The 69,335-nt window shown below is 36.8% G+C and overlaps 8 protein-coding genes and 3 long non-coding RNA genes across 38 annotated transcripts in view; 4 read left to right on the top strand and 7 right to left on the bottom strand.

The window, feature by feature from the left end:
• Positions 1 to 12,345: 12,345 nt before the first annotated feature.
• On the bottom strand, positions 12,346 to 15,345 carry LOC126585177 (cysteine-rich receptor-like protein kinase 10). Of its 3 annotated transcripts, XM_050249566.1 has the most exons (7): positions 14,397 to 15,343; positions 14,208 to 14,312; positions 13,945 to 14,117; positions 13,593 to 13,803; positions 13,226 to 13,463; positions 12,987 to 13,137; positions 12,346 to 12,900 (listed from the first exon to the last, which is right to left on the bottom strand). In XM_050249566.1, exons 1-7 carry the CDS (start codon positions 15,202 to 15,204, stop codon positions 12,598 to 12,600), a joined length of 1,989 nt encoding a protein of 662 aa, XP_050105523.1. In that variant the 5' UTR covers positions 15,205 to 15,343; the 3' UTR covers positions 12,346 to 12,597. The 3 variants fall into 3 exon arrangements, with proteins under 3 accessions (XP_050105523.1, XP_050105522.1, XP_050105524.1); XM_050249565.1 differs by having other exon boundaries at positions 13,945 to 14,312; positions 14,397 to 15,345; XM_050249567.1 differs by lacking the exon at positions 14,208 to 14,312.
• LOC126585182 (cysteine-rich receptor-like protein kinase 25) lies at positions 12,346 to 35,025 on the bottom strand. 21 transcript variants are annotated; one of them, XM_050249596.1, is made up of 13 exons: positions 33,984 to 35,025; positions 33,791 to 33,916; positions 33,531 to 33,703; positions 33,178 to 33,388; positions 32,814 to 33,051; positions 32,553 to 32,703; positions 31,004 to 32,466; positions 30,828 to 30,911; positions 29,763 to 29,843; positions 27,540 to 27,582; positions 24,988 to 25,032; positions 24,851 to 24,893; positions 24,226 to 24,708 (listed from the first exon to the last, which is right to left on the bottom strand). In XM_050249596.1, exons 1-7 carry the CDS (start codon positions 34,795 to 34,797, stop codon positions 32,164 to 32,166), a joined length of 2,016 nt encoding a protein of 671 aa, XP_050105553.1. In that variant the 5' UTR covers positions 34,798 to 35,025; the 3' UTR covers positions 24,226 to 24,708; positions 24,851 to 24,893; positions 24,988 to 25,032; positions 27,540 to 27,582; positions 29,763 to 29,843; positions 30,828 to 30,911; positions 31,004 to 32,163. The 21 variants fall into 21 exon arrangements, with proteins under 21 accessions (XP_050105558.1, XP_050105553.1, XP_050105544.1 ...); XM_050249587.1 differs by having other exon boundaries at positions 24,988 to 27,267; XM_050249599.1 differs by having other exon boundaries at positions 24,226 to 24,702; positions 27,540 to 27,585.
• Positions 15,986 to 36,303, bottom strand: LOC126585216 (uncharacterized). The gene is made up of 2 exons (XR_007610373.1): positions 36,156 to 36,303; positions 15,986 to 16,383 (listed from the first exon to the last, which is right to left on the bottom strand). It is a non-coding gene; the product is annotated as an uncharacterized LOC126585216 (long non-coding RNA).
• Positions 16,204 to 17,047, top strand: LOC126585215 (uncharacterized). The gene is made up of 2 exons (XR_007610372.1): positions 16,204 to 16,340; positions 16,428 to 17,047. It is a non-coding gene; the product is annotated as an uncharacterized LOC126585215 (long non-coding RNA).
• On the bottom strand, positions 19,013 to 22,151 carry LOC126585186 (cysteine-rich receptor-like protein kinase 44). The gene is made up of 7 exons (XM_050249609.1): positions 21,042 to 22,151; positions 20,821 to 20,940; positions 20,530 to 20,720; positions 20,210 to 20,420; positions 19,876 to 20,113; positions 19,652 to 19,802; positions 19,013 to 19,572 (listed from the first exon to the last, which is right to left on the bottom strand). The coding sequence occupies exons 1-7, from the start codon at positions 21,805 to 21,807 to the stop codon at positions 19,273 to 19,275; spliced, it is 1,977 nt and encodes a 658-aa protein (XP_050105566.1). The 5' UTR covers positions 21,808 to 22,151; the 3' UTR covers positions 19,013 to 19,272.
• A 30-nt stretch (positions 36,304 to 36,333) lies between the features above and the next one.
• Positions 36,334 to 37,480, top strand: LOC126585207 (uncharacterized). Its single transcript, XR_007610360.1, has 2 exons — positions 36,334 to 37,165; positions 37,302 to 37,480. It is a non-coding gene; the product is annotated as an uncharacterized LOC126585207 (long non-coding RNA).
• A 3,216-nt stretch (positions 37,481 to 40,696) lies between these two features.
• On the bottom strand, positions 40,697 to 41,465 carry LOC126586918 (protein NDR1-like). Its single transcript, XM_050251879.1, has one exon. It carries the CDS (start codon positions 41,424 to 41,426, stop codon positions 40,845 to 40,847), a length of 582 nt encoding a protein of 193 aa, XP_050107836.1. The 5' UTR covers positions 41,427 to 41,465; the 3' UTR covers positions 40,697 to 40,844.
• A 916-nt stretch (positions 41,466 to 42,381) lies between these two features.
• On the bottom strand, positions 42,382 to 43,477 carry LOC126585150 (NDR1/HIN1-like protein 10). Its single transcript, XM_050249536.1, has one exon. It carries the CDS (start codon positions 43,258 to 43,260, stop codon positions 42,580 to 42,582), a length of 681 nt encoding a protein of 226 aa, XP_050105493.1. The 5' UTR covers positions 43,261 to 43,477; the 3' UTR covers positions 42,382 to 42,579.
• An 11,633-nt stretch (positions 43,478 to 55,110) lies between these two features.
• On the top strand, positions 55,111 to 58,186 carry LOC126586646 (uncharacterized). Of its 3 annotated transcripts, none has more exons than XM_050251560.1 (6): positions 55,111 to 55,389; positions 55,481 to 55,670; positions 55,851 to 56,033; positions 56,351 to 56,462; positions 57,453 to 57,669; positions 57,755 to 58,186. In XM_050251560.1, exons 2-6 carry the CDS (start codon positions 55,650 to 55,652, stop codon positions 57,843 to 57,845), a joined length of 624 nt encoding a protein of 207 aa, XP_050107517.1. In that variant the 5' UTR covers positions 55,111 to 55,389; positions 55,481 to 55,649; the 3' UTR covers positions 57,846 to 58,186. The 3 variants fall into 3 exon arrangements, with proteins under 3 accessions (XP_050107517.1, XP_050107516.1, XP_050107518.1); XM_050251559.1 differs by having other exon boundaries at positions 55,526 to 55,670; XM_050251561.1 differs by having other exon boundaries at positions 55,112 to 55,389; positions 55,526 to 55,670; positions 57,465 to 57,669.
• A 1,501-nt stretch (positions 58,187 to 59,687) lies between these two features.
• Positions 59,688 to 62,439, bottom strand: LOC126586644 (pyruvate, phosphate dikinase regulatory protein 1, chloroplastic-like). Of its 2 annotated transcripts, XR_007610870.1 has the most exons (4): positions 61,933 to 62,439; positions 60,700 to 61,339; positions 60,384 to 60,546; positions 59,688 to 59,963 (listed from the first exon to the last, which is right to left on the bottom strand). XR_007610870.1 is itself a non-coding variant. In XM_050251558.1 (3 exons), the coding sequence occupies exons 1-3, from the start codon at positions 62,407 to 62,409 to the stop codon at positions 60,443 to 60,445; spliced, it is 1,221 nt and encodes a 406-aa protein (XP_050107515.1). In that variant the 5' UTR covers positions 62,410 to 62,439; the 3' UTR covers positions 60,130 to 60,442. The 2 variants fall into 2 exon arrangements, 1 of the variants encoding a protein (XP_050107515.1); XM_050251558.1 differs by lacking the exon at positions 59,688 to 59,963 and having other exon boundaries at positions 60,130 to 60,546.
• Positions 62,440 to 68,952: 6,513 nt separating this feature from the next.
• LOC126586327 (gibberellin 2-beta-dioxygenase 8-like) overlaps positions 68,953 to 69,335 on the top strand; it is a 19,583-nt gene continuing 19,200 nt past the window's right edge. The window contains exon 1 of one of the 3 annotated variants that reach the window (XM_050251146.1): positions 68,953 to 69,236. The gene's annotated coding sequence lies outside the window, so the exon portion shown is untranslated. The remainder of the gene's footprint in view (positions 69,237 to 69,335) is intronic. The other 2 variants (XM_050251141.1, XM_050251143.1) reach the window with 2 other exon arrangements.

Genomic DNA, 69,335 nt, shown 5'->3' on the forward strand with positions numbered 1-69,335 from the left:
GGGACTGTTTTCTCGAATGTGAGTAAAGGTTGGGCATGTTTGCTAGTCTACCTTGCCACGAAGCACAGAGGTTGACACACAGGGACTTTCCAATTATCCAGCAGTGGTACTGTTCTTTTACCCTTGTGGGTAATAATATGGTAGCTAGACCTTCAAAATTTATGTGTCTAAACTTTGTTAGTGCTGTTTCTTTGCTATTCTTTTACCTTTCTTGGTCAGAGCGATGTAGTGGGAGCTGCAAGCTTCACGTGCTCAACTTTGGCAGAGAACTTTGGCAAAGTGATCTGTGGTACCCATGAGTTATTGTTGCGTGTGGGAAGTGGGTGATTGAACAGTAAGATTCATGTGCTTTCTACTTCACCAGAAGTCTTCGACAAAATGCCCATAATTTCTGCAAAGCTGAGTGTGCGTGTGACAGGTGCTGACAAGGCTAGAAAAGTAGGTGCCTCTTCGATTTCTGAGATCGGCCCTCGTGGTCTCTGAGCAGCCCAGCTTTTGAGAAAGCGAGCGCCTCTTCGATTGATTCGGAGAACGGTGCCTCACCGATTTTTGAGAAAGCAATCATGCTGGGGGTCTGGCTCTCGAGATTCGGGGAGCAGTGTCTCTTCGATTTTTGAGAAAGTAATCATGTTGGGAGAGTGGCTCTCGAGATTCGGAGGGTGGTGCCTCTTCGATTTTGGAGCAAGCAATCTTGTTGGGAGTGTTTTCTCGAATGTGAGTAAAGGTTGGGCATGTTTGCTAGTCTACCTTGCCACGAAGCACAGAGGTTGACACACAGGGACTTTCCAATTATCCAGCAATGGTACTGTTCCTTTACCCGCTCTTCGATTTTTAAGAAAGTAGTCATGTTAGGAGTCTGGCTCTTTAGATTCGGAGGACGGTGCCTCTTCGATTTTGGAGCAAGCAATCTTATTGGGAGTGTTTTCTCGAATGTGAGTAAAGGTTGGGCATGTTTGCTAGTCTACCTTGCCACGAAGCACAGAGGTTGACATACATGGACTTTCCAATTATCCAGCAGTGGTACTGTTCCTTTACCCTTGTGGGTAATAATATGGTAGCTAGACCTTCAAAATTTATGGGTCTAAACTTTGTTAGTGCTGTTTCTTTGCTATTCTTTTACCCTTCTTGGTCAGAGCGATGTAGTGGGAGCTGCAAGCTTCACGTGCTCAACTTTGGCAGAGAACTTTGGCAAAGTTATCTGTGGTACCCATGAGCTATTGTTGCGTGTGGGAAGTGGGTGATTGAACAGTAAGATTCATGTGTTTTCTACTTCCCCAGAAGTCTTTGACAGAATGCCCATAATTTCCGCAAAGCTGAGTGTGCGTGTGACAGGTGCTGACAAGGCTGGAAAAGTAGGTGCCTCTTCGATTTCTGAGATCGGCCCTCGTGGTCTTTAGGGAGCCCAGCTTTTGAGAAAGCGAGCGCCTCTTCGATTTCTGAGATCGGCCTTCGTGGTCTTTGAGCAGCCCAACTTTTGAGAAAGCAAACGGCTCTTCGATTTCTGAGATCAACCCTCGTGATCTCTAAGCAGCCCAACTTTTGAGAAAGCAAACGCCTCTTCGATTTCTGAGCAGGCGCCTCTTTGATTTCTGAAGCTCCGTCGAGTGCAGATTTTTATAGAGGCTGGCATTAAGTTCCAAAGCACACTTGAATCTCCACCAGTAGAAGCTTCATTCTTGCACTTCTAATATCTTGATTTGTCCGACCTCTTCTCTCTTCAACACCTTTGAAAATGTCTGGCCCCTCCGACCGTCGTTTTGACTTGAACCTTGTTGAAGAGGCAGCCCCGCCTTCTCCAGACAACATATGGCGCCCATCCTTCGTCTCCCCAACTGGTCCTCTTACCGTTGGGGATTCCGTGATGAAGAATGATATGACCGCTGCGGTGGTGGCCAGGAACCTTCTCACTCCCAAAGATAACAGACTACTTTCCAAACGGTCTGATGAGTTAGCTGTTAAGGATTCGCTGGCTCTCAGTGTTCAGTGTGCAGGTTCTGTGTCTAATATGGCCCAACGCCTATTTGCTCGAACCCGCCAAGTTGAATCATTGGCGGCTGAAATGATGAGTCTCAAACAGGAGATTAGAGGGCTCAAGCATGAGAATAAACAGTTGCACCGGCTCGCACATGACTATGCTACAAACATGAAGAGGAAGCTTGACCAGATGAAGGAAACTGATGGTCAGGTTTTACTTGATCATCAGAGATTTGTGGGTTTGTTCCAAAGGCATTTATTGCCTTCGTCTTCTGGGGCTGTACCGCGTAATGAAGCTCCAAATGATCAACCTCTGATGCCTCCTCCTCCTAGGGTTCTGTCCAGTACTGAGGCTCCAAATGATCCCCCTCCGGTGCCTTCTCTTTCTGGGGCTCTACCGACTGCTGAGACTTCTCCTAAGCAACCTTTGTGAAGGCTCCCTCTTGTGTGTTTATTTTGACTCATGTATATGTACATATTTGTAGCTTATCGGGGATATCAATAAATAAGCTTTCCTTTATTTCAACGTATTGTGTTAAATACACCAAAGCCTTCTTCGCTAAGTTCTTTGAATTTTCTTTTGTTGAAGCTTGTATGTTGGAGCTTTCTGAGTGGAGCATGTAGGTTGGGGTAGTGTTCCCTTAATTTCCCGAGTGAGGAAAACTTCTTGGTTGGAGACTTGGAAAATCCAAGTCACTGAGTGGGATCGGCTATATGAATCTTAGAACGCCATTGTGCTCGATCCTGTGTCATGTCCTTCGTTAGATCCAAGTACTCTAAGTCTTTTCTTAGAGTCTCTTCCAAAGTTTTCCTAGGTCTTCCTCTACCCCTTCGGCCCTAAACCTCTGTCCCATAGTCGCATCTTCTAATCGGAGCGTCAGTAGGCCTTCTTTGCACATGTCCAAACCACCGTAACCGATTTTCTCTCATCTTTCCTTCAATTTCGGCTACTCCTACTTTACCCCGGATATCCTCATTCCTAATCTTATCCTTTCTCGTGTGCCCACACATCCAACGAAGCATCCTCATCTCCGCTACACCCATTTTGTGTACGTGTTGATGTTTCACCGCCCAACATTCTGTGCCATACAGCATCGCCGGCCTTATTGCCGTCCTATAAAATTTTCCCTTGAGCTTCAGTGGCATACGGCGGTCACACAACACGCCGGATGCATTCTTCCACTTCATCCATCCAGCTTGTATTCTATGGTTGAGATCTCCATCTAATTCTCCGTTCTTTTGCAAGATAGATCCTAGGTAACGAAAACGGTCGCTCTTTGGTATTTCTTGATCTCCGATCCTCACCCCTAACTCGTTTTGGCCTCCATTTGCACTGAACTTGCACTCCATATATTCTGTCTTTGATCGGCTTAGGCGAAGACCTTTAGATTCCAACACTTCTCTCCAAAGGTTAAGCTTTGCATTTACCCCTTCCTGAGTTTCATCTATCAACACTATATCGTCTGCGAAAAGCATACACCAAGGAATATCATCTTGAATATGTCCTGTTAACTCATCCATTACCAACGCAAAAAGGTAAGGACTTAAGGATGAGCCTTGATGTAATCCTACAGTTATGGGAAAGCTTTCGGTTTGTCCTTCATGAGTTCTTACGGCAGTCTTTGCTCCTTCATACATATCCTTTATAGCTTGGATATATGCTACTCGTACTCCTTTCTTCTCTAAAATCCTCCAAAGAATGTCTCTTGGGACCCTATCATACGCTTTTTCCAAATCTATAAAGACCATGTGTAAATCCTTTTTCCCATCTCTATATCTTTCCATCAATCTTCGTAAGAGATAGATTGCCTCCATGGTTGAGCGCCCTGGCATGAACCCGAATTGGTTGTCCGAAACCCGTGTCTCTTGCCTCAATCTATGCTCAATGACTCTCTCCCAGAGCTTCATTGTATGACTCATTAGCTTAATACCCCTATAGTTCATGCAATTTTGTACGTCGCCCTTATTCTTGTAGATAGGCACCAAAGTGCTCGTTCGCCACTCATTTGGCATCTTCTTCGTTTTCAAAATCCTATTGAAAAGGTCAGTGAGCCATGTTATACCTGTCTCTCCCAAAACTTTCCACACTTCGATTGGTATATCGTCTGGGCCTATTGCTTTTCTATGCTTCATCTTCTTCAAAGCTACAACCACTTCTTCCTTCCGGATTCGACGATAAAAGGAGTAGTTTCTACACTCTTCTGAGTTACTCAACTCCCCTAAAGAAGCGCTCCTTTCATGTCCTTCATTGAAAAGATTATGAAAATAACCTCTCCATCTGTCTTTAACCGCGTTCTCTGTAGCAAGAACCTTTCCATCCTCATCCTTGATGCACCTCACTTGGTTTAGGTCCCTTGTCTTCTTTTCCCTTGCTCTAGCTAGTTTATAGATATCCAACTCTCCTTCTTTGGTATCTAGTCGTTTATACATATCGTCGTAAGCCGCTAACTTAGCTTCTCTGACAGCTTTCTTCGCCTCTTGCTTCGCTTTTCTATACCTTTCACCATTTTCATCGGTCCTCTCCTTGTATAAGGCTTTACAACATTCCTTCTTAGCCTTCACCTTTGTTTGTACCTCCTCATTCCACCACCAAGATTCCTTTTGGTGTGGGGCAAAGCCCTTGGACTCTCCTAATACCTCTTTTGCTACTTTTCGGATACAACTAGCCATGGAATCCCACATTTGGCTAGCTTCCCCCTCTCTATCCCACACACATTGGGTGATTACCTTCTCTTTGAAAATGGCTTGTTTTTCTTCTTTTAGATTCCACCATCTAGTTCTTGGGCACTTCCAAGTCTTGTTCTTTTGTCTTACTCTTTTGATATGTACATCCATCACCAACAAGCGATGTTGATTAGCCACGCTCTCTCCTGGTATAACTTTGCAATCCTTACAAGTTATACGATCCCCTTTCCTCATTAGAAGAAAATCTATTTGTGTTTTTGACGACCCACTCTTGTAGGTGATCACATGTTCTTCTCTCTTCTTAAAGAAGGTGTTGGCTAAGAAGAGATCATATGCCATTGCAAAATCCAAGATAGCTTCCCCATCCTCGTTTCTCTCCCCAAAACCATGGCCACCATGAAAACCTCCATAGTTGCCTGTCTCCCTGCCCACGTGTCCATTTAAATCTCCTCCTATAAATAACTTCTCCGTCTGAGCAATTCCTTGCACCAAGTCTCCAAGATCTTCCCAAAATTTCTCCTTCGAACTCGTATCCAACCCTACTTGAGGTGCGTACGCACTAATCACATTGATAAGTTCTTGTCCTATTACAATCTTGATTGCCATGATTCTATCTCCTACCCTCTTGATATCTACAACATCTTGTACCAAGGTCTTGTCCACGATGATGCCAACACCGTTTCTCGTTCTATTTGTGCCCGAATACCAAAGTTTAAACCCTGAGTTTTCTAGATCCTTTGCCTTACTACCAACCCACTTAGTTTCTTGTAGGCACATAATATTTATCCTTCTCCTCACCATAACTTCCACTACTTCCATAGATTTTCCCGTTAAGGTTCCTATATTCCACGTTCCTAAACGCATTTTGCTCTCTTGAACTCTACCCTTCTGTCCTAGCTTCTTCACCCTCCCCCGTCTAATAGGATCAAAGTACTTCTTTTGTGTGTCCTGGGTAAAGTTGATAGGAGCATATGCTCCCAAACAACTTTGAGTGGAGTCGTTCGAAAAGAAGTTTCTATGGCCCCCTTGCTCATTTAACACTGCATCCGGGTGCCGATGGAGATACAGCGACCCTTGCTCACTTATCACTGTGCTCGGGCCACACAGCGCGCCACTTACGGGTGACGCCCTAGCTTTAGCGCGATTTTGTTCTGGATTCATTTTCATAAGGATTCGACGTGATCATGGAGTGCCGGCTGTCGACTACCTGACGCCCTCCCCCTCCTCCTTTATCCGGGCTTGGGACCGGCCATGTAAGACATAGGCGGAGTTGGCCATGGAATTACTAGTAATTTAGTATAAAGTGTTTTGACCGTAGCATAGAATTTGGCAGAAAAAAAATTGGAGGTGAGGGTAACGACGTGATGAGTGCTATAGGAAGATAGGATATAATCACGTGAATTGGACCTGTAGAAATTGAAATATATCCAAGTGATCTTATTGGATGTGACATCAAATTAACAACAGCATGTGTTTTAGTGGTTTATGCAGGCTCTATTTTGATCGTCTGTTGTATAATCCGACAGTGAAGTTTAACCTCTAGCAGGTTGCATCCGGTTAAAGTATCGATTTGATTTTATCACCGAGGCTTCCTTGCTGATCGAAGATTCAACGATATGCAAGCTGGCTGAACAAAGTCATGCTGCAGGGTGGATTGAGACCAAGGATATTGCATTGATCAAAGGGATTTGAATTGTTGGATTATCAAAGACTTTGCAACTTGATCACGTGTAATTAAGTCATGCTTACAGCACTTGATTAAAGTGTGATTATTTAAGGATTGGCTAAACAAGTTGTGTCTCTTTATTTAACTATTTGTTTGACCACTCAAATTCTCATGGGCGACTTGGACATGTAGAATTTGACATAAACAAGGTTCCAAATCATCTTATTTCAAATGAAACCTCAGATTAAGCAGCCTCTGGTTTTAGACTTTTAGTCATTAATTAAGTACTAATTTTGTGTGTCATGTTGGCTATTTTTTAACCTGAATATACTTACTGTTAGGAATGTCGGTACTACAAGATAGAAAATGCTCAAGGTAAAGTAGAAAATGGACACCAAGAATTTATGTGGTTCGGCAATTTATGCCTACGTCCACGAAACAAGGATCAATCTTCACTATATGAAAAAGATGAGTACAACAAGAGTAGTCTTACCAAGCCAAAGACAAGGCTTGATGGATACAAGAAAGTATGACACACACTTTCTATCACTCTAAACTTCACTCACAATGTGTAGTGGAACACTCTCACTCTCACTCTTGGAGTGGAACTCTAGCTTTGGACTTGATCCTTTGCTACTCACACTTGGTTCTTAATTGGTTACTTCACTACAACATCACACCCATATTTATAGGTGAGGGTTTGGCATTCTACTAGTTTCTAGTGTATTCTTCAAACCCTCTAGCATAGAAAGATCTAGACTAGCCAAAAAAGTGTAGCTTCTAGATCTTTCCATTTGCAACAAAGGAAGCTAGTACTCTCTAGCTTCTTCCATCAACTTAATAACATGCTAGAATTGTCTAGCATGCTCCAGCCACCTCACTTGCTTACTAGAATAATCTAGAACATTGATCATGGGCTGGACCATATATACCAACAATCTCTCCCTCCAGTCCATGAGGGAGGAATTCCGATCATGACTCCAAGTTACCTGGAGTCCATCCCATCAGCCTTAATGCAGAATTCCAACTTTGATTTTGTGACTACCTTTGTCAACATGTCTGAAGAATTATTATCGGTATGAATCTTCTTCAGTTGTAGCAACTTGTTCTCGATAGCATCTCTAATCCAGTGATAACGAATATCAATGTGCTTGGTGCGTGAATGATATGTAGTATTCTTGCTCAAATCCAGAGCACTATGACTATCACAATAAACGCCATAATCACTCTGCTTCAAATCCAACTCTTGGAGAAACCGCTTCAGCCACAATAACTCCTTGCATGCTTCTGTAGCGGCTATGTATTCAGCCTCGGTTGTGGACAAAGCAACACACTTTTGCAACTTGGATTGCCAAGACACGGCTCCCCCTGCAAAAGTAAACAAGTACCTAGACGTAGATTTTCTACCATCCAAGTCACCTCTCATGTCAGCATCTGTAAATCCTTCCAAGATGGGTTTGGAACCGCCAAAGCACAAGCACATCTTAGAAGTCCCCTTCAAATATCTGAGAATCCACTTAACAGCTTCCCAGTGGTCTTTCCCTGGATTAGAGAGAAACCTGTTCACCACACCTACTGCATGAGTAATATCTGGCCGTGTGCACACCATTGCATACATGATACTTCCTACTGCTGAAGAGTAGGGAACAACTGCCATTTTCTCTTTTTCTTCATATGTTTTTGGACACGACTCTTTGCTCAACTTGATATGATTGGCTAAAAGTGAGCTTACCGATTTGGCTGTTTTCATGTTGAACTTTTCAAGCACCCGTTCAACATATTTTTCTTGTGACAACCACAACTTCTTGGATTTTCTGTCACGTATTATCTCCATGCCCAAAATCTGTTTGGCTGGCCCTAAGTCCTTCATGTTAAAGAACTTAGATAACTTTTGTTTGAGCTTTTTAATCATAGAAGCATCTTGACCGACAATTAACATGTCATCAACATAAAGCAATAAGATGATGAATTTACCTCCAGAAAATTGTTTGATATAGACACAAGAGTCAGCATGAGTTCTCTTGTACCCATTACTCACCATGAATGAGTTGAACTTCTTATTCCACTGTCTCGGAGCCTGCTTAAGACCATATAAGCTTTTCTTTAGCTTGCACACCAAATTTTCTTTACCTTTTCCTTCAAAGCCTTTGGGTTGCTCCATATATATCTCATCTTCTAAATTGCCGTGGAGAAATGCAGTTTTAACGTCTAACTGCTCGAGCTCAAGATCCATGCTTGCTGCCATACCAAGGATAACTCGAATGGAAGTCATCTTCACCACCGGTGAGAAAATCTCATCAAAGTCAACTCCTTTCTTTTGACCAAAACCTTTGACAACCAAACGAGCCTTGTACCTTGTCAGTTGTCGTCCCTTTTCAATTTGAACACCCATTTGTTTTTCAATGCTTTTCTGCCATTTGGAAGCTCTACCAGCTCATAGGTATCATTCTTTAATAAGGAATCCATCTCTGACTCCATTGCCTTCATCCATTTATCATTGTCGTTATGAGCTCTGGCCTCCTCATAAGTTTCGGGCTCTCCATAATTAGTCAACATGATATACTCAGATGAAGAATACTTGGTAGACGGTCTTCGACTTCTGCTAGATCTTCTGACCTAATTTTCATTCTTTTGCGAGGCTGGAAGCTCCCCCTGATTGGGTTCTCTTTGAATCTGCTCTTCTTGACTAGGCTCCCCTTGATCAACAATCTCATAGTCTGGCACAGCCTGATCAGCATTATCTAGTTCTGCAGGCACTTCATTTGCAGCTGTTTCAGGGATGTCATTGTGACTTTCTTCATCTGAAGCTAATGGATCAACTCCTCTGACTGCGCCATCTGGTTGTGCTTCTTTATCCGAATCTCCAATTGTTTGATCTTCATAAAAGACCACGTCTCTACTTCGGATAAACTTCTTATGGTATGGGTCCCATAATCTGTAACCAAAATCTTCACCGCCATAACCAAGAAAGATGCACGGTGTAGCTTTGTAGTCTAACTTCGATCTCTGCTCTTTGGGTACATGCACAAAAGCTTTGCAACCAAACACCTTCAGATGAGAGTAAGACACATCATTACCAGTCCATACCCTCTCTGGAACATCAAGACCTAATAGTACTGATGGAGATCGGTTGATCAAATAGCAGGCTGTCCTTACAGCTTCACCCCAGAATTGCTTAGATAACTTTGCAGTTCTCAGCATACACCTGACTTTCTCCATGATGGTTCGGTTCATTCTTTTAGCAACACCGTTATGTTGTGGAGTTTCAGGAACTGTCTTCTCATGATGTATGCCATGTTTAACACAATACTCTCTAAACTTGTAAGATGTGTACTCGCCGCCGTTGTCGCTACGAAGGCACTTGAAAGGTTTCCCAATTTCCCTCTCCACCATGGCATGGAACTCCTGGAATGTCTAAAACACCTGGTCTTTGGATTTCAACAAATACACCCAGACCCTTCGTGAAACATCATCAATATAACTAACAAAATATTTATTTCTTCCAAGTGACTCGACTTCCATGGGACCAAACACATCTAAATAAACAAGATCTAACAAATTTCCTTTCTTTGTAGATGGAACATAAAAACTAATTCTTCTTTTTTTTCGAACAAACAGTGCTCACAAGAGTTTAACGATGTACCTTTGGCAAAGGGAATGTCAGACTTCTTTGCCAAAACTTGTAGGCCTTTCTCGCTTATGTGGCCTAGCCTCTTATGCCACAAGTCTAGAGATGAGTCCTTCACAGCATTTAACTCACCTTTCAAAACCTTGGCATTTGACCGGTACAACGTACAACAAAGTCGTGCTCTTGCTACCACCATTAAGCCTTTAGTAAGCTTCAATTTTCCTTCGCTAATATGGTGATAATATCCTTGTCGATCAAGGGTACCAATGGATATCAGATTGAGATGTATATCAGGAATATGTCTCACATCTTTCAACATCAATTGGCAGCCGAGATTAGTTCTTAGGCAAATATCACCAATTCCAAGAATTTTGGAATAGCTTTCATTCCCCATCTTCACTATGCCAAAATCACCTTCTTTGTTGTACTAAAGAACTCTCATTTGGACGTAGCATGGAAGGAAACTCCATTGTCAAAGATCCATTCAATGTCTCTGTCAGAGTTGCCCATATGCAGACATTCACCAACGGACAATATTTCTGGTACATCACCACATATGACAGCGGTGGTATTGCCAGTATCATCTTTCTTCTTATTGTTTCCTTCCTTTTGCTCTCTCTTCCAAACTCGACAATTTTTCTTCATATGGCCTTCTTTGCCACAATGGTGGCATGCACCCTTAAACCTTGACTTGGATCAGCTAGGACTCCTGCCATGACCTCTAGGCCCTCTACTCTTGCTTCTTCCGCAGTTCTCTGTGACAAATACTTGGCTGCTATCTGTGCCAGAAGTCTTTCTCCTTGTTACTTCATTGAGCATGCTATTTTTAACATTATCAAGAGTAAGAACACCATTAGAAGCATAGTTACTTATACTCACCACAAAGGTCTCCCAACTGTCTGGCAAGGATCCAAGTAACAAGAGCGCTTGTAACTCGTCCTCGATCGTCATTTTCATAGTAGCCAACTGGTTGATGATATTCTGAAAATTTTTCAAGTGTTATGCTACACTTAAACCATCCTTGTACTTCATATTGATGAGCTCTTTGATCAAGAAAGCTTTCTTGGCTAAGGTCTTCTTCTCAAACAAGGACTCAAGCTTCGTCCAAAACTCGCGAGCATTGGTTTCATTAGACACATGGTGAAAAACACTATCGTCCACCCATTGTCTAATTGTGCCAATAGCCTTGCGATTCATCTTCTTCCACTCGGCATCGGACATGCTCTCGGGCTTAGCGGCATCTCCTTCAATTGGCTCATGCAGATCCTTGCAATAGAGAATGTCCTTCATCCTTGGCTTCCATGCTACCCAATTGGAGTTGGTGAGTTTGATCATAGTGCCACTTCCCTCCATCTCGTAGTACGAGCCAACCGGGCTCTGATACCACTTGTTAGGAATGTCGGTACTACAAGATAGAGAATGCTCAAGGTAAAGTAGAAAATGGACACCAAGAATTTATGTGGTTCGGCAATTTATGCCTACGTCCACGAACCAAGGATCAATCTTCACTATATGAAAAAGATGAGTATAACAAGAGTGGTCTTACCAAGCCAAAGACAAGGCTTGATGGATACAAGAAAGCATGACACACACTTTCTATCACTCTAAATTTCACTCACAATGTGTATTGGAACACTCTCACTCTCACTCTTGGAGTGGAACTCTAGCTTTGGACTTGGTCATTTGCTACTCACACTTGGTTCTTAATTGGTTACTTCACTACAACATCACACCCATATTTATAGGTGAGGGTTTGGCATTCTACTAGTTTCTAGTGTATTCTTCAAACCTCTAGCATAGAAAGATCTAGACTAGCCAAAAAATTGTATCTTCTAGATCTTTCCATTTGCAACCAAGGAAGCTAGTACTCTCTAGCTTCTTCCATCAACTTAATAACATGCTAGAATTGTCTAGCATGCTCCAGCCACCTCACTTGCTTACTAGAATAATCTAGAACATTAATCATGGGCTGGACCATATATACCAACACTTACAACCATCTTAACAGTGAATTCAAATCAGTGAGCATTACTGATGCTTTAGACTATAGTGTCTAGTTATGCTAAATCTAGCCTTAATTTGCTGCTATCGTAATACGTCATAATGATTATCACAGATTAGTAACGAGTTATCAGTGCCATTTCCAGGTGGGTTCGGATAGAGGTTGACAAACAAATGCAATTTAAAAAAAAAAAAAATTTGAATGAAGTCAAATTCCATGAATCGAATCCATTAGAACGATTAAAAATAATTAAAAACCATCAATTCTCATTAGAAATAGGGCGAGTCTTAGCGCAACAGAAATGTTGCTTTTTTGGGACCAAAAGATCACGGGTTCAGACCGTGAAAACACTTTGTAAAACAAGAGTAAGGCTGCGTATGCTAGATGATTCTCTCCCGACCCTGGCAAAGCGGGAAGCCTTGTTGGCTTGGTGTCCCCATTTTAATTCTCATTAGAAATGAATAAACCAGTTGTTCTTAGCAACTTGTATCACCTGAACTGCCAGTATTCTGTATTTATTAATAATATACACATAACAGAACTAAGAAAAACTTCGTGCTATCGAGAACATGGGTAGAATTTCATGACAAAAAACACCATAGGAAAGCTTCAACTTTGTACAGATTCATGAATCCTATGGTGTTATCGCGGCATGACGTTAGAAACTGTTAGGCCATTAATAGAGCTATTACCAGCAGCTGTCTCAGTATAATGATCAGTGAATCTTCCCGTGGTGAAAGCAGGTTTCTCGGGTTGGCTAAGAGTTACAGTTTCACTTTTCAACATTACAACAGCAGAAGACATGGTTGGCCTGTCATACGCATCTTCCTGGACACACAACAATCCGATATGGAGATATCTTAGAAACTCATCTGGATCACATGAATCGAGTAGTAGTGGGTCGAGTAGCTCCAACCCTTTTCCGTCATGCCATAATTTCCATGCCTGCATCATAATCAATTGGATAAGCATTAAGCTGCTGTTTAATTGCAAAGAGTCTTGCTCTGAGAGAAGTGCATAAAGTAACTTACATATGTTACAAGGCTAGGAACACGTTTTATTGGATGAAAGCTGGCGTTCCTTCTCCCAGTTATGATCTCAAGCAATAGTACTCCGAAACCATAAACATCAGACTTGATGGAATATATTCCCTCCATTGCATATTCTGGAGCCATGTATCCGCTATTCCAATACCAAAATCCAGAACAAAATGTTGAGTACCGTAAGTTTCCCTTTAGTGGAAAAGAAAATTTAGAAAAGAAGCACTTACTAAGTCCCAACTATTGTCGTCGTATTTGCTTGGCCTTCACTTCCTGCAAAGATCCTTGCCATGCCAAAGTCGGAGATCTTAGGGTTCATGTCACTGTCCAATAAAACATTGCTAGCTTTCAGGTCTCTGTGGATGATTTGAAGTCGAGAGTCCTCGTGTAAATAAAGAATTCCCCTTGCAATTCCACTTATAATGTTTACACGTCTGCTCCAATCAAGTTGCGCTCGTTTCTCTGAATCTAAGCATCATTGGAGGAGAATTTACAGACTAAAAGATTTCTGAGAATAAAATCTTAGCCATAGTATAAAACAGTTGAATCTAGAACCCAAATACAGAAATTTTCGAGAGATCATAAGAGAAAACATACCAAAGAGGAAGACATTTAGGCTGCTGTTTGGCAGGTATTCATAGACAAGCAGTTTTTCCTCTCCCTCAACACAAAAACCCAAAAGCCGAACAAGATTTTTATGTTGAAGTTTCATTATCAGCAGAACTTCATTTGTGAATTCCTCCGAGCCTTGCTCAGAACAGCTTGAAAGCCTCTTGATCGCCACTTCTTTTCCGTCACTGAGTACACCCTGCAAAAAACCAGATTTTAAATCAAGCCACTGAAAATACTAACCAAGCGGAAGATAGTAATACAAATAACGATTTAATCTTCGTATGTGAACTTTTTGTCCCTAGTTTTGTTAAAGAAACAGTTTGCTTTTACTTTTTACCTTGTAAACAGGCCCAAAACCACCTTCTCCAAGCTTATTTGAATCAGAGAATTTATCCGTAGCAGCATGTATAGATGCCAAACTGATATAGGGGTACTCCTCAGCTTTCAGGTTTCTGCCTTGAAAACGTTGTTCCGGGAACAATACATGTTGTCTTAAAATCTCACTACTCACTGAACAGATCGAAAGAAAAGCTGCTTTCAGAAAACATATTAGAGTGATGATCAGCTCTAAAATAAGCATTTCCGAACGCATTATTTTACCCTTTTTGTTTCTTTTTCTCATTGCAAGATAGACACAGGAACCCAAAAGTAGTATGGCTAGACATGCTGACACAACAGTAAGGATCGTGATCCACCATCCCCTACCTTCATTTGGAAACAACCAAGCCTTCGCAGTTAATTTATAACATTGTAACGTCGAAATTGACACACACTTTTAAAAGTACTCACCGTCCCCTTTGTTGTTATTCGGAGAGCTAGAAATAGAAGCTTCAGTTGCACCATTATAGAAGGCATACAATTCGTACCTCAGATAGCAACTCCGGCTCAGAAGCCGTGCACCAATGGAGAAATAAAACTCTCTCAAAACGTCTTCTATGGCGTGCTGAAGGCATTTATCACAGTCATCTCCAGATAATTCCCTAGTGCACTGCACAAGAGCATATATCACTTTATCTTCAAATGGTACATCTCCAGTAGCATACATTTTCGCTGAAACATTATATGCCGCTCGCTCTGCAAGCTCACTCAGCTTCTCCTTCACGGTATACTCAAACTTTTTTGGGTCTGAAACGTTTTCCTTGTTAGCCAACGCAATGTTGTCTCCCATATTCAATTCACCATAGAACTTCACATCGGAGTAGCGCAGTTGGCACGTCTCCTCCCACACAACTGATTCTGTTGAGTTGGGACAAATCCTCACAATGTCTAAATGCGCGGTGTTGATGCAGTTGTGACATGTCTCATTCGTAACATAATCGAGGCACATATAAAGGCCATAAATTATATCTGGTTCATTTCCAGCGGAGGTATTGTACAGCTTGGAAACAGAAGCATTTGAAGGCAATGAATTGAGCAGGCTCTGGAGGTTTTTCTGAAACGTACTATTTTCGACATAACCGCGAACATCTGAGCACAACTTGTATGGAGGATCAGCATAAGCATGATCAAAAAGGAAGGTGATGAGATAACAAAGCAAAAAGAGAGAGATTGTTTTCGGAACACTAGGGAAATTAGCCATGTTTTGATCTCTAATCATAGAAAAAGAATAGGGAAACTTTTATATATAGCTTAGAAGTCTTCTCCTTCCTGCTCGAAATATGGTTAAAAATCTCGGAGTACGAGCACCATTGAATTTTTGTGAATTGATAGGTAGTTTCTTGGAAGGCTTGTTTAATTAAATTAGCTAACATCAAGACTTCGACTGGCTGTATTTTCCAGGAAATTGTTCACAGTTGGTCATGGTTTTGTTTGTAATTCAGTCGATGTCACACCACAAGTTGAAAGATATATTAACTCAAAACTAATAGATAACGATAGAGACTTCCACAAACCATCAAATAATATAATAGTCACACATGTTTTGCGGTGGTTTATTTATTTTTATATATACATGCGAGATTAGCATGTCTGGTAGGTCACACAACTAGAATTAAACTTTATTGCCTAGCCTACTCTCCATGTATGCAGGCCTGATTTTCAGACAAATCTAATTGAAATTATGAGTTTCATTTTCATTCAATTTTGTCATTAAAAAAAACAATCAAAATTTCAGAAAAGTTGGTAACTTACGTTTCAAAAATAGTTTGGCTCTTGAATAGCCCAACATTTTGAAATTTTTTTACAACAAACTCTATGTGGTTATTAGATTGTATTTATTTTATCATGAAGATAATCAACGTAAATAATTTGAAACCTTAATACGTTTGTATAAAATATATTGAGATTATTAAAATTTTTAGATGTACATCCCAATTTCGATCCATATTATTTTAGAATTTTGAATGTCAAATTTCATTCGAGTGCACCAAAATTGAAAGTTTTCGTTACCAACTTGGTCAAAACTGATCAAAATCGAAATTTCCAATCCAACTTCCACCTGTTCTCAATAATCTATTGGCTTGGACTTTCAAGCCCAACACCAATGTATGTTGACCCAACGTAAATTTAGGAGAAGAAAATGCCCTCCATTCCAAAAGCCCTTCCGGTCAAACACGGTGGATACTGGATACGCAGGTTCAAACACGAACGGGCTTTTCCTCCTCGGACCTCAGTCAATGGCAGTCTCTCTGAGAAGACTTGCAGCGGCATTCGGCTACTCGCCACATCTTCAATGCGTTCAAAGCTTGTTTCCGTTGCGCTTTGGAAATAGTTAGAGTTCCTCTGTGTCGTATGGTATGCCCTGAACGTGCTTGTGAAAATGCCTCTGAGACAACACCTGTCTTGTCACTAACCATTTCTGCACCTGCTCTGTATTTCAAGATCAGAGGACGGTGCTCCGACCGTTCATCCAGAATTCCAACAATGGCATAACGGAGGTGGGTCTTTCCACAAGTCTGCCTGCATCGACCCAACAGTGTTCATAGAGTTTGGTGCTGTAGTTCATTCAAAATCCGTTGTTGGCGAGCATGCTCGTATTGGTTCTGGAGCTGTCATTGGAACTTCGGTCGCTATTGGCAATCAACCAGAATTGGGTGACGATCAAATTTTTAACTCGACATTGCGACACCACTAAACTGTGATAGCACTTCTGCCATTGCAATCACTAAGAACCCTATTTTTCACCAGAAGACTAAACATGTCAACAGGAGATATCATTTTATCGAGGAGGCTTTGCAGAATGAGATCATTGACTTGGTGTACTGTTCAACCAAAGAACAGGTAGCTGATATATTCACAAAGGCTCTTACCAAAGATCAATTCCGTCATCTCAGAGAGCTATTGGGAGTGAAATCAGTTCACAATTTAGGGGGAGTGTTGATGTGTAAATTGATGAACTGATATGAAGAAGATTACAAGTTTTGTTTAGTGTAATGCTTCAGCTCATAGGCTAAGCTTTTGTTTTTTTGTTTTTATTGGAGAGTTTCGAATTCTAGACTTAACATACTCTTACACATCACATTACTCACACCCTCAACTTTTCTTTTGGCACTTTTTCATTTCATTCATCTTCGAATTAAATGAAACGTTTTTTTTTTATTTTTTGGTTGCTACAGGTCCTGACTAAGCCTGGCATTTTGGACCCAACCCGTTAACCCGACTTGACCCAACCCGTTAATATTTGTATTTGGATGAATGCTTAACGGGTCAGGTTGCTAACGGGTGAACCAGTTAACAACCCGTTTAATAACGGGTCACTTTGGGTCAACCCGTTAGACCCGTTATGACCCGTTAGACCCGTTATGACCCGTTAGCACCCGTTAGTTGAGTATATTTTAATAATTTTAGTAAAGTCTTAATAACAAAAAATAAATTTTATGCAAAAATAATAATAATAATAATAATAATTGTTAACGGATGAAACGGGTTGAGTTCGGATGACCCGTTAGCTTAACGGGTTGGGATCGGGTGACCCATTAACTTAACGGATCGGGTTCAACCCGACCCAAACCCAATAAACCCGACCCATTTACAGGTCTAGTCCTGACCAAGGAAAAAAATATCGGTAATATCGAAAATATCGATAGAAATATCGGGATAATATCGATATCGATAAAAATTATATGGAAACCACGGAAATTGAAAGAAAAACTTGAAAATTTTTATTGAAACTTTGCAGGATGTTTATTTAGTCAATTATCTATTAGTTTATCACAAAAAATTGGAAGGAAATGCATTGCATGATGGATTTAACTGATTTAAGTTGGTTATATAGCGAGCTGGCAAACATTGTGAATGTAGAAAATATGTAGTAATTAATGAAAGAAGTTTAAACACACCATAATCATTTATATATAATGAATTAGTACAATATTTTACACTTTATACATTGCATGGTAAGATACATGAGTGACTTAGTACCACATAGAGTTCCTATGAGGGTCAAAATTTTCACTATCTTCATCATCTCTATTTGTAGAGTAAGTGTATTGTGAAGAGTAGTCAGCAACCATGGCAATGGTTTTCAAAAACCAAAACCCAAAAGTCAATAGGAAACCGAATACTTCGGTATTTTTCAGGATTACCAAACAAATGGGATTTGGAAACCAATCCCATATCGAAAATTTCAGTATTTTTCGGGATGGGATTCCCGAACTTCAGGATGGTTTTGGTTTGAGATTTTTCGGTTTGGGTTTGGGACTTTTTCGGTTTGGTTTGGGATTTTCGGAAATTTTTTCCAGCCCTACCATGTAAGTGACCAAATAAAAAATAGAAAAATTAAAAACCACATGTCATTGACTAAGTAATTAATTGACACAATTTAAAATAGGGATGTGCTATCCACACACCCCTTTTTACTTTTCTCACACCCTTGTTAATTTCTGTCCATTGATCTTCTTCAATTCATCCGATCCGACGGTCGAAAACCAAAAAGGTGTGGGAGAAGTAAAAAGGGGTGTGTGGATATCACACCCCTTAAAATATAATACCACAAAAAATTTGGAATATGTGCAAATTTGTTTCTTGTAAAAAAAATTTAAAACAAAACAATATATATAATATAGTAGCATATTATCACAACAACATAAGTGATATGATGGTTAAGGCGTTAAGGAGTCAAATGGGAGGGGGTTTGAATCCCTTTAGTCTCAAAATTGAGACTTTTCAGAAAATTTTAAGAATTTTTAGATGTCATATCGCGATATTATCGATAATATCGCGATATTTTGACGAAAACTCATTGGATAATCATTAAAATATTGGTAACTCAAAAAAACGAAAATATCTATTTCGCCGATATTTTCGATATTTAAATCCTTGGTCCTGACTATAACTATCTTCAACTACAAGAGAAACCCAGTTAGGTTCGTTAACCTAAGGCCTCATTTGGTTCACGTAATGAAAGTGAAAGGAAAACGAATCTTGTGTTTTTTTTCCTGCCTTCTATGTTAAAATTGCTTGGGAAGTTGGACAAATAGCCTTCTTTTTAAAATAATATGGCACAAGGTAAACGAAGAGAGCAAAGAAGAATTAACACACAAGGTACGTTTTCTGAATTCCTTGATGATCCTGAGGATCTTAACTCACTGGGGTTATTAAGTTTTTGTTTTTATTTCAGCAATATATATAGCCACTCCAGAGCTAGGATCAAACCACTTTTGAGCCCCCTCAAGCAGTACTCGAACCAGCCTCGAGGAAGCAAAATGAAATTCCAGTCAGAGTTAGTTCACCTCGGCGAAATGATGGAAAGAGTGAGCCCATTTGAAGCAGGATCAGTTGTAGACTCACTGATTGGGGCAACTCTTCGTACAGCAAATATTGCCGGTTGCTTTGGTTCAGGAAGATCTATCGATTCACTTCCCAGCAATACAACAACAGTTGACATTGTAGGTCTCTCTGCAGGGTCTTCCTGGACACACAAAAGACCAATATGCATGCACTTCAAAACCTCGGCTGTTGGGCAAGTTTCCATCAACAAGGGCTCAATAAATTCCAACTGTTTTCCGTCCTTCCATAGCCTCCATGCCTGTCAATTATTTAAACCAAAAAATATTTTAATTCCACATAAATTAAGTTAAGTAATCAAAGTGGACAAAGAAACATACATATGCAAGGAGTGTCTTGGCATGTTCTGTGAGATAGAACCCACTATTCCTTTTCCCACTAATAATCTCTAGCAAGATTACACCAAAGCTGAAGACATCAGATTTGACCGAGAATAGACCCTCCATTGCGTACTCTGGAGCCATATAACCGCTGTTTCAAGAATCAAGTATAAGCATTAGTATGTTCTAAAGATAAATATGGGAGCTGTAAGAAGCAAACTCACATTGTTCCTACAACTCTTTTAGTGTTAGCTGTGTTCTGGCTCTCACAAAATATCCTTGCCATGCCGAAGTCTGATATTTTGGCAACCATTTCATAGTCCAACAATACATTGCTAGGCTTTAAATCCCTGTGAATGATTCTAAGCCGCGAGTCCTCATGAAGATACAGAAGTCCTCTAGCAATGCCTTCAATAATGTTGTAATAAATCTTCCAATTGAGTTCAGCTCGTCTTTCTAAATCTGAAAATTCGGTACAATTTATCATGTGCAATGTTCGTATGATGTATGAAAGTAAAAGTTAAAGAACATTATAGCAGAAGAGTAAGATGAACAAACCAAAGATAAAAACATCAAGGCTTTTATTTGGCATGAACTCGTACAAAAGCAGCTTTTCCTCTCCCTCAAAGCTGCATGCCAAGAGCCGCACCAGGTTCTTGTGTTGAAGTTTTGCAATGGTTACCACCTCATTTTTGAACTCCTCTAAGCCTTGCCATGACTTCTTCGACAGTCTTTTGACGGCAACTTCTTTCCCATCTGGTAGCAAACCCTGAAAGAATATCGACAAAATCAGATGACATACATTTTTCGGCCTATAATTGAATCAATACTATTGTATAATTAAGCCTACTTAGAACCATAATACATAATATCATTACCTTGTAAACAGTACCAAACCCACCTTGTCCAAGCTTGTTTAAATCCGAAAAGTCATTCGTAGCTATCTTTATAGCAGCTAGATCCATGAAGGCCAGCTCTTCAGAAATTATGAACATCCCTTCTTCTGAGATTGTGATTCCAGTGGGGCTTGCCAAATCTTGTAATAGTACTTGCTCGTTTTTTTCTTCATCTGCAAAAAAAAAAAAAAAAGAAAAAGAAAAAATCATAAGTAAAACTTACAAGGTAATCCTACAAAATTCAGAATAAGTTTGTACTTTTGATATATGTACCTTTGACATCCCCTGATCCCTTTTTGCGCCTGAGATGGACAGCACAAAATACAATGGCTGCTAACAGTATGATGGATGCAGAAACAAGTATAACTGCCTTCCCATTTTTCAATCTGTCCCCTGCTTTTTAATAGGACGAACTTCCTTGAGCTACAATTTACCATGAAAAATGTGCATGCACAGATGATTAATTCACAAAAGAAAACTTTCAAGTCACTAACCTTTGGAATGTGGATGGATTACCAAAGAATTTGAAGCGTCGTTAAAAAAGGGGAACAGCTCAAACCTCACATTGCAATTCCTACTAACAACAGTTCCACCTTGTTTAGAAGAGCAACATCCCAGAAGATCTGTGCTAGCAAAATTCAAACAGCTATGGCAGTCACTTGCAGATATGTCTCTAGTACACTGCTGTAAGCCATAAATTGTATCCTTTCCTGAAAATTTAATTTTCCCAGTTGCAAACATATTCTTGGAGGGACTAAACGCGGCTGCTTCAGAGAGGTTTATCATTAAAGAGTTCAATACATCATTGAAATCGTGTGGAGTTGATATGTTCTTCTCCTGATTATTCTTGTCCGGATACTTTCCGGTGTAAACCATTAGTTGAAAGAACATCTGGTAAGAATATTGAACTTGACATAGCTCGTACCAAATCATTGCATCTGTTGTTTTGCACCTCTTGAAGATTTCCTTGCTTGCTTCATCGACACAGTTTTGACAAACTGTGGAGTTAACATCCCATCTACAAAGTGCTTGTCCATAGACTATGTCCCGTCCATCTCCAATCGTATCGTTATAGAAACCTCCTTTGATCGAAGTGTTGGAAGATAACGACTCAAGTAGCCGCTCGAGATTGCTTTCAAATTGGCTCTTTCTGTCACCACCTGAACAAAAACTTGTAAGGGGATCAGTAGCAGAAAGGGCGGCTGGCATCAACAGCGGAATAATTGCAAAAAGCATTACAGGAAGTTTATCTTTATCCATTTTCTAGAAAGGGCTCACAGTGAACACGGAATTAGGCCAATGGCAAGAAACAATTTGATGATTTATTTTGGTAACTTTTCAGTTTTGACATCGAAGTTCCAGCTACTAATTTTCATCTGGTTAACCGTTGATTACACCACAGAAACTTCCTTGCTGATCGAAGACGCAAGCCGGCTGAATAAAGTCATGATCTGCAGATTGATAGAGACCAGGAATAGCACATGGTATTCAAATGATATGATTAACTGTTGACTAAACAAAGACTTTGCAGCTTAGTCGCATATAAGGCATGCTTAAAATACTTATATTAAAATGTGACCATCTTAGAGTTCATGTATCTAGAGTCTATTTAGTGTAAGTCTAACTATTTGTTTGACGGACCTGGATTGTCTGCCCTCACTATCCCATACTCTTTCCATCCTCTCTCTATTTATGTGGTCACGGTTAAGCCACATTAACATTTTATATTCCCATTGTTTTTTGTCTTATTATTTCTATAAAAAAAAAAAATCAATATAAAATGTTGACGTGGCTTAACCGTGACCACATAAATAGGAGGGGATGAGATGGGGGAGGGCAAACAATCCAGGTCCTTATTTGACCATTCTACTTAAAAGGAGCAGTCATGAAAGTACTAGTAATTTAGTATAAGGTGTTTGGACTTTAGCATAGAACTAGAAAATTGTGCCTGCACGTTGTTGCGGGAGTGAAAATCCAACTATAGAATATGTTCTAAAAATATATAACTCCCAAAATATAAATGCATAGAAATCCAAACTAATACTATTTACACAAAGATAATGAAGGCTGTATAGATAATGTAGCAAATATTTTCTACAGGCTAGTGTCTAGATTTATACATTTTATACAAAAAAAAAAACAAAACATTAGCAAACACTTTGTCATTGACATACACAAATGGTTAATATGATATTCCCCCTAGGCAGTCATCCTAGTTCTTGATTCACATCAGTAGTTGCAGATAAAAGATTTGAAAACATTAGATTGTCCTTGTACACAAAAAAATTGGGGAACTAATCTTACAATGGCCTATTCACATGCAAAAAATAAGGAGAAGCATTGTTCTAGTTTGAACAACAGATGATAACATTGTACGTTTCTAATCGATCCCATTCCAGCAATAAGAAAAGAAAATATTTTTGTAATCGGAAGAAACTCTGTGCTAATAGTAAGAAAAACTTTTAGACTAATTTTCTAAAAGCTTGTTGCTTCCTCTAAATGTTTTTCAAACTATTAGCAGCAAGTTTCTTCCGATAACAAAAATATTTTATTTTCTTATTGCTGGAATGGGATTGATTACAAACGTACATAGACATCTCTTTTATAGAGATTTTACACAACAACATAAAACATAGGTGTTCAAAAGTCTTTACTTTCACACATAGCTTTAGACTTTTACATACACATTTGAACTTTTACATACACCATTAGACTTTTTTTTACACATAATTAAAGTAATCCCAGAGAAGAAAATACCAAGGATGCCTGCATCATTAAAGTAATCCCAAAGAAGAAAATTAAAGTAGCTTTATTATGTGCTATTAATGATGTAGTGGGTGGGAGCTGGTGACTTTGTTTATGGGGTGTGATATCCACATCTTATTTTTTACTTCTCATACATTCTTACAATTTTTGACAGTCGGATAAGATGAATTGAAGAAGATCAACATACAGAAATTAACAAAGATTGTGTGAGAAATAAAAATGGGTGTGTAGATAGCACAACCCTTGTTTTTATGCAGACAAAACTTAACAACAACAAAAAAAAAAACTTAATTAAGACTTGACGGCTAAAAGTTAACGATATAGTGGGAGCTCATGTAGAAACATTGTTCAACTTTCAGTTTTATCACTTCCTGGAATCAAATAGTGTAGATGCACTGTGAAAGCATGCTGGTTTATTTGTTAATTATTGAGAAGTTCAGGATAACATTCCAACGTGAAACACGTTTGGATGATTTGTTAATTATTTGAGGAGCTCGGGTAACCCACCAACGTGAGAGATTTTTCAGTGTGATCGTCACACAAGATAGTACACCATATATTCCTATATAAACAGTGGATTATGTGTGTTAAAAGATTAATAACTTAAAAATTAAAATTTTCTACGACTTGCATAAAAACATGTGCTCCACCAAGTGAAAAATGAAGCAAAGGTATTGATCACGTTGGAATAGCCGGCTGCCATTTTGTATTTTTCTGGGTTAGTGGGATGTCTAGGATTTGGACAAAAGTTATAAATCTCTTTCGGACTACTTAGCCATTTTAATCACTTTCCTTTCTTTGTTTATGGCCTTTTCCTGGGGCTAGACTGCTTTTTAGCCTCCTTTGTTTTACGTCCCATGGTAATTCAACTTAAATGGTAAAGAGAGAGGATTGATAAAAAGAAAAAGGAAAGAAACCAAACCTTTAACCATGACATATAACAAACAGATTAACCCATGCACAAAAAGTCAATAAATTCAGTAAAAACTGAAGGCAAAGAGTAAATTCAAACAATTGAGAAACATACATGAGGCAACACATGGAGAAAAAGTGAAAAAATTGAGTAAAAATGAAAGGAAAAAATAAATGCAAACAATTGAATAATATATATATATATATATACACAACAGCCAGAAGCATGCAGAGAGAAGCGGTAAAAATCCCAAATTGTAGCGATGGAATTTGTTGCGAGATTGAAGGAATTTCGCTGAGAATTGTTCCTCTGAAAACTGCTCCAGTTTGGCTGAGAGTTTGAGCGTTGTGGGCTTGCAACTGAGGAACATTTGGTGTAGGTAGCAGTGGAGGATTATTAGAGGCCTGGATGGAATTGAAGGCTTGATATGGTTCTTGAGAGGAAGAACCACTTACTTGATTATCTTGAAAACCCACCTGATCCTTCTCACAATCAAATCCAAATAACCACTTAAAATCCATAAAATTACAATGAAATCAATACCAGAATGCACCAAACAGTTAAAAAAAATGCAGTAAAGGCAAGGATGAATTCAACAGCCCAAATAAGCAAAAAGATTCATACCTCAATTGAATTTTGAACTTGATTCTTGCTTAAAAATCTTAATCTACAAAACCAAATTAGTATTATGACATTGAAAAATAGAATCTAGTAAAGGTAAAGATCAATTCAACAATCTAAATAAGCAGAAGCATTCATACCTGAACTGAATTTGCAGGTTGATTTTGTCGCTTAAAAATTCTGATCTACAAAACCAAATCAATTTTATTAAGATTTGATATGAAAAACAAATCTATAATACATGCTTTAAAATAATACAAAGAAAGAAACAGTACCACACCAAACAATTTCATCGACGCCATCCCTCATGACTTGCCAAAATAAAAACTTTCAAAACAGATTGAAAGCAACATTAAACTTTAAAGGCTGCACACAAAACCCTCAAAAATAACTATTTCCTCCAAATGAAAAGACAATCAAATTATCTAGTTATACCTAGGATCTAAACACAGAAACAAAACCCTCTAAATAAATAAATAAATGTTATCCTTTTTCACCTATAAAACACACCTCTATCTCCAACCAATGAAGCCGCTGCCATCTTTCTCTCTCTAACGATTATAAAACACACCTCAACTAAATAAGATCAGTTCCGCAGTGATCTGAAGACATGTTGCGACGAAAGGGGTGGAAATTAGCCAAAATTCAGGCCAAAACTGGGAAATCCCAGACGGAATAAAGCACAAACAGTGTGAATAGATCAATGTTTTAAAAGGCTCGCCTCAGGGTGCGCCTAGGCGCCCTGTGAGGCTGGGCTTGAGGATTGCCACCTCTGTTTTGAGGGAGTGGGCGGAAGGCGCCGCCGGAGTCGCCTAAGCACGCCTCAGGGGATTTTTTTTTACTCCCAAACCCAAATTTTGGATAGGATTTTAACTGCCTCATACCTCTTCCTTGCACTATCGTCTCTCTACCTTTTTTTTCTGATTTTTATTTTTTTATATAATGGATGTGTGTGCTGTCTGCGTGCATTGTTATATGTATGCTTATTGTGTTATTCATCCTCTATTTTATATATACATATATATATAATATATGTATATATATGTGTGTATATATGTATTTATAATATATGTGTGTGCTTAGGATGATTATTGATTAATAATCTTCTTTTTTTAATATAATATATGTGTACGCTTAGTGTATATGTTAAAAAATTTAGATCCTGTGAGGCTTCGCCTCATGCCTAGGCTGGGCTATCCCTCGGACGCATCGCCCATGCCTCACGGTTTTAATACATTGGAATAAATGTAGAACGGCCGTAGAAGCAGATACTTTGAAGCAACAATTAACTTGTCCAGCGATTTTAACGCAAGAAATTTACACAGATAATTTGGATGGAAAAGAGTGGAGATGGAAAATGCAGAGAACACAGGGTTTGAGAGAGACCAAGGCAGGCAGAAAAAGCCACGAAAATAAAGAGAGAAACAAACCAAATTGAAAACGGCACTGAAGAAGTAAAACAGATGATTGACCTTGGATCCGCATCCACCTACGGTGTATGACTTATATGAGGAAAGTGACATTCGCTTGTGGAGCTTCTGCTGATCGACGATGATGAAAATTATTATATTCTTTTTAATGAAAATCATTCATATATTCATTCATGATCTTCGAAGCCATTGGTTGAAAATTTTACTGACAGTGACAGAAAGGCTGAATGAAAAAAGGAAGACTTTTCTTTTGCTCAAGAAACAGTTTCTTGTGCTCAAGAAACAGATCCTCATCAGAAGAGGGAGAGAGAGGGGTTTGGTATTTTGCCAAATATATAATAATTAGTAGTAGAAAATAAAATAAATAAAATGGGGAAGGGATATTGGGAAGGAGAAAGAAGATGTGGGTCTGAGTTTCTAATGCCTCGAGAGTACATATAGGAAAACGACACTCCAACAAAGCATGTCCCTCTCACTCTGCTTTAGTCAATACTCGAACAGGAAAGGACAACGATGAAGGACTCGCGCCCAGTGAGGGCAAAGGAGGACAAAAACAGAAAACCAAGAGCAATTAAAGGGCAATTCTGCTCTTTCACTGTTAATGAACAGTGCTTTATTGTGTTGGGTTTTAGTATATGTATAACTAGCAACGGTACCCACGCAATGCTGCGGGTTTTTAAACAGCATAAAACATAGAGAATGTTATATTTACAACTCTGCTTAACTCAATCTATTTACAACTCTGCCTACCTCGAGGAATAGATAAAATTTTGTTTCTTACCTAAATATACGAATTTGAATTAAATGTATCAAAGAAGTATAGAGTGGAGTAAACCTTGTAATTTCTATAAGGTGGGCAGCTGGAATACCAATAGTGATATAATTTGACGGAATCTGGCTATAATCCAGCTTGGTTGTTCTTTGTAAATTTGTTGGAAAATGTAGTAGTTGGCTTGAAAATAACAATCAAGAGCGTTGAACGAATCAAACCTAAATAATATCAAATCCAATCTTAATTATGTACCAATGGTGAACTTATATTTCACAGGCACCATGAAGCATAAAAGTTTAACCAAACAATGAAAATTGAAACGTATAAAAGTTTAGTGAAACAATCAAAACCCAGTTAGAAACCTCAATGGTTGAGCTCACAAACTATGTAAGTTTATGTTGTATTAATTCATGCACATCATTGCACTAAAACAACTGAAAATGCTAAGAAAGGTTAGACATACATAGGATTTTGATGCTAAAAGCAGTACCTGAAGTGGGCAAAAAAGTTGGACAGTGCAGTGGACTTGAGAGCTTCTCCATGAGATATAAGACACATCATTGTGGGCAAGAAATTGGGAATTTAGTGTTATGGTTTGAGTGTATGGAAACAATATAAATTACAAATAGAAGGGGGACAGCTTGAACACATATTGGAGGAATTTTGACGCTATCTTTTATCAAATAGGTGGTGGGCACTAAAATATTCAATTTGACATAGTCAAGCTCATTTACGGTTGTTTATCCACCAAGCAAAAGACACTGTGAATGTAAATGTTATTTTTAAACTCGAATCAAAAGCATGAAATTATACTCTTAATATATTTTAAGCTGTGCTACCCAAATGAAGGAATAAATAGAGGATCAGGATGGCAGGAAACTGGTGCATGTTCTCTACGAAGCTTTGCTAGTTCTCTGTTTTCCTCAATTCAATTAAGAGTTTAGACCCACTAATTTATCAGTAAATAAATAAACACAGTAAAAAACCTTAAATTATCCAATTAGAATAATGACAACAATTGGACAAAACAAAAGAAACCGTAGAGATTCAGCAGTTCAGTGTCTACAACCTCAAAATTTTACTGAGTTTATGCAACTAAAGGGGCAATCAAATTATTAAATTGTAAACAAAGTATCCAATTTCACGAAAAAAAAGTATCTAATAGCACATTAGATACTAAACTTGGAATTAACCACTGGATTTTGCAAGACAGCATTTAAGATAGATGTGTAAACATGGATACAAATGCCTATCTAAATGGGTAAGGCATGTGTGGTTGTTTTTGTGCATTCATATGTTTATCACAAAAGATAACACAGGGCAATAAAGTATTTTGCCAAATTGGAAATTGTGAATATAAATTTGTCTAAAATTTGTGGAGTGATTAATCTGAAAAAAGTTGCCATATAAGAATGGGATATAATATGTGCTATAAGATGGATCAGATATCTTTGGTTTGGTTTCTCTGCAAAATATAAAAAAGGTCGTACCCAGTGCACAAGGCTCCCGCTTTACGCAGGGTCTGGGAGAGGTGAATGTCGGCTAGCCTTACCCCCATTTTATGGAGAGGCTGCTCCCAAGTCTCGAACCCGAGACCTACCGCTCATGGGCGAAGGCACTTGCAGATGTCATTTGATCCAACCAAAGATACACCTTCTCCATATGCTTTGATTGATCCAAAAAACATCTTAGAATTGGAAAATTTGTTAAATCCGGGTAATGAGTGATGGAAATAGTACATGGATAGATTTAACCATTTCTGTATCATTAAGGTGTACTTTGGCTAATTAAGGCATGTGGAGAGGGTATATCTGTAGTAGAGACAATTTTACTAATACTTCTGTATACCTATCTGAATTTGTTAACGGTCAGGCAAACAATTGGTCATGCATTGAGACCAAGCCAAAAGAAGATAATGATTATCTATACTAGTAACAGTCAATTCCCCTAAAACAAATGTTACCAAAAATCGAATTTAAACGTCAAATATTGACAAAAGAAAACAAATGAACCATGAAGAATATGGGGAGGCTAGACAAATAATAATGGTAGGGTAGAGGTGAGTCATCTCACACTCACTTTTTGAACAATTATTATTTTTTAAGCAGGAATCTTATCTCAAAATCAAAAGTTAGATAGACAATTCACACAAAGACTTTTAACATCTCACACTCACTTTTTGAACAATTATTATCTTTTAAGCAGGAATCTTATCTCAAAATCAAAAGTTTGATAGACAATTCACACAAAGACTTTTAAAGTTGGGTGTCATGGAAGAAACAATTGTCGGATTCTGAGTAAAGTGGAATTCTTCATCTTAAACTTTAATCTCATAATTATGTAAATGTCATTATTTATGCTTTTGAGATGAGAATATGCTAGACAAATAATAGTGATAGGGTCGAAGTGAGTTATCCCTTACTTACTATAGGTTCATTGTTTGTTTGATTCTTTTAACTAAAAATAAGCACACAATAATTGCATTTATAATTCTTGTCCCCCAAGTCCATATAACTCCTACATAAGAAATATATATAAAAAATGGATCACGAAAAACAGATTTGTAGAAAATGCTGGCAAAACAAGGAATAACGAAAAGAAAAAACATGCAATGATCATAATCCAAAATCATTTAAGTAATTAATCCACATCGGAAATCACACATTACAAACCCAAACCAAAATCATTTAAAAACTTGACATTTTATTTCTACCTTTGTTGTTGCGTCTTTATACTAATCAATAGCAGAATTGTTTCTTTTTGAACAATCTGCGAAGGTCAAGTTTTTAAAAACCTGCAATCAATATATAGTTTTAACACGACAAAGACAGAGGGAATTACAGTTTCAAGAATTTATAACAGCAAAACAATTACCCCATAGCGATAACATTGATAAAACAGAGATATATCTCTTAATCAAAACAAAAGAATACACATCAACAAAAAATGTTAAGTTTTTGTCCTTCCTGATCAATACACCTTAAAAATTAAGTGATATATTCAGAAAAACTGCTAAGTTTTTAAGCTTCTTGATCATCGCAGTTTAAAAATCAAGTGATTCGTTTCTGCTTTTGCTGTTCAGAGGTCAGTCCCCAGCTGCGCTCTCTCTCTCTCTCTCTCCCCCCTCTGAGAAAATTCACTTACTTCTTCATTGGGTCTTCGAATTTGACCAAAAAGAAAACTGATTTTTTTTTCTTTCTTTAATTAAGAAAATTGGGTGATTCAGTTCTCCATTTTTGGAAAATTTTGAAGAATCAGGTGCTTGTGGAGAATGTGTGAGTTAATTTTTGAACTTTATTAAAATACCATATAATTGCAAACTAATTAGGCAAATGGGTCGCTGAAATTCACTGCAAAAATGCTCCGCAGAATTGTTGATTCTAACAAAATTGATAGAACCGAGTGGAAGTTTGTAAGACCCATTTGCAGGAAGGAAACGGGTGCTCTGAAGAAATTGAAAAGATAGAAAATTGATAGTTCTCATCCGCAACCACACTCCTTACACCCCCTGTCTCTTTCCCCAACCCTTCTTCACCAAATGACGCACCCGATCTCTCTCCCCACAACCAAGGAGCAACCAAATTCAACTCCAATATAATCAAACTTAAACAAAACTCTAAATCCACCAAAAAACAAAAACCCCCAATAATTACATATTTTTTCTAATGCTACGCATTGAATCAATTGAGAACACGGAAAGAAAACCAATTTTCAGGGTTTCTTTCAAACAAATACAAACTGAGAATCGAAAATTACGCGTAGTTGTTTTAAAACTTACCCAAGTTCAATATAATTTCTTTGTCAATAATCTGAAGAGGCAGCATGCGATTAGTCACCAATTTCACAAAAAATTTGTCCCAACCTGCAGATCCGCAGCAAAAACAAAAACAAAGACCTTAAATTTATCGGCCTAGAGATAGCAAAATGAGGATAAAACATTGAGAACAAACTAACCTTAAAGTTCTTGCCCCGACGATCGCAAGATGAGAACAAAACGCCGAATAACAAAGGATTCAATACCGGGGGAGACTGGAAACTAAATGCGAAAGAAAAAGAAAGGATTTGAGGGCAAAAGACGGGCTGACGAAGAGGGAGAAAACCGCAGACTAATGAAGGTGAAAAACGAAGAGGAAGGGTAAAAGCAAAAAAGATGCGGTCAAAGCAGAGAAACAAAGGATGAAAGACGCGCGGCTGGGGAGGGCATAGCCGACTTTCCACTGTAGAAAAGTGGAACAGTGCGCAGAGCAAAGAAGAAATCAAGGGTATTTTCGTCCTTTCACTCGTAATAAACAGTATCAGAAAACTGGATTTTAATATATGCATAATTTGGCAACAAAAATTGGAGGTGAGGATATAGACGTGATGAGTGATACAGGAAGATAGGATATAATCAGGATCCTTTCCTCCTAATTCATTAAATCAAGAAATTTGTGTTGTTAAAATTTGATTCAACAGTTGAAGTTATTATAACTTTTAAAGTAGATCTCTATTTGTAGTCGTTTGATCAAATTTCAACGTGTATTAAGAGAAATGATCCCTTTCCTAGATTAAGCATCCCCTAGTTTTAGTCGTTAATTAATTACTAATTTTTTATATTATGTTGACTACTTTTGAACCTGAATATAATTACAGCCATCTTAACTGAATTCAAATCAATGAGCATTATCATAGTTTTATACTTTAGTGTCAAGTTATGATAAATCTAGCCTTAATTTGCCGCTAGTGGCCTCCATCATAATAATTATTACAAATTAGTAAACAAGCTATAAGTGCCATTTCCAGGTTGGTTCGGGTTTTGTTACTGAAATGTTATAGGTTCGAGTCGTGACGTCTATTAGTAAAGTAAGGATAATGTTGCGTACACTAAATTTTCTTCTTCTGACCTTTGCAAAGCAAAAAGCTTTATTGGCTTGGTGTCATCTTTTTAGTTCTCATTAGAAAGGAATAAACCAGTTGTTATTAGCAATTTGTATCAGCTAAACTGCCAGTAACTAATAATATTCACACAACAGAACTAAGCAAAACTTTGTGGTATAGACAACATGTGAAGAATTTCATGACAAAGTTACCACAGGAAAGCTTCAACTCTGTGCAGATTCATGAATCTTATGGTGTTATCGTGGCACGACGATAGAAACTGTTAGACCATTAATAGAGCTACCACCAGCAGCTGTCTCGATATAATGGTCAGTGAATATTCCCGTCGTGAAAGCAGGTTTCTCGGGTTGGCTAAGAGTTACAGTTTCACTTTTCAACATTACAACAGCAGAAGACATGGTTGGCCTGTCATACGCATCTTCCTGGACACACAACAATCCGATATGGAGATATCTTAGAAACTCATCTGGATCACATGAATCGAGTAGTAGTGGGTCGAGTAGCTCCAACCCTTTTCCGTCATGCCATAATTTCCATGCCTGCATCGTAGTCAATTGGATAAGCATTAAGCTGCTGCTTAATTGCAAAGAGTCTTGCTCTGAGAGAAGTGCATGAAGTAACTTACATATGTTACAAGGCTAGGAACACGTTTTATTTGATGAAAGCCGGCGTTCCTTCTCCCAGATATGATCTCAAGCAATAGTACTCCGAAACCATAAACATCAGACTTGACGGAATATACTCCCTCCATTGCATATTCTGGAGCCATGTATCCGCTAATTCCAATACCAAAATCCAGAACAAAATGTTGAGTACCATAAGTTTCCTAGTGGAAAGAAAATTTATAAATGAAGCACTTACTAAAATTTAGAAATGAAGCACTTACTATGTCCCAACTATTGTAGTCGTATTTGCTTGGCCTTCACTTCCTGCAAAGATCCTTGCCATGCCAAAATCGGAGATCTTAGGGTTCATATCATCGTCTAATAAAACATTGCTAGCTTTCAGGTCTCTATGGATGATTTGAAGTCGAGAGTCCTCGTGTAAATAAAGAATTCCCCTTGCAATTCCACTTATAATGTTTACACGTCTGCTCCAATCAAGCTGCGCTCGTTTCTCTGAATCTAAGCAACATTGGAGGAGAATTTACAGACTAAAATATTTCTGACAAGAAAATCTTAGCAATAGTATAAAACAGTTGAAGTTAAATCCCACATACAGATTTTTGAGAGGATCAAGAGAAAACATACCAAAGAGGAAGACATCTAGGCTGCTGTTTGGCAGGTATTCATAGACAAGCAGTTTTTCCTTTCCCTCAACACAAAAACCCAAAAGCCGAACAAGATTTTTATGTTGAAGTTTCATTAGCAGCCGAACTTCATTTGTGAATTCCTCTGAGCCTTGCTCAGAACAGCTTGAAAGCCTCTTGATCGCCACTTCTTTACCGTCACTCAGTACACCCTGCGAAAAACCAGATTTTAAATCAAACCACAGAAAATACCAACCAAGTGGAAGATAGTAATACAAATATCGATTTAATCTTCGCATATGTGAACTTTTTGTCCATAGTTTGCTCAAGAAACAATTTGCTTTTACTTTATACCTTGTAAACAGGCCCAAAACCACCTTCTCCGAGCTTATTTGAATCAGAAAATTTATCTGTAGCTGCATGTATAGATGCCAAACTGATATAGGGGTACTCCTCAACCTTCTGGTTTCTGCCTTGAAAACTTCGGTCCGGGAACAATACATGTTGTCTTAAAATCTCACTACTCCCTGAACAGATCGAAAGAAAAGCTGCTTTCAGAAAATATATTAGAGTGATGATCAGCTTTAAAGCATTTCCAAACGCATTATTATTACCCTTTTTGTTTCTTTTTCTTACTGCAAGATGGACACAGGAACCCAAAAGTAGTATGGCTAGACATGCTGACACAACCGTAAGGATCGTGATCCGCCACCGCCATCCTCTACCTTCATTGGAAACAACTATGCATTTGCAGTTAATTTTTAACATTGTAGCGTCAAAATAGACATACACCTTAAAAGTACTCACCGTCCCCTTTGTTGTTATTTGGAGAGCTGGAAATAGAAGCTTCAGTTGCACCTTTATAGAAGCCATACAACTCGTACCTCAGATAGCAACTCCGGCTCATAAGCCGCGCACCAATGGAGAAATAATACTTTCTCAAAACGTCTTCTATGGCTTGCTGAAGGCATTTGCCACAGTCCTCTCCAGATAAGTCTCTAGTGCACTGCACAAGAGCATATATCACTTTATCTTCAAATGGTACATCTCCAGTAGCATACATTTTCGCTGAAGCATCATATGCCGCTTGCTTCGCAAGCTCCCTCAGCTTCTCCTTCACAGTATTCTCGAACTTTTTTGGGTCTGAAACGTTTTTCTTGTTAGTGGACACAATGTTGTCTGCCACATTCAATTCACCATAGAACTTCACATCGGAGTAGCGCAGTTGGCACGTTTCCTCCCACACAACTGATTCTGTTGAGCTGGGACAAATCCTAACAATGTCTAAATGCGCGGTGTTGATGCAGTTGTGACATATCTCATTCGTAACATAATTGAGGCACATATAAAGGCCATAAACTCTATCTGGTTCATTTCCAGCGGAGGTATTGTACAGCTTGGAAACAGAAGCATTTGAAGGCAATGAATTTAGCAGGCTATGGAGGTTTTTCTGAAACGTACTATTTTCGACATAACCGCGAACATCTGAGCACAACTTGTATGGAGGATCAGGATCAGCATAAGTAAGATCAAAAAGGAGGGTGATAAGAAAACAAAGCGAAAAAAGAGAGATTGTTTTCGGAACACTAGGGAAATTAGCCATGTTTTGATCTCTAATCATAGAAAAAGATTAGGGAAACTTTTATATATAGCTCTTAAGTCTTCTCCTTCCTGCTCGAAATATGGTTAAAAATCTCGGAGGACGAGTACCATTGAATTTTTGTGAATTGATAGGTAGTTTCTTGGAAGACTTGCTTAATTAAATTAGTTAAAATCAAATCAATAAAAATTCTAAGAAAACAAAGCCTTCGACTGGCTGTATTTTCCTGGAAATTGTTCACAGTTGGTCATGGTTTTGCCCCTAATTCAGTCAATGCCACGCCACAAGTTGAAAGATATAACTCAAAACTAATAGACAATAGAGACTTCCACAAACCATCAAATAATATAATAGTCACACGTGTTTTCTGTGGTTTATTTATGGAAGTTTTAACGAAAAGCTCACGGTACTGTTCATTTTAACGAAAAATCACATTTTTACACCAAAAAGTCAAACCTGGTACTATTCACTTTACCCTTTATTTTGTCCTTATCATTAAAACTCAAAGTTTTCAAGTCATTTTCATTAATTTTCATTTTATTTATTTATATATATACATGCGAGATTAGCATGTCCGATAGGTCACACAACAAGAATTAAACTTCATTGCCTAGCCTACTCTCCATGTATGCATGCCTGATTTTCAAAAAAAAAAAAATCTAATTGAAATTATGAGTTTCATTTTCATTCAATTCTGTCGTAAAAAATTAAAAAAAAACAAACAATAAAAAATTCAAAAAAGTTGCTAACTTACGTTTCAACTTGGTCATCCCAGTTACGATCCATATTAAAGTATATTGAGATTCACAAGTTGAAACTTTAATACGTTCGTATAAAATCTATTGAGATTATTAAAAATTTTAGATGTACATCCCAATTACGATCCATATTATTTCAGAATTTTGAATGTCAAATTCCATTCGGGTGCACCAAAATTGAAAGTTTTCATCACCAATTTGGTCAGAACTGATCAAAATCGAAATTTCCAATCCAACTTGCACTTGTTCTCAATAATCTATTGGTTTGGACTTTCAAGCCCAAAGCCCAACACCTATGTATGTTGGCCCAACGTAAATTTAGGAGACGAAGATGCCCTCCATTACAAAAGCCCTTCCGGTCGAACACTGTGGATACTGGATACGCAGGTTCAAATACAAACGGGCTTTCCCTCCTCGCCGAGTCGCTCCTCGGACCTCAGGTCCTCAGTCAATGGCAGTCGCTCTGAGAAGACTTGCAGCAACTTTCGGCTACTCGCCACATCCTCAATGCGTTCAAAGCTTGTTTCCGTTGCGCTTTGGAAATAGTTAGAGATCCTCTGCGATGTCTGTTTCGTCTGGTATGCCCTGAACGTGCTTGTGAAAATGTCTCTGAGACAACACCTGTTTTGTCACCAACCATTTCTGCACCTGCTCTGTATTTCAAGATCAGAGGGCGATGCTCCGACCGTTCATCCAGAATTCCAACAATGGCATAACGGAGGTGGGTCTTTCCACACGTTTGCCTGCATCGACCCAACAGTTTTCATAGAGTTTGGTGCTGTTGTTCATTCAAAATCCGTTGTTGGCGAGAGCTGTCATTGGACCTCACTATTGGGCAATCAACCAAAATTGGGTGACGATCTAATTTTTAACTCGACATTGCCTTGTTAATGTTTTCACTTATTTGATTTTGATAGAGTAACCAAGTTCGTTCACAGGGGCAGGTTAGACATAGAGCCCTTGATATATTTTAAACTGATTTTAGATGGATTACTATATTTTCTGGGTAAGTTTTACTCAGATTCTATTGAAGTTAGAGCAATAGTTTGTAGAATTCTTTGGTTTATGAAGTTGGAGAGATACAGTTACGAGATCATGCAACGATAGACAACTTAGTTCAGGTTAACTTTTGCCTTCTAAGTTCTTGCATAATTTTCCTGGAATATAGTATACAATTGTCCTTTTGCTCGTTTCCTGTAGATTGGTCATAATGTAGTTGTTGCGAAGAATTGCATACTTTGTGGACAAGTTGGGATTGCAGGCTCAGTGACGCATGTTCTTTCTCTGTCCCTACTGTATTTTTCTGATTTAGAAAGCCCGCCATAAGATATGATCCACTTTCACTTCAACGACTTGGTCGATGATTCAGAAGATCTGCCAAATTTGATGGCTGTCCTGTTTTTATTCTCATACAGGATAGGAGACTATGTAACTATGGTAGCAGTTCGTAACAATGTAATTTTTTTAATTTTTCTACTGCTTTTCTATTTTTTTCGTGTTCTCACATGTTTTCATTGATTACGAATATTGCTGAATATTTTTTTACATGGACTTCGCGGCTACGGCTTGCTGCTACTAGCTATGTAATGAAGGATATCACAGGACCTGGAGATAATGGTGGCTTCCCAGCTGTAAGTATCATCTTGTACATTTCTTCTGAAAAATGAGAATAAAAAGAAATTTGTTTTCATAAATTGTGCCGGAACCGGGTGATGGTTGGATTGGATGTTTGGGATATATAAATGACGTAATTTGGTTGTGTTTTAGGTTCATCTCCATGAGTGGCGAAGACAACTAGACAAGTTGCAAATTACTGTCGGACATACAAAAAGTGGAACCTGAGTTACTGGATTTCACTGTTATAATTTACGTATTTGTATTATTGAGATTTTATATTATTTTTCGAGAAATTATATTAATTTAGTTGAATTTAGATTTTAATTAAACTAGTTACGAAGTTTGAAAATTAATTATCTAAAATTCGTTGACCTTTCAAGGTCACAAGTCATGTTTTCAAATAGATCTTGAAACTGTGAGCACATCGGCAAAAACTGTTTGCGAGTCCGGATTATACGGTATATATACGAACATTTGAAGTTGTGTTACCAAAATATAGATTTTAAATTTATTTTAAACTCCCATCTTGTGGGAAAAACTGAAAAAGGCCAATTAGATTTATGTTAGTTAAGGGACCAATCAGCTAAAAGGGGGAGCGAATCAATCAGCAAGGGGAACAAGGAGGGAAAGGAGAGAGTTGAGGAAACACCTAACCAACCTTGACCTGATTTCAAACCCCAACCCGGTTCCTGGACCCGGTTATATCTCTTCTGTCCAACATCCGATTGAGGTGGTGTCTATGGAAGGCTCTTGGTGAACCCAACATCTTTGTGGTATCATATTTCTCAATTTCTAACCTAATTTTACAAACCGAAGCCACAAAGTTCGTGGTTTTCCGGCGGTTTTCTCATTTTTCCGGTGAATCCGACAATGATTACCGTCGACCACCAACACCAAAATACTTACCTCAACCTCAGGAACAAAACCCATGCATTGGTTGCGGTGTCGGAGTTCGTTTTGGCATCAAATCAAGAACACCCAATTCTAGGGTTTCAGTGTGGACAATTTGAGGTGTTTCCCGGAAAAAATGGCCTTAGTCATAGGTATGAAACTTGCTCTATTCATTGAGATCTACATTTTTGTGAAATTTGGTAATTTTTTAAGGTAGTCGGAAACTTGGGTTTTCGTTCGCCGGAAACCGCCACTTACGACAGCGCGTGGCCAGCGGGCCGACGATGCCTTTCTAAGTTCAATTAGATGTCCTGATTTTGTATTTAATATTTGTATGACGTGGTTTGATCATTTAAACCTAATTTCACTATGAGACATTACTTAATAAAAATATGAATCAACGATCCAACCGTTGGATCGTCACCAAACTTTAATACGTTATAATACGTAATATTTGAGGACCATAGAAACTTACGGATTGGGGATCCGACTTACAGATCTTCTCGAATTGGATTTCTAAGTTTGTAAAATAAATTGTTGACCACTACCTAATTCTAGTAATTGGCGGAGATTCGACCGTCAAATCGCGATGAGATTTTAGTATGTTGTTCTATGAGCATAATATGGACCTAAGGAAGTTTTAGATCTGAAATCTGATGTGCAGATCTTCTAGATTAAATTGCTAGGATGTGGACCCCACCGTTAACTGAGAGTTGACTTTTGGTCAACATATCTAAAACCATCTGAATTACTAAAATTAGTATTACAAAAGACTTAGTGAGGCTTTGCGGACTTGTCTCGTTGAGTGACTTTAATAAATGTGATATAGTTATTAACCTGTTTTCTTATATTAGCATCCTTTATGGATATGACATGGTTTCATAAATGTGTGTTTCTATTAAAATGTGATTTTTATAATTGGCCATCGATCTATTTTTATCAAATCTGATTTGATTCATGGATTGGAAATATTTGTGAAAAAAGTGATTTGAAGTGCATATTGAAATGCTTGTTAAATTGAGGGCTAGTAGGGGACCGTTACCCTAATGTCACTTGGTTAGGTGACACCAAGTCTTCACCATGTTGCAATGGTACATGGATAGTCCTGCTTGGTTAATCCGTGTTGGGTGATCACTGCCTAACAGTTTTGTAGGTGTGACCCTGCTTGGTTAATCTGCGTTGAGGGGTCACTAGTGGTCCTGCTTGGTTAATCCGCATTGGGGAATCATACTATATATAGATCGCGCTTGGTTAATCTGTGTTGGGCGATCCTTATGGCCATATATGCTTAAAAGTGATCATGCTTGGTTCATCCGCATTAAGTGATCATGCTTGGTTCATCCGCATTAAGTGATCACTTTCTAACAGCGGTAGAAGTGACTCTGCTTGGTTAATCCACGTTGGGGGGTCACTGCCTACTTGGGTACTTTCTCAGGAGTGGCTCTGCTTGGTTAATCCAGTTTGGGGGGCTATTTCCTGTTTGGTTACTTATGTAGGCTTTGGCCGAACTGCATCCATCTAGCTCTAGTTTTTAATGTACATATGAATGATGGTTTCTGATAATCTGATGGTTTAAACTAGAAAAGCCATTAGATGTCTGGGTGACTCATTCGGAGTTTTCAGCGACTTGATTATGATTTCATAAAGCATGATTCTATACTTGATGTTTATAAATTGTGATCGATGATATGTTTTTATTGAATATCACATACTTGTATTATTGTCACTCACCTGAGCTTCGCAGCTTATCCGAGTATCTGATTTGCCAGTGTACCATCTCAATGATGTAGGCATTGATTATACGTATAACAGGTCTGGGTAAATTACGAGAAACCGCTTAATATTCTGGTCCCATTGAGTGGTCTGGAACCCGATGTTATTGGATTTCGTTGAGTGGTCTGAAATCCTTGCTCTTGCTCATTTCCATAAGGTTAGTCTAAAACCCTATATTCAAGTGAATGGGAATTACCCACAATAGACCTTGTGAATTTATATACCATGTTATTACTCAAAATTCAAAAAGGGAATTATTTAGAGCTCTTTACATAAATTCGTGAAATGGTATGTTATATCATTGATTGACTAAGTTAAAAGTCAAAATCTGGCATCCTTGAGTCATGAGTTAATTAATTGACGGGATTGTGGAATGACGTTGGATATGATTGTTATTACTATGATTATTTTAGTTGATCAATGTGGCTTGAGAATAATATTGTGCTTCGTTGATTATTTGCTATGTTACATGTTGTGGATGGAGGTAGCATGTTAAAAATTAAGTGAATTATGAAATGACTGTTCGAGTGTAGTGTATGATGAACTACGAATGACTTGATCCATTTTGAGGGTACGTAAGCATTCTAATAAGGAGGTTAGATGCATCCATAAAAGTACGAATAATCGCTACGTAATTCGAGGCTTGAGTTGTGCTTGGTACATATCCCGGAGGCGGGATATGTTAGATATAGGGGTACTTGGTGACGTCACGTGTCGATCCTAGACGTATGTCGGGATCGGAGCCTGACACTGAGAGTCGTTAGAAAGGAAAATCAGGTGCACTCTTATCTGGCACTCAAATTTTGGAGGGAATTTTGGTTTGATTCACGCCAGCTCTCTAGGCTCTTGGTTTATATTAATATTAGGCACAAATCAAGAACTTATTCTCAAATATACTCTTTTATTATCAAATTGAGAAATTGTTGAATTGCGTGATCTACTAGAATAACAATTGGAACAATTCTGAGTACATTATAAGCAACAATGTGAAAGTAAGGTAAGCCATATTGTAAGTTTACAAGAAAACATCTAATCTAGTAATCGTCGGCTATTGCTCCTTCTCCATTTCTTGGAAGAATGGCTTAGCTTAATTTTTTTCTTCTTACCAGAAATCTTACCATCTGAACCAATTGATAATTTACCTTGCAAGTCTAGCCCATGATGCTTACTCTTCACTCCCCATGTTTTATACCGAACCCGAGAAAGCAAAGCCACCTTCAATTCTGCAGTTGCATGCAATAGGGAATTGCGAATAGTTTTCCAAACTCGTGGGTTGACATCTACATAGTCAATCACTTGACGGGTTTTACCTCTTCCTTGATGAAATGCTGGTATGTGTTTCTCCCCAACACTATCCGACCCATACAAGAACGTTAAAACTGTTTCATCATAGAAAATACTAGAGTCTTTGTTAGGATTTTCAATTTGAAGGGCATATAAGATAGAACCATTGTATGCGCCGTCCTCTAAATCGGATTTTGGGATGTTGATATCAACAATGGTATACTGAGGGTCCTTCGGACGTAAGGCCAGCCATAGACAGAGGGCCAGGAGTCCCAGGAGAGCTAGAAATTGCAGAGCCCAGCAGTAGAAATTCTTTGTTTCGCACATTTCTTCGTCTGATGATTAGATGGACTTCAGATTTTTAAATGAATTGGGTTGCACTAGTTGTTTATATGAGGAGGAGAATAAAGGGGAAAAGAAGGAATATCAAAGGAGGGTGCTTGTAATCTACGTTAAAGAGCATATGTTCTTTTCTTCTTGACATTGGAGGATAAAGTCTGCTACATTTGTAGGTCACAGGAAACCTGTAATCCTTGGAAGAGAAGGAACGCGGTTTGGGTAAGCTCTTTTCATTCCCTTGCTTGTCTAGGATTAATATCTTGATTATCCCCTAAATTCCCTTGGATCCGATTTGAAGACGAAGCAAATGGCATCGTAAGCTTCATTAAAGTAGTGTTTATGCTTTGAGGAAGCACATATTATGTAGATCATATTGGAATTTGAGAACAAAATATAATTCTTTTCTTGCATCCAAATAGCTCATTCGTACATGATCATCTTTTAGTACAATGTTTTACACGATTTGGAAAGAGAAGCTGAAGATTTTTGTAACTTTCGTCTATCCTAAAGATTAAAGATTTATTTTCTTTTTTACATCCCAGGAAACATGGAAAGCATGTGAAAAATTGCTAGAGAAATGCTAGCAACATTTGCATTTGACGGGTAAAAAACTAACGGTCTTGTTTTTTGGGTAAAAAACTAACACGTGTCATGTGAAGAAGTGAAAATGTGCAAATGCAAATGTTAGTGCAAAAGTTGCTGGCACTCCTCAAATTGTTATAGAGGAATAATAGTTAAAGAAACAAGAAAAGAAGAGGAAAATTATGCTTGAAGGCCTTTTCTAGGCATTTTAATTCATCAGCACTTGGTCGTGTTTTTCATAAAAACCGTTGAGGTTCTAAAAATTACACTACCAATTTCCGAGGTTTCAATTCGTTCACATCTATTTTTAAGGTGGAATCATAACGGTTTTATTAGAACGTTAAGAAACACTTCAAAGACATTTAAATTGAAAAGATTTCCACCCCAAATTCAATAATTTGAACCAATTAATTGAGAAAGATTGCACAAAATGAAATAAATCACACAACTTCTGTGGTCACTCTGCAAATCAAAAGCAATTAACCCCAAAACAACGGGAAAAGAGAAACACCAACTAATTAATAATTAGAAGAAAAAAAGAATAATAATATTTCCCTACTCAGGTGAAATACACAGGGCATCTCCTATCTTTAGAAATGGGCAAAATCAAGCCGTCCGGGCCCACATCAACATCACAGGTGGCGTGCATCCGATGGCGCTTGCTGTACCAAGCGCGAATCTTAAATCTGATCGCGGCCGTAAATTCAAGCCGAAACACAACCGTTCCTCTTTTACGATCATTCAAGAACTCCGTCCAACGCTGGTTATTAACATTTAAGGTGGCCCCCCTAAACGACCCCATCACGATCGTCGTATTCTTCGGATCCTGATAAAACGGTTGAAGTAAACCCGTTATTGACCCGATCCGTTGGTCCCTATAGTACACCGTCCCGTCCATAGAACCATAATATATGCCAATATTATGGTTCGCGTTACGGGCCGTGGCATTGAACGTTATCTCAGCATTTTCGAACCCGGATTCTTGAGCCAAACCCGGAACCGAAAATGCAAGGATGTGAAATCTTGGGCGGTGCGGACGTAGACTGAGCCATAGTATGAACGCTATGATGCCAACGATGAGGAGGAGGCCTAAGAAAATGGTGCATATGACCTTGGAGACCCGGGTGGTGAGACTTTCGCGGACGCGGTGGGCGTAGTACCGGGCGGTGTGTTGACGCTTCATGGGTCGTTGTTGCTCTGGGGTGGCGTACTCTATCGGCAACTGGTCGGAGTTGTACATTTTCTGGGAGAAAAGAATGTACGAGAGGAGGGTTTTGGTGAGTAGGATAGAACTGTTAGTTAATGGAGTTGGTTTATATATGTTGTGTGAAGTGAAAGAGGTGGCGGGGAATTGAAGGGACGTCAAAGCATTTTGGTTCTTTTGCACGGAGAAAGAAAAGAATAGGTATATTCATGCATTGTATACGAAAGAATAAAGGTTTCCTACGGACGTATTCTAAAATGAACATAATCCTGTGAAAATCGTTTCTAATCATGTTTAATACAACAATTTTGGGATACCGAGACCGTATAATGTTTGTGATGAATTTGATACTTGATTATGGTGGACTCAGTGTCTGAATTAGCTTAAAAATGGCAAATCAACCTATTGAGTTGTTACTGGGTACCCATCAAGATCCATTTAGTTTGATTTTACCTTACATCATCAGCATCGCTACTAATCTCACCTCTATATTATAGTGATATCAAATTTAACGAGTATCTATTAATAACCCAATGGATTAATCCGCCACCTCTTGTGTAGCCTAATTTATATTCTCCTTAGAGTAGATATTTCTTTGTATAAAAAACTAAAAAGTAAAAGCCTAAAGAGTAGGGATGGACTTGGTTCCTACTTATTTACATCTATACACTGGAGCAAGGGCAGATCTTGGTCCCCGTTGGTTTGACTGTAAGGACTGGGGATCACCCGACGGTCTGGGCAAGTGGTGGAGGAGAGGAGGCCTCCATGGCTGACGTGCAACATAAACTTTGAACGAAGAAGAAAGATCTGACTTTTTTCAAATGACCTGCCGAAAACGGCATCGTTTGATTCCGGTCAGTTAAAAAAAAAAACACTCACTCTCTTCCTACGCCTAAAAGACCCGGGCCGACCCAACTAACCCAATTCCCAAACGTTATTCACTAACTCCCAAGGCCAATCATGCATCGACCCCAACGCACTCTACCACCACATGGTCCACCTCTCTCCACCATCACCGATTTTAATAGTTTTTGTCCAAATTTTTCAATTAATAATATAGGGATGTTAAACATTGAAATTGATATTGATTGATTATGTAACGGTTACTTCATATATTTTTTAGCTTCAATAAACGATGAATTATTATTTTTAATTGATATAGGAGATTAGTGGTTAAATGATAGTTTAATTGTTTACATCAAGAAAGATATTTTTTCTTGTATTGATAATGAAACTATCATGAAAAGTTTCCATGGTATGAATTATGAAACCTCGTCGAACGTAAACAAATTTTTATCTTTGTGGTTTGTAATCTTGTTTGAACCATGGATATGAACGAAAAATATTTATTGTTCAATATAATAAAACTTTTACACTGAAACCACCCGATGTTAAAATCTTGAATCCGCAATTGCATAGGAGCAAAACGAAAATTTACATCTTTCGAAATATAAATTATAATGTAAAAGTGGTTTACATCCTGTATAGATCCCCAAGATTGGAGTTGCTCTTATAAAAACAGTCCCAAACATATCCCTGTTAATTACAAGAAATCATTTCATTATTTATCAGCATGCAGACCCAGGCTATAATCCGTACTAGAGACTATAGACTATGACAGATCACCCCGTCTAATATGAGCATATAGCGAGAAGGTAGCCCCGGCCCCCTCACCACCACCACCACCACCACCACCACCACACTGTGACGCTGTGACACTCCAGACACTCCAGACACCCGTACGTTGTCTGTTTGTGCGCTAGTCATTTGCATTATTGCATGCAAAATAAATTGACGTACAACGCCAATTGCGCTGGGCTGTCTCGAGGTGGCTAATTTGAACCGCCATCGATCGAGTCGCGACGAGAAAGCAGAATCGTCGTGCCAACCGACCCATCTGGATCCATCATATCTGTGATTCTGTGTCTATGTGGAGTCTAGGTTTTAAATTAATTGATTGGTTAAGTTTAACTGCCCTTGATGTGGACGGTGAAGATGCTCTGCATGTGGGAGTGGGATCCCCATGATTTTCTCCTCCCTCTTTTGATTCTGCAACGCATTCAGTATCAGTAGCACTCCACAATCCACTCCCACAAAGTGTAATTTAATCATTAGAAAACTAAATTTTAATCATTAAACAACATGAAGTTTGGATTAATACTTGGTACAAGATTTAAAATGGAACTTCGTCTCTTGTATCTATTTAAATGCCATCATTTATATTTCATGTCATTTTTTTGGATAATTTCATGATTTTTCTTTTTCTAAGTCTACACTAATTCATTAATTCATTATAATATAATTAGGTATAAACATTTCGGTACAAACAAATCAATTTAATATATTTCGATACGATTATTTATGTACACTTATGTATTTACGTATTTTTCTTATATGTCACTAGTTTCTTTTAATGTTTTCTCATTTAAGTTTATTTATATTGGAAGAACTAAAATGTGTGTACTAATAAAATCAAAATTTTAATTTGGAAATATTAAATAAAAATACAGATTAAATAATAAAAATAGAATATAATTTTTTTTTTTAAGATACACTTCAAAGGGTTAGAATCAATAGTTTTTTTTTTAATTTCAATATTTTTAATGACTAATGTTCGAAAAACCCGTGATCTGTCGTTGTCAATGTTTTTCATCAAAATGAGTAATGTTATTCTTAGCACAATTTTATACCACATTTTTTTACCATCTTAGGTGGCAGATGAGTTGGACAAGCTACATCATTTAATTTCAATCTTTTTATTAATTAAAACACTTAAATAATCTTAGGTGGAAGAATGAGACTCCTCGTATACCACAATCATCATTTAAAAAGTTTGAAATTAAATGATGTAGCTTGTCCAGCTTATATGCCACCTAAGATGGTAAAGAAATGTGGTATAAAATTATGGTAAGAATAGCATTACGGCATCAAAATAGCTTAATTTGTCAAGTCTCTGTGATTAGAAACTTCAATGGTCGACCCTAGAAACAAACATTCCAAAACAATTTATATATCATTTTCATCTCTGGCTACTGTCCTCCCAAAATAGATTGCATGTGATGGAAACGGTGCATGATCGAGTACGCAATGTCGTTAGACTGTTGATCAGAATGTTGTGTGTAAGAATATGTTGATTCTTTCACAGTATAAACTCATCACAATTGTTCAAGAGAAGTTACCACTCTTTGTATGGATGTAACTTCAGACATATCCTTTTCAGTTAATTGATTAAATAAATAGTCACTTAGTATTACAATTTATAGATTTTTTTTCATTTGTGAGTAAGATGTATTAGGTTCAAATCTCGAGAATAATGAGTTTGAAACCAATTTATTCTCCTATCTCTTATGTATATATTTCGTTGTATTAAAAAATTGAAAATAATATGTAAATATATATATATATATAGTTATTCACTTATTAATTAAGTAATGCACATTATACATAGTTAAACATTGTGAAAGCTATGTTATCATAATCATAAATATATGAACAACATGTATTAAAAAGAAAGAGCTAACTCTTGCATGTTTAATTATGAGCAAGTACCAATAACAACAATAACAACTACTAAACTTTATTATACTAAGTGAAGTTAATTGTATAAATCCTACTATGACATTGCGCTCGAGAGTAGAAAAAGTACCACTTAGGGTAAATAATTAATCTAATCCACTACTCAGATATTTATTCATGTTAGTTATGTAAATTATTCCTTTCGTTTGATATCTTAAAGATCAATCGAACTACATGTCTACAAGATGACCAGGCACATGATTTTATATATTTTTATCGACATAGCACAGAAACAACATTACAGACATATATATTACCCTACGGCCTGTCACTAGAAATCTAACTGTTTACATATCATATATGGGAGCCCACGTCTATACCCTTTCTCTTTCAGTTTTATTGGAACTTTGTCACGTCTCTGAATTTTTGTCCTTCTTATTGTCCATGCATGCACATCAAGTTGGTCATTAGAGAAAAACTCTAATTTTTCATGCTAATTCTTACAATAGCAAGTAAACAGTGTTAAAAACAATTATTTTAGCTATTCAGTTTTCAATCTCCATTAAAACCTTATGTTTTAATAGACTTTGAATATTTATTATTAACAATTCAAACTCAACCCACTTATTCCTTAAAACAACATTCTCTGTTCATTTTCTCTTTGACCAAGAGTCCACTCTTGGAATGATTTTTCAGCATACCCGGAACACGGGACAGTACGTTAGATGTTATTATACATGTGCACCCATGTTTCGAGCACACTGAAAATTCTCTCACACCCTTGAGTTCTATTATATTTTTTTATATTTAGCAAGTGAATAGTTGGACTCTAAGGTTAAAGAGCGACAGTTCATTTTACTACAATCAAGATTCTTTTACAACATCTCTTAAATATGAATTTTTTTAAGTTTGAATCTTTCAAATAAAGCTGTGGTTGTTTTACAACATCTTTTAGAGATGCTGTTAGGCCATTTCTCCTTTTGTTCTGCCTCTTAATTACAACTTTGAACTCGAGTTCTCTTTTGGAGGATAACATATGGTAACTGTGATGAACAATTGAGATCAACTGAAGATTCCAATTAACTTCCAGGACTCAGACAATGTACGTACATATGGAACGAGAGCAACGTAACTAGCTAGTTACCAGTCGAGTCCTCATCAGTCAACGCCCCATAATCTGTCTGTCCCTTGGAGGCCAGGGCAAAGGTCCAAGGATAGGGCCACGGCTTATCTTTTGAGACCTTCCTTTATTGGATCACGCTTGCACAACTCTGCAGGCCATGTAATTTATTTCCCCCATCCTTTAAGCAAAAGCGACCTATATGTAAAATAGCATGTGATGGATATTACCAATGCAAATGTAGTATATTCGTGAAAATTTTGACATGATTGAGTTCAAAGTCTTCCTAATTGCTAGGGGAATTTAATTTTGTATTTCAAGTAAGTTTATGGCAGCACATCGAGCAATCTATCGATCATGAAAATTTAGAAGTCTTAACAAATTAAAAACGTTTGAGTCTTGAATCTTACTAGCTATAACCCTTTTGAGTAACGTCATCATCTTTTTCATTTGAACTTTCTCTACTTTCATTTGATATTTTGGCTTAAATTCTTTGACTCTTCCATATAGCTCTCATTTTTCTCCAGTAATGTTGCACGACGATCGAAATTGTTTATTTTCCAAGTTGCTTTTGTTAGATCGTGTTCAATTTTTTGACATTTATCACTAACCATTTGGCCATGATTTGGAGCAATCAAGTTCCATACCCTTTGGAGCTGCCAAAAATGCTTGAAAGTAATTAAAACCTAAGCCACATCATTTTCAGATGAAACTTGTAATGTTATAGTTTGTTCATTCAACAAAAGCTAGGAGTATAATTATGACCAACAAAGATTCTATGGTGAATGATCCTGGGATATTACTTTGAATGTTTTCTGATAATATATTGAAATTGAAACCCCACCACATCCACATATACAAGTCATAATTTCATGATTATATATAATGCAACTTCCATAACATTCCATATCCAACCACCATTTGAAATTGAATAAACAAGTTTTCTTTTGTCCACTACCAAGTATAATAGTGTTGATGATTCGTTTCATATATATATATATATATATATATATATATATATATATGTTGCATTATTGTGAGATCTAAAGTGGGGCGGTATATATTATAAATTATGACATCTCCACACACGTGTATAATACCTCTTTGATTAGAAATTCCATTGTGTGTACTGTATATATGCGGATGGATTTTTGGCATCACTTTTTTTTTACATAATTTTTTATATACGTTTTGTAGAGGTTCACTTCGTAATATATTTTAACGTCTGAACTGTTTATCTTTTAGGTCTTCACTCAAAGATCATGTCTTCCAAGAATCAATCATATGGATTTAGGGTCTACGGTTTTTTTGTAGAACCATATTCGTCTATTTTATTCATTACAAATATATGTCTTAATGGTTTTGGATTTGTCTAATTTTTTGCAATGATTTACAAGTGAAGTTTTAAAAGATAAATCGTTCTGATTGTTAAAATATTAAAATATATTACAGAGTGTGCTTCACAAAAACTAATCTTAAAAGTTGTGTAAAAAAATAGTGTCACAGATCTGCTTCACATACATACATACATACATACATATATATATATATATATATATATATATATATATATATATATATATATATATATATCAGGCATGTACCATGGAAGAAATTGGAAACTCTTGTCTATTTCTGATTGGCTAAGATCACAAAAAATAGACAGGTGAGGGGATTTCGACCTCGCAATATTAGCTGGCCTGGATGTCTGCATAAACAGTATTTGGAAACTGGAAATATAATATGAATCTATGATTGCGCGAGATCGAAAAGAAATAATGAATTATAAACAACAGAAACCAAATTAAGTAGTAAGATAAATACAGAGATAAACATTCTCCTTTCTTGATTTTGGATAAATGATTAGACACTTTTCATATATATTCATTTGCATGGAAAAAGAACCGTGTAGCCTAGCTGTAAATGAAGAAGCAAACACAAAGCAGAAGCCTACACAATCAGCGGGGAAAATGAAGAAGCAAACACAATGCAGAAGACTACACAATCAGTGGGGAAGCAACAACTTACAGCTCTACGAATTTTACTTCATTTGAATTTCGGACTAAATATATGCCTACATGTATATATGGAGCACTTAGAAAACAAAGATTTTTTGTTATTATAGCAAAACAAACATGACAATCTTATAAGACCTTTTATATATTTCATTGTTTTCCTCGTTTTGATTCCCAAATATGACAATTTTATACAGTACTTACATGCTCCCGCAGAAACCATATGTTGTCTTATTTGCATTAATAATGCAGTTCAATACGTGTGGGTATTGTAAGAATGGATGTCCCTAGTGGCAGTGGGTTGGATAAGCCTCTACTATTCATTAAAGACTTTTGTGTGGGGTAAATAGTTCTCTCTATTTGTTACAACATCCTTTGCTTTATGAATCTGATTGTGTACGATTGTAACTGTTTGTGACCTTTACTTATATATATATATATATATATATATATATATATATATATATAGAGAGAGAGAGAGAGAGAGGATCCCCATTTCTTTATAAAAATGAGAATTAGTTGTGGGTTCACACCACTTCGAACTTTAACGATTCGAACTGTCTATTTTTCAAGTTGTACTTCATAGATCATTCTTGTAAAAAAATTAGATAAATCAGAAATATTTAAGACATCTAATTGGGTTCAAATAAATGAACGAATACTTTGTTATATAAGAAACAATTAAATTTGATTTTGATAATTAAATAGGCAAATAGTTTCATATTAAATTGAATTTTTTCAAGAATGATCTATGAATCGAGACTTATCAAATAGATAGTTCGGATTGTTGAAATTCAATATGAAGTGAATCCCCTTGCATTAAGGGCCTGATATATATGTATGAGTCATATTGTGACACCAAAAAAACACACTGAAACAACTTCACTTTTTCTTTACAAACAACAAAAAAGATCAACAACAGAAAACGATAATACAAATCTCTCTCCCATCTCTTCTTCTACATTATTGTCTTATACGTTTAAGAAAATATATAGTGTAATACATTGCTCCCGTTTGACCTCAATTTCTAGCAAAGATTCTCTCTCTTTTTGCCTATTTATAACAGTAGGGTTTGTAAATTTTTTATTGTTTGAATTATAAATGTAGATTTTTAATTCCCTTCCTGTAACTTTTGAACAGTATTTGCATGGCTTCGATGAGATAATGCATGCCCTAAACCCTAATGATCTGCACTTCTGGCCATAAACGTCAATTCTCACCTCATCCTGTTGTGGATCTCTCCTTTGAGTTCCTTCCATTCTTCATTAATGGAGTTAATCCAAACTAAATATTCTGGTGCAAATCACAACCATCAATGGTGGTAATGTCCAAGAGGGATGAGACGAAAACCAAAGATGCATATAGGATGAACAAAATAAAGGGGATAAATGTATGAACAATAAAAAGCAGTGATTTTGCCCTTCACGCGATCACCTTTTTTTATATTTTAAGATCTTGAAAGTGACTTCCATTTAGTCTGTTTTTCAAGAGATTCGACTGCCCAAACGTCAATATAGACAAAAGTGGATCCATCCTATGTTTGTTTTTTCCGACATTACCTGCAGTGTCTGGAACTGAATAATTTAAGGCCGTCCTTCTCAAGTGTTACAAGTTGTCACAAAGAACCAAAGAGCCAAAGGAAATTTAATCTTAGCTGTAAATGTAATTGCCTAATATCTTGCTTACTCAAAACATAAAAAGTCACTTTTGCACCTCAAAATTGAAGATTCATGTGTTACGTACATAATTTGGTCTATAAATTCGAAGATTAACATACTTACATTCGCTTGAATATAATTTTGTGAAGATATACAAACCATCATACTATTAAAAGTGGCATTTCCGTTGTAAGAAAGTTCTTATAATCTTAACTGACAAAATATGAAAGTTGCTTAATATTTTGCTTCCTCAAAACTCAAAAGTAACTGTGCAACTCAAAAAAATGAAGATTTGTGTACATAATTTTGGTCTATATATAAAATCTGGAGATACACTTATCTATATTGATGAGAAAACAACTTTGAAAATATACCAAGACAATCTCACAATACTACAATAACATCCCCGTTACAAAGAAGTTCTTCTCATAAGTTTGAAGCTTGCCCAATTTTGTTTTTATTTAAAGCTACTATCCACATTAACTGAAATCGCATGTTGTCCATCTCAACTGCTACAAGTTGGTGTAGAAGTCAATTAAATTTAAAGCTTCAGAACAAATTTTTTGGAAAGCAATGGGAGCTTCAAATTTAGCTGGATAATTCATCTAGAATAATAATAGAATCTTCTCTTGGATTTTATGGTTTAATAAAATTGTGATTTATCTACCTAGAGGTGAAAATAATAAAACAACAAAAATTAAATGACATCGTCCGTTAAATTAGATCAAATGATACGTGATGGTAATTTCTTTGAGTTATAGATCCAAAAGAAGGAGACTAATATTAGATTAAGCATGTTGCGTCCACAAAAGTGACTATTACCTGCTCTGCACAAAAAAAAATAAAAAATAAAAACTGGTGATGACTTTTCCTTCTAATTCACCCATTACCGAAAACAAAGAAAGCACTTGCTTCACATATTGTATAAAGCTATTGCCTATTGCAGAAGGCCAATGACCCAAAGGAATAAAAAAAGACAACGATTTGGAGGTCATGTGTTCTGACTTCTCACTATTAAAATAATTCAGAACCAATATATTTCAAAAGTAGAATAAGAGGAAAAATTAACATAAATTAGTAATTGTTATTGGCACTTTGAAAAATTTATTGTCTACGTTTTACTGGTATATTTTTTCTTCTAAATATATAAAGTTTATAGTGCAAAATGAGAATTTTGATGCGTCAATAACAATTCTTTTTTTTTTTTACAAACTATGTTGAGGAGGATTTGAGCTAAAGCCGCAACCAGTCAACCACAATTTAATATCAAGTTTGTTATCTATAAGAGTTAAATCTTTAAAAAAAAATTACTTATAAATAGAGGAAAATACTAATATAACGCATTACTAGAGGGCTACCAAAAATTAGTTGTTAAAGAAATAAATAATGACAAAGGTGGGCACGATTTATGTTCCATCCCAAACATAGTAAAGCGAGGAAGATGGGAGGAAGCGAACAAGGAAGAAGAAGGCGTAAACCCTGATATGACCTTGCTTGCCTCATCATGTTCCCTTTCATGTTTATCTCACTTGTTAATTAAGGTTCTAATCTACCGTCATTCCCTTTTCTAATCTTCTCTTTACTTTTTGTTTTAGTTAATCTAAACCTTAACTTCAGTTCTAAAAAGCATGAGGGGTTTTATTTAATTATTTATTTGGCCAGAAACAAAAACATGAGGCTGTTTTTATGTAGATGCTCCTAACTTTTACACATTCTGATACCCAAATGTTCTCAATATTTAAATTCTCAATAATACTGGTCTCAGATTAAATATGTGTGCTCATTATCTATTCGAGTTAGACCGGTTGGTCAGGAATTAGATTGAACGATCTTTCACATGTAAATTGACTGCCTTTTTTGCTTTCGTATTTCCTTTGTTTTTCTGGTGAAGATTGGCAAAGAATGGTAAATCTTATCTTATCTACAATCGTATGTATACTACTCGCATACTAAATTCAGTTAAGCTCATTTTTTAAGAAATTGTTATCCAACCTTTTTGTCTATAAATGATAAGATATCTCCTAAATTTTGAAATAAATTGATACGTTAATCAATTTATGGCTCGGGAAGATAAAACTGTATTTGTTTTTTTTATTACGAAGATAAAATTGTATTTGTCAAGATGTATGTAATTTTGTTGGTGGTTTTGGAGGCAAATTCTCTAATGTGGCTAGTTATGAAGTGATTAAACGTCTAGTTGTCAAGTTTAAAGTTTTTATTTTTTATTTTTGGGCATTGGCTATGTTTCTTTGCTACTTCATATGTTTGTCACACCCACGTGTATGTCAGTATGATGACTATTAGATCAACCAAGTTAACCTTATTTTGTGCTTTCAATCATTTAAAAACGCTTCCCAAACAAGCCACAAATAATCCATATTTTACACTGAATTTAGATTTATTTATACAAGGTAAATTTTCTAAAGAAAATGTCAGGACAAAGAATATAAATAAAGAAAACAAATAATGAAAATCACTTGTCATTTTATTTTTGGTCATGGCTTTTAAAATTCTCCAATCTGTAGATTCTTGATGTGGGATTGTCCAGGTGATTGGGTTTATATGGATCTTAAGTGAACCTTAACACCAATCAATGGACATTCGAATTCCATATTTTGTTGTTTCCCCTTCTAGTAAGATTAGCTTTACAAGTTAAATAAATGTTGCCATTTATATTATAATTAGAGATTAAAAAACCACTTTTCTTGTTTGATTAATTAATCCAGAACCCGAATTTGCGTGGACTGTGACAGGATCCGTAAAAACAAAAACAGAAAATAACATGACAGAATGTTTGTTCTACTAATTGGGCGGGTGTAGGGTCATTACCATGGGACTCTTGTGATCTCTACATCCTACAATTGATCAAAGAGTATGTTTGTGTTTCTTTAGAAAACGTTAATATGTCACAAAAGCACTTTAAAGTTTTCTGTCAAACGAAGTAATAAGAATTTTTTTTTATTAATTTTATTGTAGATTAAGTTATCAACTTAAATAATTTTATGTTACACCGAGACACAAATAATCCTACGAAATGATTAAATTGAAAAATTTTGTCGCTTGAACGTCCATCTTCTTCCCCTACTGTTTCTCTCCTCCACATCCCTTTCCTCTCTCCCTCTCTCGATCGTTCACTCCCCTTCTCTCATGAGTTTTTTGTTTTTTGTTTTTCTTTTTCGCATATGAAAAAGAAAGAGGGACTTGTTTTGAAAAAATTCATATAAACAGGGTTCATGCGTTTAAAGAAGAAAGGAATTCCAATTTTCAAAAGCACATAATCTTAATTTTTTGATACTTTGTAACTAACTGGTTTGAATTATAATTGATAAAAGCGGGGATGAAATTAGATATGCAAAGTTAATAAGATTTTATAGAATTGGATATGGTTGGTTTAGATATTCGATGAGGAGATTAGATTTTACAGATAAAAGAGATTCGGAGAATTATTTAAGTTGATAGCTTAGGTTATAAGATTAATCTGGAGGTAATATAAAAAAAAATTATAACGCAAGTGATTAAGGAACAAAAACGTCACGATTATAATTAAACACCAACTTGTGGTATAAAAAACTCTCCCCACATGATCACATTCTCGCATCCTCACTCCCTTTCTGAATTTCTGTCCCTTCCTCCGCAGCCAAAACTACCAACTTCTCTCTCTCTCTCTCTCTCTCCAAGTCTCCATTTTCTCTTCTGCAACAGGGTTTCGTCGAAGAAACAGGATAAAAGACTTAATCTTCTCTTCTTGGTTATTACGTGCGTTGGGGTTTCTAAACTTTTTTCAACGACTTGGGCAGTTGGAAGAAGAAGAAAAAGTGAACAAAATAATCAGAAAGTCGCAGCCTTCGCGTACAAAGTGAGTTTCTTTCGTATAATTCACGGGCTTTGTTTCATCTGCTGTTTGTTTATTCCAGTTAAATCCCTCCAGTTTTGACTTATTTGGATAGTTTTCTTTCGATTTTATTTTTCAAATTTTCCTATTTCGCAATCAGGTGGTGTCTGGTGATTGTCCCGTTCGCTACGCAATTTCTGACGCTCCTGATTAGACTCCTTCTCTTCTCCTCCTCCATTTATCTGTTCCTCTGAGCTTTCATTTTTCTACAGAGCGACAGAAAAATGGCGGAAAATCCAAAGTTGGTAAGCAAAACTAAATTACACATTTTCTGGGTTTTATTTATTTTTTAATTGGGTTCTCGAAAATTGCTCCTTTTTTTGTATTGTAACTGTTCCGTTGGAGTTCCAAATTTTCAGAAAAGATTTTAATTAGTAATTACAGGGACGCTGTTTCTGAATTCGGGTTTTTGGATTTTGGTGTAGGATTCTGATTCTGGGGAGGTTTATGGATTAGAAGAGAGAATGGGAACCCAGAAAATATCGGTTTCGGATCATATAAACGGGTTTCATTACACCGCCGATAAATCTGACAGCTTCGTCATCGACATGGAAAGCTTCTCCCATGGCGGCACCGATAAAGATGCCAGTACAAATTCTAGAGTCTCGGTAACTTTCTTCTTCCTCCCATTTATTTATTTTTTTCTTCATAAGACTCTGCATTTTCCTGTTCTTTTTTTCTCTTCGGATTTCTTAAAAGTGGCATTTCTAATAGTTATTCTCCCAATTAATCATGTAGTTCAGAATGTCGTTCGGTTAAAAAAGAAGAAAATTCATGACATTCTTGAAACCGCAAACGTATTCGTTTCTCAAGCAACAGCAAGCATCCTATTTGTTTTTTAAACTCTGTTTTTTACCCTTCTTTGCTTTCTTTTTCCATTTGAAAATTAAAATTGTTGACAAATTATTTATGTTTGATGATAAAGATGCAGAGAAATCTTTCCCGGAAATGGTCTCAGAGAGGTGGGGAGAAGAAGATAATCTGCAAAGGAGTTTCAAACGACAAAGAAGTTTCATCTACAACATCCTCACCAGTAGGTAATAAATTTTTTTATTTATAAAAGCGATATTCTACTTTAAATTAATTATGTTTGAAATTTGGTAAAACAGATGACTAACTTTCTGTGCGGTGAGAGTGATATGAATTGATGCTGAAATGGCCTTCTGGGGTTGCAAACAGTAAGAACAAAATAAAAAATTGGACATACTTTAGTGTGTGCCATATTTGTGGTAATATATAATTGTTATCACCAACCTTTACATATTATAATTGTTTCTTTATCATAATTAGTAAACTATAATAAGCACTCCACAACGTACTGTTTATTTGAAATGTCTCTTTACGACTCACATAGTTTGATGCAAGTTTATGTGAGACTCTTTTTAAACTCCTGTGATACTGAAAAGTGGGAAATCAAACTCGAGACGATTGAGTTAGAAACCCCTTGCATTATCGTTAATCATTTGTTAGTGTCCCACCTTAGATAAACTTATGGGTATTTGAAACTTGTAAGTTGGCGATTAGTTAGCGATAAGCATGAACCCACGTCCATAATTCAAACTGGAACCGACTCTAATCAATTTTAAGTGGGGCCCTTGGGTAAGTAAATTTTCAGTTGTGACAGGGAAATGCAACCAGATTTTGGCTAGGTCAACCAGATGGTACGGTTGATGAATTCTTCACACTTTGATTGCATTTTTAGGGATTGTTTAGAAGTACTTTAATATTACTAAAAAGCGTTTTTGGTGAAAATATTTTTAGAACCAATATTTAATAAAAATGCAACCGAATCTTAGAAAAACACTTGAAGTGCTTCCTGCAGAAACACATATTCATTTGCTTATTGCAAGAACCACTTTAATTGCTTTTGTAAAAGGATTTACTCAATACCTTCCCCCCTTTGTTTTGATTCCATGTTTGGAGGCATAGGCAGTTATATGCGCCAGCTTTTTGGGAAATCTGACGTTGAAATTCTAGTTAGGTAACATGTTCTGTGCACATTTTGGTATGAAATTATTGAGTTGCAGCTACTATTGTAGGGTCTAGCACGCCTGAAAAGTCCCCACCAGCTGTTGGTACCATAGATCAATCGAGCAACCCACACGTTCATCATCAGATCACCGTCACCGCGGCCAACATTAGCACCACCACCGAGGGGAGGTGTGTTGTGCGGAGGAATAGTTTCCGGCGCTCTTCCTCTTGGGGCATTGATCCCAAGAGGGTTCTCCTCTTCTTTGCCACCATGTAAGTCTACTGATCTTTTTAAACCCTAAACACTAAACTCCATTAATTCGACTCGGTGACTAGAAGTGTTCGGTTTCGATGGCAGGTCAAGCGTTGGAACAATCTTACTCATATACTTCACGCTTTCGATTGCCAAGTACAATGCAGACGAGAACAGTCTTGATTGGCAGCAATGATACAAGTTGTACACCTTCTAGTTGAATTTAAGACACGAAACGATCCATGACGGAAAGGTAGCTAGCTAGTCGAAAAAAGCGGCTTCTTTCGACGAGAGAGATGGTTTTTTGGATCGAGAAAAGCTAACAACATTCCATCAGCATGTCTTGGTACAGAAATCGAAAACTCCTTTTTGAGGCACTATACAAAGTTTTAGAAGTGAAGACAGAGACATACTGCATTGTGACAAGAAGGAATCTTAACCTTTTTTTTTATGTAGATGAGTGAGATCAAAATACTTGATGTGTTCTTTGTATGTAAAGTGTTTCTTTTCAGAAAACTAATGAAAATGGCTTGAAAATTTTGAGTTTTAACAATAAGAACAAAATAAAAAGTAAAATGAATAATATTATAATTGATTTTTTAGTATAAAAATATGATTTTTCGTTAATGTGAATAGTACTGAGATCTTTTCGTTAAAATTCCCTTTCTTTTCTCTACACAGATTAGTGGGGAGGATCAGAAAGTCAACTCTTTTTTCGGTTCGCCTTCTCATCTTTTGCCTTGTAATTTACTCCACACGTCCCTGTTTGCTTTTCTCTTTCGGCAATCCAACTTCGGGCGGCCGTAGTTGTTGTGTGTGGTGGCTTCCAAGTGAGTGGACAAATGGACGAAAACAACGACGAGATTGCAAAGCAAACAGTACTATTAATAATGGCAATTTGGTCTTCATGCATGCGCAGTTGGAGCTTTTACTTTTAAGGAAGTTATATATTTTTGGAGTCCCAGGAGTGCAATGGTGGAATTATATGCTTGGGTTTTTCTGAAAGGCCTTTTCCCTGTGGCATTCAAAACCACATAACATGACATCTCCTGTGCAAACATAAGCAAAAAAATAAAGATAAAACTCCAAAAGGAGAGTGGTTGGTTTTATAGCATTTACAAGTCACGTCATGAGAACGATGGGAAGGTAGAATGTCTCCCAAGTAGTCATATTGGTACCATTGTGGCTAGTGACGGATTTAAGATTCGAACATTGGAGGGTCTTAATGTTAAAGGTCTAAGTCTTTTAATAGAAATAGAGCACGTAAGAAAATTTTAGTGTATTCATTGAGGTATTTTATCGAACATTTGGTTGACTTCTTGTTGCCAATTGAACCATGTTGCGGGCATATCAACAAATATCTACATATGTCGAAGCAAACTCATGAGTGCTATTGAGAGAACTTGTCGAGTGCTCGAACCAAGTGCTGTCAAGATATGCCTAACTTGTATTACATCAAACCCTTGTGGCCACACAAGGAACCGTACCAAACATTTGAAGGATCATCAGAAGACCTTCACATGAATATTTCTCAGACTCCGGGTGGTCTTGGGACCACCTTGGTCCCAATGTACATCCACCACTGATTGTGGCGATATCTCAAGCTAATCACACACTAATATTTTGGGTAGGGAATACCGCCACAATGCATTCTTAGATGTATATAAGTCATGCCAAGAGAATGATGAGAAGGATATCCCCCAAATCCAGAGTCACAATTGGACTCTGAAAATAGTTTGTGATACGTTTTGCTCTCGGGGACTAAAGATTGAATATTTAAGCAGATGTGGGTTAGGTCAGTTTGTACAATCCACAAAATCTTCCCTTGCAAAGTTGGCAATCAATTCCTACATCACACACGAACCTAAAATACAATCTCACATAAAAAGTCTTAATTCTTTCACCCACCCTATACTACCCTTATGCAGAAAGGAAAATTTTCACCGTTCTCTTTAAAGAGTCTGGTTGTTTTAGGTATCACTTGGTCATCTACGATTGGTAGCAGTTAAAGCTTTTAGTGCTCCCTAATTCCAGTGAGTCATAAATTACAGAGGTCAATTTAGAATTTAAGATGAAGAACCTAACATATGGTGACAATTTACAATGAAATATAAAGAAGAAACCAAATCAACAAGGCATTACATTGGAAAGAAGTAAATGTCTATAATAATAATGACACACTCAAAATCGCTCAAAATATTGCATTCTATGTAATCAGGGTTGTCCAAAACACCCAACACGAAACCCAACCCCGCCATGAGTAAACAAAAAGTGTGGCATCTGGGTCGAGCCTCCTGAAGTTGCATGCCATGCACTGGTAAATGTACATGTAAAGTTATAAGGTGATGAAAACCATGAGGATAATTCTGTCTCTATTTCCTGCTAATTCATCAGGATATAATGCAAATGGTGACGGGCTTGTACATTCGAAATGACAACTAGCATTTTTAATTTTGTATCATACGCGTGTGCAAGCTTGATTCAAACCAAAGAAATCTTTTCAGCAGAGAAACTGCATGGCTATACTCGACATTCATGTATTGGTAACACTATATCTATGTTTACGATGTATCACAGGTATATAAAATAAAAGAGGCATGCCATTCAGCATATTCTTACCTCATGTTTTGGTACAACAAATATATTCACGTAAAGGTAACACTATATATGTTTATTTATGTATGTATCAAGGGTATATAATATAAAAGAGGCATGCCATTCAGCATATTTTTACCTCATATTTTGGTTTGCAGACAGTTCGGATGTTACTTCCTTGGTTCAAAATTTCCGTTTCTAGTAGCGTTTTGATATTCTTGGCATAGAGCACTTGTGCTTCCGGTCGTGATAAAGTCTCAATACAACAGCTGCAGTTTCTTCTATTGCTTTTCCTGTTACTTCTGCAATCAACAAAATACGAGCACGATTAACTTAGGCAATGATTACTATATTAATCTTCACATTACCAAATTGATGCCTAAGAGGAAAACCAAAGAAGAACACACTAAAAGAAAACCGATATGTGTAAAGATGTGAAAGTGCAGTATTCTCACCAATTACTGGCCAGACAGGATTCTGTGCAAGAATCCTTCGAGCAAACTCCAGCTCCTGTCTGACATGAACCATCTCGGAATAGTTACTCTTCATTCCTTCACTGAACCCCAGAGTCTTAGCTCTTGCTGTTCTAACTGTTTGCAACACTAGAGGATTGATAGTCAGACCAAAAACCTTTTCCGGGTCAACCTCAAAAAGGGTATTTGGCAGCTGAACCCCGAACACAATAGGCACATTTGCAACCTTGTAACCTTTTTGCGCAAGATATATTGATAATGGGGTCTTCCCAGTTCGTGAGACCCCGGCAAGAACAATGTCAGCCTTGTGCAAGTTCTGGGGCAATGCCCCATCATCTTGTTTGATTGAAAACTCAATGGCTTCAATCCTACGAAAGTACTCATCGGTGAGAGGAAAGCTCCGGCCTGATGCCCCACGAGGGAGGCCGGAGGGCAAAACGCCCAAATGGGTAGCAATGCCCTCAGTGATTGGACCTAACATATCTGTCGTTGGTATGCCCCAGTGCGTGCATGCTTGCCGGGCAGAGTCTGCCATTGACGGGTCAGCTAAAGTGTACACAAGCATAGCACCTTCTTTTGCTGCTTGCTTTACAATCTCCATCAACCTCTCTACATCATCAATCTGAAAGATTTCACAATACCCCATTTTGCATTCTAAATTAGAATCAACACAGGGCAGTATCAAGGATTACAAAATTAGAAAATTCAGATTAAGTACTGATTTGGTCTACTTTCATTTCACTTAAGCCACAAACATCATAGTAGAAGAGATTATAAACTTATTAGAAAATTTAGATTAAGTACTAATTTGAGCTACTTTTTCACTTGAGCTACAAACATTATTCACCAAAGATTATAAATTTGTGAGAAAATTTGGATCAAGTACTAATTGAAAGATTGCCACCTCAAGTCCTAGTCAGCAGTTTTCATAATCAAAACTGTTTACCTTGATTAGTGGTGATCTAATATATAAATACTACTGTGCAGAAAATCATTATTATTCAGTTTCTCCTTGCTAATTATTTGTGGGTGTTTTTTTTTTTTTTTCATTTAAGCTACAAACATTATATTAATTTTGATCAATTCAGTTTCAGAATGTCATCGATTATCTGATCGCTCTACAATTGATATTTAATTTTGATCAATTCAGCAATCGGGTTTTGATGTTTGATCATTTTAGCCAATTTCCCAAGATTATAAAGCAACGAACTTTACCCCAGAAAACAAATGGGTATTGACGGCGCAGCCCCGATCGACCAAGCAATGCTCGAACTGCCCCAACGCGGCGTTGACAGAGTGCTCCACCGTCCATCCAGTTCCGTCAGAAACCATGTATATCGACTTCCCCGCCGTCATCTCCGAGTCATCGTCACTGCCGTCGCTTCCCGATGAAGTATTATCATGAGGATCTAGCGATACGCCGTCGCTGGGATGCAGCGGAGGGTTCGGCTCCAGAAATTGGGTCCTCTGTCCCGCGCGGTCCAATTTCCGACCCGAGCGTATGGCCCGTGCCCGGGACCATCGTGCCAGCTGAGGGCTGCCCTTGATTTTCCGGGCATGTGGGTCGGAACCGGGTTCGGGTACGGAGGAGGAGGCGGCGATCAGAGGTTTGGGGATTGGCTGCGGATTTGCATGACTGGTTCTGCGCACGGGAGCGAGGTTCGGGAAGTTGAAGGTGGAAGAAGCATTCATTATTTTATTTTATTATTATTTAGTTCTTTTTTCCATTTTTTGGATCTTTATTTTTGCCTGAGATTTTTTCTTGTTGTCGGGTTTGGGTTTGGGCCTAGTGGGCCTAAGCAGCCTATTAAGCAGGCCTCTTCTTTTTGCACACCTTAGGAATGTAAATAATTTTCAAACACAAATATGCCCATGTATGAGTCGAATGCCTCTAAAAGCTTAATCAGTCGAATATTTCTAAGTTGAAAGTTGTCCTTAAATAGCTAACAAAATCAAACATGGTGACCAAATTGATGGAAAAAATAAATAAAATGAGAGTGACCAACAATGAAACTAAGTGTCACTCTCATTTTTTAATATGATTGTCATATTATCACATAGTGTTATCAGTTGACTTATGTTACAAACCGTGTGTATAACTTTGTTAATATTATACTTAGATTTATGACAGATAAAGATTAATACCACGTAACAATGTAACTCGGGCATAAAAAAATTATCGTATAACACCAAAAATGCATTTAGTCAACATGAATAGCACTCAGGAACTCCCACACTCAATGAACCTCCTGGTAGTTGTTAAATATAAACAAAAGAGGACCCAGAAAGAAGATGGATTATCACATCCTAACAAGTTGTTTATTTTCAACTTAACTTCTTAATTAGAAATTTGGAATCTTCTTTTGATTTTGTTTTTCTTTTATTATCTTAAGAACTTCAAGTATTCTTGTGGATACTTTAATCCGACAGAGAGAGGACTACACAATTGCATGTACAAAAGTTAAAATGTATGAAATTACAGTTTGTCTATAATGTGTTGAAATATTTCACATCGACCATATATTAGAGAAAAAAAAGTTTAACTATTATAACTTCATTCTAACTAATACCGATGTCTTTTGTGATAAAACTCCACACTTAACGGATTATGCAGGTGATAATTAATAAGTTGAGGATAATATCAATATTGTTGGAAGTGGACATTCAACTCGTCTCTCTGATAATTCAACAGAATGTCACGGATAATTTAAGCCTTTTTAAAGAGTGAGATGATGAGAAACGAAAAGGGTAACTAGGACGGTTAAGGGCTAGTTTAGTATTGCTGTGCTTTGAAAAAAAAACTACTTCTGCTGTGCTGTGAGAATAAGCAGCTGTGAAATAAAGCAGCAAAGTGTTTGGTAAACTTTTTTGTAAAAGTATTTTTGAAAAAAAACAACAGTATTATAGTGTTTGGTAAACTTTTATGTAAAACAGATGTGAAAAAAAACAAGTTTTTCAAAGCTGGATTTTGCAGCTTCTTGTTTTTGGCTTTTTTCACCCAAAATTGCGAAAAAAAAGCTGAAGCTGAATGTTTACCAAACACAAAAGCAGCTCTCAACTTTTTTTTATACCAGTTTTTTTTCAGAATCACCTCAGTACCAAACCAAGCCTAAGTTTCAACACTCTGATCAAGTCACAATATGCAGAAAGGGGAGCATAAAGAATCCAATAATGTAGGGTGTAGCCACATGATATAAAGGCCCTAGGATCTCATATATAGCGGCAGGGGTCGTGTGACGATATTTTTTTTTTACATGATATATTTATATTAAGAGAATTGAAAAATAAATTGTTATTTTATTTTTATAAGAAATAAATTGTTATTAAACTCGTTACTAACTAACGAGATTCAAACTTAATATCTCACTTATATATAAAAAAATATTTTAATATTAAACTTGCAACTAACAAGATTTAAACTTAAAAAGTCCGTAAATGTATAAAAAATACTATTAGATTATAATATTGTGTGTGACGTGATAACATGTTAACATCGAGTGTAAAATTGAAAAGATCGGCGCACATTGGGCCTCGTAATAAAAACATGAAGATAGTACGTATCAAATCTTAATAAAAGAGCTTCCACTAATTAAATGATATGACATGACATGACATAATACATGCACAATCCATTTCATATCTTCCTCTCTTATTTTATGGTCGAACAGTTTATTGATTGATTTTTATATTTAATCATAAGTGAAAATATCATTAGGTGGTTAAGAGTACGAAACTATGACATCAATCATGTCATCTAAATATACATAAGGATTTGCCTCTTTGAGATAAATGATAAGCACGCTATCTTAAAGTGAATTTTTTTATGGGTTTTTGACATACTTTTTTATAATATTGGTATAAAAATTATGTCAAAAAATGAGGTGATGGATAATCTTATTTTTTAGAAAGTCTTTTTAGCATTTCTCTTGCTGATAAATGATTACCTCGTATAACTTTTTTAAGTCTACCAAGCAATCATTGATATATGTTAGAGGAAAGGGATACTCTCCAGATCTCTTCCTTTTAATCCACCAAATTATAGAATCAGTGTCGTTGAAATTTCATCCAACGGTTGAAGTTATTATAACTTTTAAAGTAGGTTCTTGTTTATAGATCATTAGATCAAATTTTAACGGCACGGATTCCCTAATTTGATAGATTAAGAGGAATGGATCCAGAGTCCCAGTGGCGAAGCTACATAGGGGCAAGGGGTGGCCGTTGCCCCTCTACTCGCCGGAAAACAAGCCCAGGAGCGGCTCTTTGGTTTGGTTGGAAATTGGAAAGTGTGGTGGCTTTCTGGCGTTTGTTGCTGTGCAGCGCCCCTGTGCGCTGCAGGATTTGCTTTTATAAAAAAAAATTATTAACTAAAATGACATAGTTTTACAACTTCATTAAAAAACAATAATAAAATATTGTGTGTACCGCTGGTCCCCATTAGCCATCACCCCTTTCAATTTCCCATCTCTCACTCACACTTTACCAAACACAACAAATCCCCCAATTCCTAGCTTCCATTTCAATCACCACCAGTCACGCCATCCTTCCCAATTTTATGTAAATTTTTTATTTTCTAAATTTATATATTATTTCAAACCCTAATTAATTATTCAATACAAATTTTTCTATAATTAGTATAGAATCATATTATAATACATTAATATGGTTATTGATTATTGATTGATTAATTGAATTATTGAATAATGTCTACAATTATTCATATTGATTAGTTGAATTGATTTTTTGTTTATTAAATAATTTGTATAATTATTAGTATTGATTAATTGAATTGTTGTATTGATTAGTTATTAGTCATATCACTACAGTCTAAGAGTCTAAGATTTTTTTTTCCATGATACAGTTAAGTAATGCAATGATACTATAAAAAAACAGTGCTTAAAATCCTCCTTCAAATATTCCGGGTAGTTCACAACAAAGTGAGCCTATTGAGTTGGATGAATTATTGGCTAATCTTCCTGCAGACATTGGACATAGACGTCAAATGCTTTCTTATTCACCTAATTATCGCGAAGCAATTCGTAGACACTCTTCAAAATGATTATTGTCAACCTAAAGATCACATCATTGCCAAAAAAAGCTAGCAACAATTGATGTTTTATTACGGTCAGGATCAATGGTTAAATGATAGCATGATTGTTTACATTGAGATACATGTATTTGCTTTTATTGACAATAATCTATTATGCACGTTTTCATGACATGAAACCTCACCAGCAACAATTGTAATTTGGTTGTTGCCCTTTTTTTTAACTTTGCACTTTTTAAGTTCGCCCCTCCCATCGGCAATTCATGGCTTTGCCACTGCGGATTCCTATGTTAGGCTATTGATTTTGGATTTGAGAAAATATACTTCACACGCAAGAAGTAAATGATGTCAAAGTAAATATATATCCTAGCCAAAAAAAAAAGTAAATTTATATCTTAGCCAACAAAAAAAGAAGTAAATTTATATCTACTTTAAGAATAAAAATAAATGTGTTTATTTATTTTATGCATTAAAACTTGTTAGGTAATAATATTTTATTTATGAAGAAAGTTTAAAGTTGGGTTTTACTATAAAACAAATTAATAATATGAATAGTAATTCAATTTATTTATAAGCTCATACAAAATTTCTTATCTTATTAATATGAGATTTATTCTCAACAAGTTCCGTGCTCATAGAATTAGAAGTGCATCGAAGGTGGGAAGATACGTTGGGCAGGTTGCAATGCCAACCAACCCTAGTCGCACCTCAAAAATTTGTTTTATTCATTCAAGCATGACTCAATCCTACCCTAGGCCATCAAGTATTTTATGAACTCGAGTTGTCCAAGATGAACTTGAATTGGGCATGTGAATTGGTACAAGCTGTTTTGCAACAAAATCTCCTGCGTTGTTCTCAATTTTCATTCATAAATTTGCACAATTCAATAATTAAATTCAAATTTTAAATTTAAGATTTTCCATAAACAGAGTTGATCGAGACAAACATTGCCCTCAGATCTAGAATGTAACTCAAAATTATTCGAATTTATTTTGAGTTTATATTCGGGGTTGGGTTTTTGTGCTTCATATTACTCACTAAACCGAACTCAAGATTTGGATTTTGTTTTGTCTATCTAGATCTAGCAGATATGGGTTGAATCAGATTTATAAATTTCTTTAAACATGAGCATTAAAAAAATAAAAGAGATCATAAAAGATGACATCGAAATATCCAACAATGTTGATAAAAGAAATCATTTTATCATCTGCTTACCGACCTTCAGCCCTTGTTATTTTAATCATCAAACCTTACACTCATTAGATACTATTATATGTCTCATGACGAAGATATTCAATAGGGGTGTGCTATCTATACATCAATTTTTACTTCTCACACATTCTTTGTTAATTTATGTTCGTTGATCTTCTTCAATTCATTCGATCTAATGGCCGAAAATTAAAAAGTGTGGGAGAAGTAAAAAGGGGTATGTATATCACCTTCCTATTCAATAATTTGTGTTTTTGAAACACTACTCCTGCTACAGTTTCATTCTTCATACATGTATGTCGGCCTCTTTTAGACTGAAAATCAAAAGACTTGCATTCGACAACTCAACCTTCGACCATTAACTACAACCAAAGGTGTTTGTTGTGGAGGTCCATCACATGCTTCCTGTATTAATTTTACGGTTGGCAATTTCAACTTTCAATATTTAATTTAATTCTTGGACCATGGTTCACAGAAGATACTTGTTTATAGAGGTCAAGTGTTTTTGTGAATGGTACCTACGAATTGTTAAGAATGAATCTCATGTTGATGAGAAGATGGGTCTTGCATGTGATTATAAGTAGTTGAGATATTCAACAGATTGCCAATTGATTTTATGGTGGAACCTCAACCTTCTTCATGGTGAAGTCGAATGGCCACCACACGTGTTCCACGCCACCTTAATTGTGTTGTTACATGTTAAGTTTGAAAATTCATCACACATTAGGGGTCGTGTTTAAAATGAGTCTCACATTAATTAGAGGGTGGACCTTACATGATCTTATAAGTAGTTGTGCTATTCTCTACACTGCCAATTAATTTTATGATTGATACTCAACTTTATTCACGAATGATATATAATCAAGGAAGTCTATTGAAATTTTATTTTCAGTTAATTTAATTTTGGTATTCTACAGTTTAACTAATTAACTTGCTTAGAGATTGCATGCATGCGTATATCTGCAAATAAATGTATACTCCCAGGGAAAAGCGAACAAATCTGATATATATCGAAAGCAGAGCAAGATTTTTCTGCCTCAAATGTTTGGTTTTCCCTCACAAGTTAACACAGAAACGTGCCCTAGCTCTTAGCCATAATATATATTTGTGGAAATATGACAGGAATTTAAATGTCACCATCGATATATAATCTATAATCTCTATAGATACCGAATGGAAGGACGTTAGAGAATTGCTTTTATTATTAATGATTGAGCTAATCTGATCATGTCCTTTTCGATCCATATCAAATAAAGCACAGCACATGCATGACCAAATAGAAAAAGCAGACGGAAGTATGTAAAACGGGCTTGTGACTCGAGGTTCCTCCACGTATTTGCCGACATGCATTCTAGATGTTACAGTTAAATTCGGTTAGGTCCGTCAGATTCTAATCACGTGCCTTGTTGATCCCCATTTTATTACAGGATTTTATCTCCGTGTGTAATGTTTATGTTGAGAGAGAGAGAGAGATTTATTTCAACTGGTGCATATTCAACCGAGCCTCTCATCATTATTCAACTTTTCTTTTTAAGTTTATTATTGGTTGTCATGCGTCCAAGTCTCACCAGTCATTGTCCCTGGCATTTCTTTTTCTGTCACACCAGGTAACACTATAAATGGAAAATATCTTTTACAACACTCCAAAATCTACCATTGGCTTATACCATAACATGGTGTATAACTATACCTAATACATTAATGTCATGAATAATCCAAGTCGAATTTGTAATAGTGAAACTCTGACGTTCATTTCATAGACATGTTGAATCAATGTCACATCTGTTTTTTTTAAATAATTTGATTACATAAAATTAACTGCAAACGCGTAAATCATACCGAGTTGTTGATTGAATAACGGTATAAAATTTTCATTTAAAATGGTTAAAGCATCACCTCAAGCTTTGTGGTAAGTTTCATTTTCTATTAGACTAGGAATAGAACCACCTCATACTTATATATATATATATAAGTGAAGAGATCATGGCTACCACTTCACCATTATTCTAAGCTTTTCCATCTCTCTCTTTTTATATACGTAGACATTCAAACCTCACTTCTTTCTTTTTTGAGAGTTTTGCATACCAATTGGTGGAAACCAATGAATTCGATGCGCTGAAGTCAGAATTTGGGAAAGTTTTGAAATTTCTAGTTGCCTTGAAATTTTGAATTATAGATAGAGGCCAAAAACGCGAGACAACTGATGGATGACTTGGTGTGATAAAAAGCAATTGGAAGCTCCAGGGTCCTTGATTTTCTAAAAGACGTAAGCAGCTTTCGATGATTTGATATTTGGCCTCCTGTATGAAAATTATTTTAGTGATATATTCTATATGCATGCATTGACTATTTTAATAATCTCCTG

This window comes from Malus sylvestris, chromosome 10 (genome assembly GCF_916048215.2).
Source record: "Malus sylvestris chromosome 10, drMalSylv7.2, whole genome shotgun sequence".
In the NCBI taxonomy this organism is placed as follows: domain Eukaryota; kingdom Viridiplantae; phylum Streptophyta; class Magnoliopsida; order Rosales; family Rosaceae; genus Malus; species Malus sylvestris.

What these genes read in the sequence shown, in the direction of transcription:
- LOC126586646 (XM_050251560.1), top strand. Translation starts at nt 55,650, where the DNA reads ATGGCGGAAAATCCAAAGTTG. An exon ending in GTACAAATTCTAGAGTCTCG is followed by an intron (nt 56,034 to 56,350) that starts GTAACTTTCTTC and finishes TTGATGATAAAG; the next exon opens with ATGCAGAGAAATCTTTCCCG. An exon ending in TACAACATCCTCACCAGTAG is followed by an intron (nt 56,463 to 57,452) that starts GTAATAAATTTT and finishes ATTGAGTTGCAG; the next exon opens with CTACTATTGTAGGGTCTAGC.
- LOC126585182 (XM_050249601.1), bottom strand. Translation starts at nt 34,797, where the DNA reads ATGATTAGAGATCAAAACATGGCTAATTTCCCTAGTGTTCCGAAAACA. An exon ending in AAATAACAACAAAGGGGACG is followed by an intron (nt 33,917 to 33,983) that starts GTGAGTACTTTT and finishes GCAAATGCATAG; the next exon opens with TTGTTTCCAATGAAGGTAGA. An exon ending in ACTACAATAGTTGGGACATA is followed by an intron (nt 32,704 to 32,813) that starts GTAAGTGCTTCA and finishes TATTGGAATTAG; the next exon opens with CGGATACATGGCTCCAGAAT.
- LOC126586918 (XM_050251879.1), bottom strand. Translation starts at nt 41,426, where the DNA reads ATGTGCGAAACAAAGAATTTCTACTGCTGGGCTCTGCAATTTCTAGCT.
- LOC126585177 (XM_050249565.1), bottom strand. Translation starts at nt 15,204, where the DNA reads ATGATTAGAGATCAAAACATGGCTAATTTCCCTAGTGTTCCGAAAACA. An exon ending in GTTTTGGGCCTGTTTACAAG is followed by an intron (nt 13,804 to 13,944) that starts GTAAAAAGTAAA and finishes GGTTTTTTGCAG; the next exon opens with GGTGTACTCAGTGACGGAAA. An exon ending in ACGACAATAGTTGGGACTTA is followed by an intron (nt 13,138 to 13,225) that starts GTAAGTGCTTCT and finishes GTATTGGAATAG; the next exon opens with CGGATACATGGCTCCAGAAT.
- LOC126586644 (XM_050251558.1), bottom strand. Translation starts at nt 62,409, where the DNA reads ATGAATGCTTCTTCCACCTTCAACTTCCCGAACCTCGCTCCCGTGCGC. An exon ending in ATACCCATTTGTTTTCTGGG is followed by an intron (nt 61,340 to 61,932) that starts GTAAAGTTCGTT and finishes GAAATCTTTCAG; the next exon opens with ATTGATGATGTAGAGAGGTT. An exon ending in TCCTGTCTGGCCAGTAATTG is followed by an intron (nt 60,547 to 60,699) that starts GTGAGAATACTG and finishes TGTTGATTGCAG; the next exon opens with AAGTAACAGGAAAAGCAATA.
- LOC126585150 (XM_050249536.1), bottom strand. Translation starts at nt 43,260, where the DNA reads ATGTACAACTCCGACCAGTTGCCGATAGAGTACGCCACCCCAGAGCAA.
- LOC126585186 (XM_050249609.1), bottom strand. Translation starts at nt 21,807, where the DNA reads ATGGATAAAGATAAACTTCCTGTAATGCTTTTTGCAATTATTCCGCTG. An exon ending in CCTTGATGTTTTTATCTTTG is followed by an intron (nt 20,114 to 20,209) that starts GTTTGTTCATCT and finishes CCGAATTTTCAG; the next exon opens with ATTTAGAAAGACGAGCTGAA. An exon ending in AAAAGAGTTGTAGGAACAAT is followed by an intron (nt 19,803 to 19,875) that starts GTGAGTTTGCTT and finishes TTCTTGAAACAG; the next exon opens with CGGTTATATGGCTCCAGAGT.